Genomic DNA, 69223 nt, shown 5'->3' on the forward strand with positions numbered 1-69223 from the left:
CCGCGCCCCGCGCTCGGGCGGTCGGACGCGGGACTGCGGGGCGCGGGGTCGGCGCGAGGCGGCCGCGATGCCGCCGGGGCGGCTCCTGGCCGGGCCTCCGTTCGCGGTGAGCCTGAGCCGCTCCGCTCCGCACCGGTCCTTTCTGGGGAGCTGCCGTGCCCGCAGCGCCGTGTCCCGATGGCGTTTCGAATCGCCGTAACGTCCGACAGAAAGAAAAATGGCCCAAAGATCAGAGGATCGGAGTGTTGTTAGGGTTGGGAAAGACCTCGAAAGTCACCAAGCCGCACCACAACCCGTCGTCACCGTGGGCACCAAACCCTCGGTGCCGGGCTTTGCAGCACCTCCAGGACCGTCGGCCCTACGGCTCCGTGTGCAGCAGTGCTATTGCATCACCGCTCCTTCTGAGCAGAAACTAAGAGCCAACCTGACCCTCCCCTATTGCAATGTGAGGTCAACACAGGTGGCTGAGCAAACCCAACAACCTCCATCGAAACCGGACTCCCATTGCGTTTATGAGCAGGGCTATTTACGGCTGCATTGCGAAGCCAGCGCTGGCTCTTTGCAGTTTGTGCTTTCCAGCCTCAGGGCCAAACCTCCTCAAATAGCCGCAGCTGAGGGCTGCTGTCAGGCTTTGCGTAAGGTTTCACCTTTCGCCGCTCCTTTTGCACAACGTGGGGAGCCCCACGTAGGGCACAGCAGGAGAGTGTGGGGCAAAGCGGAGTGTTGGAAACTGGGACAGAGCTAACAAAGTTGGTTAAAGCTTCCAGGCGGCGGCACGGAGCTGCAGTACTGCTGGTCTCACCTCTCCCATGTTTGCAGACTCTGGTTAAAATCTGGCCCTCTGGCTGAGTCCTGTTGGGCTCAGGGTTCAAGGGCAGTTCCGAGCCAGCCCTGTGCTCCATGCTGGGTTCTGGATGTGTTTTGTATCCTCATCTCCCTTTCCAGCTCACAGAGCCCAACAAAGGACAGGAGACCCGTGGCCACCATGTCCCCCTGCGGCTGCCCACCCTGCTGTGCATTGCGGGTGGGGGGGGGGACACAGAGATCCTGGTTGCATCCAGGGCTTCTCCCTCAGCTGGTGGCTGTATCTTACGTGTGGTCTCTCCCTCTGCAGTGACCCAAAGTGGGACATTCTCCCCTGGCTTTGCAAGGATGGGATTGAACATACTGCGTATGGCTTGGGAGGGGGGGATGTGGAAATTCAGCTTCTGGGTGAATTGGCCATTCACGACAGATCTGGATTTTTGTTTCCATTCCCGGAGAAAGCAGCTTTGCTCCAAAGGTCTGTTGTCCTTTGCTGCTGACCTTTGGACTGCAGTGGCCTTCAACAGCAAACGAGTGGCTCTGATCCCCTGAGAGTGCAAACCTGGCTGGGAGCATGCACACACACCCACTCCTTAACCAGGAGAGTTTGAGCACACGGCAGAAAGTGCACTTGGTGAAAAATAAAGGGACAAAAAGGGGCCTCGCTTTGGGGGATGTGGGGAGCTGTGGGGCAGCCCTCATGCTGTGTGCTTAGAACAGGTCAGGCACCATGGAGCGCTCAGCACAGGCATCTCTTCCACCCTCTGCTTGGGCTGAAACGCTCTGATCCTGAAAAGGGGAGGCTGGAAATGTGAATGTGCAGGCTCTTGAGACCCAATGTACACACGGGAAAACTGAAAACGAATCATTCATTCCCCGTGTTCTCCACCACGGGGCTTTGGAACAGCATTGAGCGTGGACCTGTCGATATACACAGACGCTCTAAAAATGTGCAGCAAAGCACAGCAGACGAGAGAGCAGCTGAGAAGTCAGCTGAGAGGCGCGTTAGCAGGCGCTGCTATTAGAAAGGAGCGGTAGGCGCTGGGCAATTGCTCGGAGTTTTACGGCGGAGCAGGCAGGGCTGCGGCGCTGGGAGCCCCGAGCCCGTGCTGCCCGCACCGCCGCCCGCAGCCACAGTATCAAGAGGACACACGTGGATGTAAGCGCCTGGGTTGTGCCCACCGTGCTGGGCTGGGGGCCCCGCATCCGCCCTTGCACTTTTTGGCAGGGCTGGCTCTGCGCCCTCTGCCCAAAAGGCCATTGCTGCGTCGCCGTGGCCTGGCGTGAGCGCGCGTGGCCGGGCAGGTGGCGTGCCGAGCAGGTTGGGATCGATGTGCAGAGGCGGTCGGGTGTGCATGCAGGGGGTGAGGGCACCCGCTGCGTCCCGTCCCCACCAGCAGCCCCACGGCACGGGATGGGTGCCGAGCGGGGTGCTGAGCGGGGAGGGCCATTTTGGTGCAGGGCCAGGGGAGGGCCGACGGGGATAAAATCCGCTCTGCAGCGAGGGGCACCGCGCTGAGCTTGTGCAGATTAGGGGAGCGAGGTCTGGGCTGGAGGTGGGCAGGAGAAACTTGCATCCTTGTTTATAGCTCTGGGACTGCGCCCTGCAGGCAGCAGGAGCGGGGGCTCTGCTTCGCTTGCAGTCTGGAAGACGTTTGCCTGAGAAGTTTCTAAAATCGTATGTTATCAGTGGGAGGCAAACACTGACGGCATATTCCCTGCTGTCCTCCCTAGGCTGAAAGGTCTGACTCAGGGCTTTGGGCATGAGCAGAGGATGCTCAGAACAGAGGATGCTCCACACCTCACGCTCCCAGCACTGCGACTGCCCCAGTGGGTGGTTGGGGACTCGCTTTTGCTTGCCAATCTTCTGGAAATGCCACAACCCGTACATTCAGACCTTGGCAAAACTCTTTGCAGGAACACTGCCACCACCCCAGACCCAGAGCGTGTGGAGTTCAGTCTGGTGGTCCTTGGGGCTGCAGTAGAGCCTCATGGCTGCCTCTGTGCTGTAGTGGGGCTAGGCATGGGCAGCTCCAGACAAAGCCATCAGTGCCATAAGTTTGCAGAGCACATCTCAACCAATGCAGAAAGCTCTGCATCAGGCTCAGGGAAGCCTTGCATGAACTTCCTCTGGCCATTTCCCATGCACTCTTCATCTCTCTCCCCTCGCTGCAGCCCCAGGACAATGAGGTCGTACCAGAAGCTGAGGACGTCGCTGCCACAGCTGGTATTGAGCCAGGAGGAGGAGGAGGAGGAGAATTCAACCACCCCGACAGCTGCTGGCCGCAGCAAGCTGGCCCCATGGTGGGTGGGCAGCGGGCTGCTGATCACCGCCGTGCTGCTGAGCACCATCACCGTCTGGGTGCTGCGACAAGTATCCAGGGGCTGGCATGGCCCTGCACCACCTTCCCAATGCCACCTGGTCCCTGAGAGCCACCGCTATGACTGCTACCCCGAGAGGAGCGTGGTGGTGACCCAGGAGCTGTGCGAGAGCCGGGGGTGCTGCTTCATCGAGACCCTCCCTGCAGTGGGGGGCAAACGTGGGGTGCCTTGGTGCTTCTATCCACCCAACTTCCCCAGCTACGTGGTGCAGAGCCTCAACCAGACGGCTCTGGGCATGACGGGGCTGCTGGTGCGCAGGGAGAAGGCCTATTACCCCAAGGACATCCAGGTGCTGAGGATGGACGTGGAGTTCCAGACGAACACACGGCTGCGCATCAAGGTGAGCGTGCCTCCAGCTCTCTTCCAGAGCTCTGCACTCTGTACCACGTCTGTAGGTGACGTCCCCTGCTCAGAGAGAGGCTGGCAGCTGCTTTGCTCCTGGCATGAACATGTGTCCTCAGTGAGCATCTCCAGCCCTCCTGTTTTGCTGGTGTTCATAGTGTCCTTTTTCCCCGTTGCAGATAACCGATGCAGCCAAGCCCCGGTATGAGGTGCCCCTGGAAGTTCCCCGAGTGACGAAGAGAGCAGAAAACCCCATCTACAGCCTGGAATTCTCCCAGGATCCCTTTGGGGTGCTGCTGCGGCGCCAAGGGACAGGGACAGTGCTGTAAGAGCCCACCTTCTCTATGTGTCCTTCCCTCAGTGGGATTCAGCGTGCCTCCCTGAGGGCTTTCCTTAGGGAAAAACACACCTACGCATCTCAATCCATCAGTTATCATTGCTTTCATCCTTGCTGCAAACTCTGGTGCTCACATGGGGACACAGCAGCACGTGGCTTTCTGGCCATGCAGGACTGGGTGGGATCAGCACCTACTCCCAAACCAGCACAATACCCCAAATCCCCACCGGTGTCATGGAGCTGCTCCAAACTGTGTCTTGAGTGAGGCACAGCCCTGGGATGCGGGACCCTAGCGTATCACCAGGGATGGACCTGGAGGCTTGGGGAAAGGACCAGCAAAGGGCCGCAGCTCTGCCTGCTTGGCCTTGCTTTTGGGGTTCTCCAGAGAGCTGTCTATGGTGTGGGAACTCCCCAGCAAGCATTGAGTTCAGGCTTTTGGGGAAAAAAATACCAGTGGATTCGCTGTGCTGTTCCGGTCTTCTCCATGGCTTTGCCTGAGCTGAGCCACAGCGAGCTGCAGTGCTCAGCATAGGGCAGGGTGTCCCAGCACTCCCCCAGATCCTGTCCTGTCCTCCTCCCTCCCATTTTGGGCCCTGTGGTCTGTCTTTTCCTCAGGAGCTGCTTATCAGCAAGGGCAGACAGAGAACTCCCTGGCTGCATCGCCTCGGTGGTTAATTATAACCGGAGTGGAAACTGCCGGTGTCAAATGAATGGCTGTGCGGGGTTGGGCTGGCTGGGGTCAGGATGTGCCACCACCCAGACCCCAGTCTGCCCTAACAGGACTGGAAATGGGATGGGATGCACTGCTTTGCTGACATCGAGATGCTTCCAGAGGGAAGGGCACGTCACTGTGAGGGGATTACCATCCCCTGGTGACTTTCTCTCCCGCTGTGTCACCCGGCAGGCTCAACACCACCGTGGCTCCCCTGATCTTCGCCGATCAGTTCCTGCAGATCTCCACCACGCTGCCCTCCAGGTTCCTGTATGGGTTGGGGGAGCACCGCAGCACGCTGCTGCACAGCCTCGACTGGAACACCCTCACCCTCTGGGCCCGTGATGTGGCCCCCACGGTACCCCTGGGGCAGGGAGTGGTCATGGGGAGGATTTCAGTGCGATTGCAAAACGTGTGTCCTGATGGCCCTGAGCGCTTTCTGGTCCATGCAGCAGGTTGTGGTGCGGCTGCCCTGGGCACAGCTTAGCAGTGTCCAAGGGAGAAGCAGCTCCTGTGGCTTCCAGCTCCAAAACTGTCCTCACAACCCTGCCATGCCCTCCATGGGGTGATGGATGCTAAGCTGGGTGGTGGCAACTGATGTGACTTGGGAACATTGGTTAGCCTGAGTCTCATGGCTCTGAGCTGAGCTGCTCTACCCGGGAGCTGCTCTCTCACCAGGCAACCCCCTGCTTGCAGGAATCCTTCAATCTGTACGGCGCTCACCCCTTCTACCTGCTGATGGAGGAGGGCGGCGATGCCCACGGGGTTTTCCTCCTCAACAGCAATGCCATGGGTAGGTGTGTGGCGTTGGTTCGGGATCTTGGGGCAAGAGGAAGCCATAAAAGGGAAAAGATGTGGTCCGATGGCTCCGTTATTGAGCTGAGCCATCTGTTTCCTGGCTGAAGCGAGGCTCTTTAGCAACTGCTGAGCAGTTTAACCGCACGCCCAGCTGCTGAATTGCTGTCGGAAAAGCGAGTCCTTCACATGCAGCTCTGTGCCCATTCCCCATCTGCCCAAAGCAGCCTTGCCCTGAGGCTGTCAGGGTGTGCGATTCCTGCCCAGACGGGGATGCTGCCTGTGCTGTCCCCAGCTGTCCCCAGCTGTGCCACCTGTGCCCTGCAGCACCCTCCTGCTAGTAGCCCCACAGGGTCCTGCTTTGCCAGGATGGCACTGGCGGTCACCCGTCCCCCCTCCAGTAGCCATCTGGGACCGTGCTGCTCAGAGCAGGGCTCCAGCTGTGCTCAGCTTCAATGCAGCTCTGCTTCCCAGTGTGAGCGTGGAGCAGAGCACGGGGAAATGCATCACCCAGCTGAGGTCTGAGGGCTCAGCCATGTGAAAAACCCGGGATCGCCCTGCCTCCTGTGCACTGGAGGAAGGCATGCATTTGGTTTTTAAGTGAGGGCCAACAGAGGGCACGGCTTTCAGCTTGAAGAGCCTGTTCATAGAGAGCTTTCTCCATGTATGAACCAGTGATCTGCCCAGCCTGTGATGGTGTAAGCCCTGGACACCCACAGGGATTTCTCCTTTCCTGCACTGTGGTGGTGCTGCCCGGCCCCATGCTGGGATGTTCCCCAGGTCTCATTGTGCTTTTCTCCCCACTGTGCAAAGAGGTGGCCTTGCAGCCTGCCCCGGGCCTGACCTGGAGGACCATTGGAGGTGTGCTGGACTTCTACATCTTCCTGGGGCCTGACCCCAACATGGTCATCCAGCAGTACCAGGAGGTGATAGGTAAGCACACACACCATTAAGTGCTCTTCCCTTTGTCTCCGTGCCTGCATCACCCCACCCCATCCCCATCCCTCCAGGAACACCACGTGGTCACCCCATACTCCATCTCCCCTTTTCCCTTCCTCTTCCACCCCCTTCCTCTCCCGTCCCTTTGCCATGCTGACACTGCTTGTGGACACACTGCAGGTTTCCCAGCCATGCCACCGCTCTGGGCGCTCGGCTTCCATCTCTGCCGCTGGGGCTACAGCTCCAGCAATGAGACCTGGCAGACTGCAAGGGCCATGAGGAACTACCAGATCCCACAGGTACCCCAGGGAAGGAGGGAGGGATGGGGGCTGTGTGCTGCTGCCTGCTCTGAGCCCATTCCCCGCAGGATGCTCAATGGAACGACATTGATTACATGGATGGGTACCGGGACTTCACCTTCGATCCCCAGAAATTTGCCTCTCTCCCCTCACTGGTGGAAGATCTCCACAAGCACGGGCAGCACTACGTGATGATCTTGGTACTTGCCTCACTCATGCTCAGGGCTGTCACTCTCCGGAGCTGAGCTTGGCGGCTGCAAGGCAGGGACTGGGGGCAGCTCATGGCCCCCTCCGGTGCCTGGGTGGTGTTAGCCAGCTCCAGGATTTTTGTCAGCGTGCAATCTGCCTTTGGAAATCCCCTGTAAGGGCAGGGAGTGCTGAGATACAGGCCAGGTTATTGCACTACGCTCCCATCTGCTGAGGGAGCACAGGGAGGCGGGCTCCTCGTCCTCACGCGCAGAGGGACCACGACCGAGTCTGGGTTCAACTCGCGGGTGTTCGACACAGGAATCCCCGCTTCCCCACCAGTGCTGAGCTCTCATGACCCTGCGGTGCTGTCCCACTGTCAGGAAATGGGATGTGGTTCTGCTCATTGTGGGCAGCAAGGCCTGGGGTGCAAACGGACCCTGGGAGGGGATGTTGGGTTGCCCCGGGCAGATTGAAGTCCCCTCTGTAGCCCAAGCTGTGTCCTGATGCTTCTTGCGTAAGTTCATGATTTCTTATATTTATCCCCCCCCACCCCAAAACCCCATAACGGGTCCTCGGGACTTGCAGAAGTGACATTTTAGAAAATGAGCCTGGAAGTGTTGAAGCAAGTTTCTGTTCCCCTTGGTTGAAACAGTCGCCATGCGTGGGCTTTGGCTGACCCTGCCTTGACTGTGCTTTCTGAATCACGCTGGCACTGCAGGGGAAGGGGCCGAGTGATACTGACTCTGCTCCATCCCCAGGACCCCGGCATCAGCAGCACCAGCCCACGTGGTTCCTACTGGCCTTTCGATGAAGGCTTGAGACGGGGTTTGTTCCTAAACACCACCCAGGGGCAGCCACTGATTGGGCAGGTGAGGAGCTGGGGGAAATCCTGGGGGCTTTGCAGGAGTCGGGCTGGGATTTCTTCCCTCCTGCTGGAGGAGAAGGCAGGTGGCTGATTGCCAGGGCCCGGTCCTGCTCTCAGTTTTCCACATTTCACCTTGTGGCATCTCCAGAGCCAGCTCCTGTCTCGCAGAGGCACCCGGGCAAGTCATATGAGTGCAGAGGGGTTGGTGGTTCTGCCTGAGGCCGATCATCTGATCCTCTCCCTTCCTGTTTTTGAGGTGGGAAGAGGTTGCCTGTGATGCTCAAGCGCCTCCAATCTGCTCCAGACCCGCAGCCAGTTTATTACCCATTCACAGCCATTTGCTCCTCCTGGCTCTCCCTCTCCTGCTGAAACTTTTAACAGTCTAATGACCCAGCTCTGTAATTCCAACACTATAATTCCTGGAGTGAGGTGAAACACAGAGAAATCACAGCTCTTCCCCATCACTGGCACATGCAGACAGACTCTGCTCTCCAACTCACCCTGAGATGCTCAGGGGGGATGCTGCACACGCAGCATCCAGCCCTTGAAGCAGTCAGCCTGGATTTTACCGTGGGCTTTATTGCCTGTTTTAGCCCTGGGTCCTTCAGCACGCTCAAAGCCTCAGGGTATCTCCTTCCCCTTAGCGTTCTGCCCTGCTGAACCACTGCTCTGTGGCTTCCCTGCAGGTCTGGCCAGGCTACACTGCCTTCCCCGACTTCTCCAACACAGACACACACCAGTGGTGGCTGGAGAACCTGCAGCGCTTCCACACCCATGTGCCCTTCGATGGCCTCTGGATCGTAAGTGCTGCCCTTTGGCTGGTGCCATCTCCCTGCTCCTGGAGCAACAGCCATTGCCCGAGTGCTGCTTTTCTGGCTTCGTCGCGTTTTGGCAGGACAGCACTCTGCATATGTGACCATCTGTGTGTGCTGGGCAAAGGGGCTCAATGGTTGTGGTGGTGTGGGAGGAAGCCTGGAGCCTATGGGTTCCAGCACACCCCTCATGTGCCACCCTTAGACATCACTGATCCCTAACAGCTCCCCCTTCACACTGCTCTGTGGTTTTCACAGGACATGAACGAGCCATCCAACTTCATGGATGGGTCTGAAGAGGGCTGCCCGCCCGGAGAGCTCGACAGCCCCCCGTACACGCCGGGTAAGGAGGGCGGTGAGATGCAGGCTGCGCTGGTAGGTACCACGTGCTCTCATGACGCTGAAAACTGAGTGCTGTGGAGGAAAACCATTCTTCCAATACATCACATCTCTGTTCCGCTCCCTGACCGTGCCCATCCCTGCTTTCACGTGCCGATCTCCATACCCGAGCATTGAACGCTTGTGGCTGTGCTGGGGCGCGGGATGGGAGTTGCTGTGGGAGCTCACTTTGCAGCATGGGTGGCTCTGTGCCCCTCACCCTCTCCACCGAATGCCAATGGTGGCTGTCCCTCCCGGCAGCTGTGCTGGGCAATTCCCTGTCCGCCAAGACGGTGTGTGCCTCAGCGAAGCAGAGCGCCTCGGTGCACTACAACCTGCACAACCTCTACGGGCTGAAGGAAGCCGAAGCGACGGCGAGGTACCTGAGCACCCTGGGGATAGGATGGGTGAAAGTGTGCTGCTCGGGGATGTCAGTGTAGGAAAAGAAGTGGGGTTTGAGTGGCTGAGCCAAAGGGAGATGCTGTGGCTGCTCACAGCTTTGCCCAGAGGAACGAGGAGAGGAGGGAGGATAAAGCTGGTCCTGTTCCAAGCCCAGGGACTATGCTACTCACACTCCCAGAGCTGTCTGTAAGGGGTGAGGAGGCTCCTCAGGGCAGCTCTCACCTCCTGCTCCTCGGTCTCCCCATTGCCTTGCAGCGCCCTGATCCAGATCCGAGGAAAGCGTCCCCTTGTTATCTCCCGCTCCACCTTCCCCAGCCAGGGCCGGTACTCGGGACACTGGCTGGGTGACAACCGGAGCCAATGGAAGGACATGTATTACTCCATCCCAGGTGGGTGGTACGGTCTCACAGCTCTGCCCTTCCCCAGGAAGCACCCCAGCCCTGCTGGGATTTCCTTTCATCCTGCATTTGGGAGGTGATGGAGACTGCAAAACTCCCCGTACTCTGCTGAGCCTCTCTGCCCACCTGTCTGCAGGGATGCTGAGCTTCAGCCTGTTTGGGATCCCTCTGGTGGGGGCCGACATCTGCGGCTTCTCTGGCAGCACCTCGGAGGAGCTGTGCACCCGCTGGATGCAGCTTGGGGCCTTCTACCCCTTCTCCCGCAACCACAACACCCAGAACGAGAAGGTCTTGGGCAGGATGGGGGATATGGGATGCAGGATGTGGGATTTGGGATGTTGGATATGCTGGATTTGGAATATGAGATGAGGGATGTAGAAGGGAGAATGCAGGGGGATGCAGGCACATTCACCCCATGGGGATGGAGATTTGGGTGAGGATGGGGCATTTGCTGACTCACATTTGTGTATCCTCCAGGCCCAGGACCCCACAGCTTTCAGCCCCTCAGCAAGGACAGCCATGAAGGACGTGCTGCTCACCCGCTACTCCCTCCTGCCCTTCCTCTACACACTTTTCCACCGTGCCCACCTGCAAGGGGAAACCGTCGCCCGACCTTTGTTCTTTGAGTAAGAGCACCCTGATGGGAGCTGGTGAGCTGGCTGTGGTTTGGTGGTGAAGGAGTAACTGATGGCAGCTTTGTCTGCATCCCACTGCAGGTTCCCCTGGGATGTGGCCACATATGGCTTGGACAGGCAGTTCCTGTGGGGCCAGAGCTTGCTGGTGACCCCAGTGCTAGAACCTGGAGCAGACTCGGTGTTGGGCTATTTCCCCCAAGGCGTGTGGTACGACTTCTACACGGTGAGGAGCACCATGGCACTCACACTCAGGTTTTGGTTGATTTGGACAAGACTCTCAGGGGATGCTGAAGTGTTGGATCATCATCAGCTGTGGGGCTTGCTACCTGATGAGCTGCTCCCTGGCCCCTTGCCTGAGTCCATCACTATGTCCCTGACCCCCCTTTGTCCTTTGCTCCCTTCCAGGGCTCCTCTGTGAACAGCAGTGGGGAGATGTTGAAGCTGTCAGCCCCCCTGGACCACCTCAACCTCCATCTCCGGGAGGGTTCCATCCTGCCCACACAGGTGAGCTCCCTGCTGCCACTTCCCTGGGCTGGGGACGGTCCCAGAGGAGTCCCCTGCTCCACGACGTGTCCTTCCTCAGTCCTCAGCATGTCATAGCCTTCCCTGCCCCATATTGGGCACACAGCCTCACAGCTTCCTTTGAAATCTAGAAACCTGGGACCACCAGCAAGGCCACCCGAGGGAACCCGCTGCTTCTCATTGTGGCCCTGTCCCCACGTGCCACTGCCTGGGGGGACCTCTTCTGGGATGACGGCGAGAGCCTGGACACCTTCGAGCGGGGCAACTACTCCTACCTGGTGTTCAATGCCACAGAGGTGGGACATGGTAGGGAGGGCAGGGGGGTGTCCAGGACATCTCGTGCTCACACCATCCCCTCCTGCAGAACATCTTCACCTCCAACGTCCTCCATGCCAGCACCGAGGCCAACTATGTCACCGTTGATACAGTGAGATTCTATGGAGTGCAGGAGCCGCCCAGCAAGGTCCTCCTAGATGGGCAGGAGAAGCCCTTCTTCTACCTGGACAACCAGGTATGGCTTTGTGTTGGCGTGCTGTGTCCTGGGGGTGCCCATGCCTCCTCTCCCAGCCCTCATTGATGGGGGGCAGGAGGGCGAAGAAGGTGTTCTTGTGCCATGTGGAGGGTTGAGGTCATTGCATAAGGGCTGGAGGAGCTCAGCCATGCTGTCCCCTCATGTCCTGCAGGTCCTCACCGTCAGCGGCCTCGGGCTCAGGCTCAGCCAGGGCTTCACCCTGCAGTGGCTGTGAGCTGGGGGGGCACGGGGCTGCCTTGCCATGACCTACAGTGCACGTTCCTGCTCCAGCCCTCGGGGCCAGGATGGTAACACAGGGGCTGTCATCTGTCATCACCCGCTGCTGCAGATGGGGGCAGGGGACGTGGGGATGGGGTGGGGCTCCATCTGTGTCATCAGTGTGAGATCAGTGCTGTGCGCCCATCACCCCATCTGCAATTAAAGGCACGCGGAGAGCTTGGTGTCTGGTTGTCCTTCTGTCCTCACACATCCCACAGTTCTCCCCCATGCTCCCCAATCCCTTACGTTCCCCAGTTCACCCTTATGTCCCACAATTCCCCTTTATTCTCCACCGTGTCCCCCTGTTCCCCAAACCTCCAATTCCCCCTCCGTCTCCCAATTCCCCCTCCATCCCCGATCCCCCATGACCTCAGAACTGCAGTTCCACTCCAGCCCGCGAGGCGGCGCCTCACACCGTGCCCTAACGGGACCTCCGCGACCTCCCACCACCAGGCGGCGCGATCTCTGCTCACCCATGGCGGGGAGGGAGGGGCCGCTCGCCGATACCGCCCCGGCATGGGAGCGCACGCTTCGCTTCCGCCTTTAGGACGGGGGCGGGGGGAACTTCCGCTTCCGGGTCGCGGGGGCGGTGTGCCGGCGTCGGTGTCCGCGCCGTGCGGCACCATGAACCGACCGAAGGCGGCGGCCGTGCGGCGGCCCAGCGCCGCGCCCAAGCCCTCCGGTGAGTCTGAGGCCGCGCCCGAGAGGCCGGGGCGGGGGCCGTCCCGTTTGCCGTCGCGGTCCCCATCACGGTTGTCGTCCGTTGCAGCTCACCCGCCGCCGGGAGACTTCATCGCGCTGGGCTCCAAGGGTCAGGGCGGCGATGGCAAGGCCGCCGTCGCTCTACTGAAGCCGGCGCCCGCCGGGCTGCCCTCGGAGCGCAAACGGGACGCGGCCGCCGCGCTGTCGGGCCCCGCGGGGCTGGGCGGGCTGAGCAAGCGGCCCAAGCTGTCTGCCACGCCGCCCCTCAGCGCCCTGGGACGCCTGGCCGAGGCGGCCGTGGCGGAGAAGCGGGCCATCTCACCTTCCATCAAGGAGCCGTCCGTCATCCCCATCGAAGGTAAGGGCCGGCTGTGCGCCGTCGCAGCAGGGCGCAGCCTCGGCTTGGGGTTCGGTTTGCAGGAAGCCTTTCCTTTAGCCCGTGCGGTGCCTTTCGTGTGCTGTCCTTAAGGCCTTCCCCTGCTGGATAGGGGGCCAAAGTCACAGTTTCATCACCTTGTCTTCCTTGAACACAACCCAACATGAACATCTTGTCTGAAAAATTTAATAGGAAAAACACCACAGAGGGGCTAAAGGTATGCAGGTTGTAGAGTCGGCATCATTAAGGTTGGATAAGATCTCAGAGATCACCTCGTCCAAACCAGGCCACGTCCCTCAGTGCCACATGCATGTGTTTATTAAGTGCCTCCAAGGATGGCAGCTCCACCAGCTCCCTGGGCAGACTTGCCAGTGCCTCACCACTCCTGAGAGAGGAAAGTTTGTTGCTAATGTTAACCCTGACCCTCCCATGGCACAGCTTAAGGCCGTCACCTGTCCTGCTGTCACTCTTACCTGCAAGCAGAGGCTGACCTCCATCTTGCTACAGCTTCCTTTCAGGTGGTTGCTGCTGCCCTGTCCCTGGAGTGTTCAAGGCCAGGTTGGATGGGGCCCTGGGCAGCCTGGTCTGGTATTAAATGTGGAGGTTGGTGGCCCTGCATGTGGCAGGGAGGGTTGGAGATTCATGATCCTTGAGGTCCCTTCCAACCCGGGCCATTCTGTGATTCTGTGGTTGTAGAGAGCCTTCTCTAGAGTGAACAATCCCAGTTCCCTCAGCCTCTCCCTGCAAGACTTGTGTTTCAGATCCTTCACAGCTTCCTTGCCCTTTTTCTTACATGCTCCAGGGCCTCAGTCAGTCTTGTGTTATGAATCCTGTCACATCCCACCTGCAAGAGAAAGGAAGGGATGGCCCAAAACCGAGCACAGTATTTGAGGTGTGGATCCATGTTTTGCTTTCCTGGCGGCTGATCCTGGCAGCGTGTCAGGGCAGGTTGTTTTGCATGAGGGTAAAAACTGGTGCCTGTGTGTTGGTTGTTGCAGTTGTGCCCACGGTGCTGCTGGATGAAATTGAGGCAGCAGAGGCGGAAGGTAACGACGACCGCATTGAGGGAGTGCTGTGTGGAGCAGCCAAGCAGCTGAAAATGAACCGAGCCAAACCTGATACCACGCTGTACCTGAGCCTCATGTACCTGGCGAAAATCAAACCAAATATATTTGCCACTGAAGGAGTTATCGAGGTGAGGGCTGTGTCACACGGGGACTCCTGGGCTTCCTGAAGCATCTGACTGTATGTTTCTGAAGTATAATTCTGGGGTTCCTGCCACATCATGGGTAGGATTGTAGCTGCTGTCTTGCCAGAAAGTAGTTAGCATGCCTTTGTAAATACTGCAGTTCTGTGGCAAGTTACTGAGATGTGTAGCTTTTTTTTCCTAAAGCTTTTCTATATGATTTTTGGGTATGTAACTTAAATTTTTTGTTTGTTTTTTTTTTCATATAATTTTCCAGGCATTGTGTAGCCTGCTCCGAAGAGATGCCTCTATTAATTTCAAAGCTAAAGGGAATAGCCTTGTGTCTGTCTTGGCCTGCAACCTTCTCATGGCAGCTTACGAAGAGGATGAGAACTGGCCAGAGATCTTTGTCAAGGTTGTTGAACAAAGGGTGTTTCTCCTGGGCTGAGGCAAGTTGTATGAAAAAGTTTGAGTGTGGTTTGTGTTCTCTGCTGCTTTCTTTCCTATAGGTTTACATTGAGGACTCCCTTGGAGAGCGCATCTGGGTGGACAGCCCTCACTGCAAGACATTTGTGGATAACATCCAAACTGCTTTTAACACAAAGATGCCTCCTAAGAGCATGCTCTTGCATGGGGAAGTTGGTCGTAGTGGTGGGGACATTAGTGCTGGTAAGTGGCTGTTTGAAAAACATTAGCAAGGACTTACAAACAGATGTGAGCTGTGTGTTACTTGATGGAGTCCTCTAGAGCAGATATTGAGTTTCTGGCATTGCTTTTCCCTTCTTTGCTGCCCTTCATTTTGAGGGCAAGCAGCGAAAGACTCGAATGATGTGCTTGTATGTGTGAGTGATAAGCAGTGGAAAGAGTTGTCTCATGATGTGTGCTTTGTTCTGATCTCTTGTAGGAAGTAGCCCACACCCTTCCATGACAGAGGAGGAAGACAGCCAGAGTGAGCTGCTGATTGCAGAGGAGAAAATGAGCCCAGAACAGGAGGGCCAGCTCATGCCCAGGTAAAGTGCTTTCCTTCCCTGGCACAGCCATGTGACACATCTGCCTGTGCTCACCCACTCCTGAAGTGCTGTGGCAGAGCTCCCTCTCTGCACGAGCTGTCCCACGACACTTGCTAGAGAACGTTGAATGTCAGGAGAAATGAGTAGATTTGTTTTTGTAGTCTTTACCGTGAGCAAGAAAGAATGCTGATCTCTGGACGCAGTGAAGCATGACAGAGCTGGCTTGGGAGAAAGTGAATAAAATGCAGTTTGTATGGCCCAGGTACGACGACCTTGCAGAGAGTGTGGAGGAATACGTTCTGGACATGCTGCGGGATCAGCTCAACCGGCGCCAGCCCATGGATAACGTGTCCAGAAACCTCCTTCGTCTGCTGACAGCAACTTGTGGCTACAAAGAGGTGCGACAGATGGCTGTGCAAAGGCTGGAGATGTGGCTGCAGAATCCAAAGGTGAGGATGGAGATTGCTGGACCTCGAATTTTTTGGACCTGGTCTGAAATTTAGCCAGTAAGGCGAGTTCCATTTCTGTTCTGTGTTGGCCGGTGGCTGCAGTTCTCCCGTTCTTCCTCTGCAGTTGACCAAGCCAGCGCAGGATTTGCTCATGTCTGTGTGTATGAACTGCAACACTCACAGCTCAGAGGACATGGAAGTTATCTCCAACCTGATCAAAATTCGTCTCAAGCCAAAGGTCCTTCTCAACCACTACATGCTGTGTGTCAGGTGAGTGAGCGACTCCGTGTGGATGATGTGCCCAGGGCCTTGGCTCTGGATAGGCTTGCTAAATATCTGCTTTGGCCATGGGAGATTGGTCACATTCACATGAAATTCATTGGTGTGGAAACCCTTCAGTAATCCTTTAGCATCTCTGAACACACCTACTGCTGCACCTCCTTTAGTTTTGTGTATTAAACACTTCAAAGAAAAATCAGAACATGAATCTAGCTGAAGCCTAAGCTTACAAACCTCTGGTCTTCCCTTGCAGAGAGCTGCTGAATGCACACAGGGATAACCTGGGAACTACAATTAAGTTTGTGATTTTCAATGAACTTTCAAATGCAAGGAATCCCAACAACATGCAGATCCTGTATACTGTTCTTCAGCACAGCTCAGAGCAAGCGCCAAAGGTAGGCGCAGCATCTTGTGTGACCACTGGTGGGCCCAGATCCCTGCCTGCGAGTTTTAGCTGAACTGTGTCTCAAATGAAATCTTCCCACAGGCAGCTGTGTGTGTATCATACTGTTTTGAGATCACCTTGTTTAACTTGTTACGAATAAGTGTGTATGAGCATCTTTTGGCTCCCACATTCAGAGCGACCAGACTTGTGGTGATGAAATGTCATTAGAGACACGTATTATAGCTCACAGGTGTCTGAACGACAAACAGTATGCTTTTGTTTTGTAATTGCTGATGTTTGCAGTGCACTGACAGTCCTGTTTTCCCTCAGTACCTAGCAATGGTGTTCCAGGATCTTTTGACTACTAAGGATGATTACCTGCGGGCTTCGCGGGCGCTGCTGCGAGAGATCATCAAACAAACAAAACATGAAATCAACTTCCAGGCCTTCTGCCTGGGCCTCATGCAGGAACGAAAGGAGGCCCAGTATGCAGAAATGGAATTCAAGGTAGCACTTTGCTTGCTCCATGGGTGATACCAGGGGTGTGCTGGGCTTTTCTGTGTCTGGTCTTTTTCCCCTGTTATTTGGGTGACTCAGTATTGTGTCTTGCAATTCATAGCAGATCTTCCATATTCCGTTTCCAGACTGTCACGACTTTATCTTTTTATGATGGAACACTTCAGAAGATGGCTGTAATTTGGTTCTCTTTTGTTTTCAGGAGCGGTTTGTCATCCACATAACTGATCTTCTAGCTGTCTCCATGATGCTTGGTATCACAGCCCAGGTGAAAGAGGCTGGAATTGCCTGGGACAAAGGAGAGAAAAAGAGTAAGCATAAAAACCTAGCTTCCTTCTGAAGATGGGTATTTTGTTAGATATCTCCAGGCAGTGCTGGGACTGAGTTACAGCTAGAATTAGAAAGAAGTGTATGCCAGTGTTCTGAATAGAGGTATGGGGCTGATGCTGTTATCCCACGACTGACAGAATTGTATGTAGATGTGGCATTTGCACGTTGGCTGAATAGATGGGTGCCTTTTGTGGGACAAGGTCACGTCTGGGGGAGCAGCAGTAAGGATCACCAAGTACATGTTTCTGAGGTGGCAGAGCTTTTGGGATAGCACTGAAGTGACTGCTGAGATGTCTTCTCATGGTCTTTACTCCTCTGTACTACGTTTTGGGATTTTGTTGCAGCGTGCATCAGAAAGTGAAGCATGTGTGCTGTCAGTGTTGGGATGCTAAAGACTCTGACTTCTTTCAGAGCATTGGTTTCTACCTGCTCTTGAAATGTCTGCCATCTCCTGCTTTGCTCTGGATGGCATTCTTGTATGTGTGTACATTTGTAATCTGACTGTCTTTCAGACTTGGAAGTGCTGCGCTCTTTCCAGAACCAAATTGCTGCTATCCAGCGAGATGCTGTCTGGTGGCTTCATACAGTTGTTCCATCTATCAGCAAGCTGGCTCCAAAGGACTATGTGCACTGGTAAGAGAGTTACTTGGGAACCTACTGTGCTTATCCAGTCCCTTTCCCAAAATGGCACGTTGTAAAGGCCCTTGCATGTGTCCTTTGGAAATTCCTTGTGACAGGTTATCTGATCACAGATGATTCTTGTGGACCCCTTGTTATCCTGTCTGCTGTCTTTTCACTGTGGAAAATGAACTGTTGAATGTGTTGTTGAGACTCACACGGATCGTGTTTACTGTCCTCTCCGTTCTGACAGCCTCCACAAGGTGCTTTTCACAGAACAGCCGGAGACCTACTACAAGTGGGACAACTGGCCCCCCGAGAGCGACCGCAAGTGAGTGCACGCTCCGTCAGTAGCTGGGGACACAGGCAGAGCTGCTGTAGCTAGGGGCAAAGGAACGGGTGTTTTCTGGCACAGTTGCTCCGGTCTCCCTGCTCTTCTGCCTTGATTCTTTTTCCCTGTGCCAAGCTGTTCTGTATCTTAATGCTGTGATGGTGAGAAGGACAGCCCTGTACTGGTGTAATGCTAGGGAGCTCAGACTTGCACAGACTGAAGTGCAGAGGTACAAAGCAACACAAGCAATTTGTTTCAGATAGTTGCATTTGGACCTGGGGACCAGGAAAATGGTTGGAAGCTAAACTGTGCTTTATTTTCTGCTCAGGTGAGCTGTAGGATCTGTGGAGGGTTTCGGCAGAGGGTTTCGTGCTGCTGTCGAGAGAAGCACAATTGATTGTCTGTTGTCTCATGCAGCTTCTTCCTTCGCCTGTGCTCTGAGGTGCCCATCCTCGAGGACACGCTGATGCGGATCCTTGTGATTGGTTTGTCCCGGGACCTTCCTCTTGGCCCTGCGGATGCCATGGAGCTTGCTGACCACTTGGTGAAGCGTGCTGCAGCTGTGCAAGCAGATGGTGAGACTGTACAGAGCTCCAGCCAGCAAGTGGTTCCTTCTGGCTGTGTCTGCTCAGCACCGCTCAGAGCTGAGGCAGCTCCTGCCGTATTCCAAAGAGCCTCTGCATCGCTCAGACGTGTTTTAATCTTGATGGCAAAGCATTTGGCTCACAGCCAGCTGTATATTGCTGTTGCTTTCTCACTGGAGAAGATTCTTATTTTCTCCTACCGTTTCTGCCCGTTACTCGTCATCAGTCATTGGGGTGTCTGGGAAATACTGGTTTTGGTAAGGATGAGAGGCTGTGATTTGCCACCCACAGATTTGAGTTACCACTTCCAAATCCAATTCAGTCCATTATCCAGACAAGGAAACGAGCAGAAATTTTTAGGCCGTTCAGAAGTGTTGGAAGTTAAAGAAATTAACCCACGTGTTTTGTGGTCTTCTCATTTATGTCTCAGTACCATTATGGCTTAAGTGTTGCTGCTTTTTGAGTTGTGGTTTTTTAATGCTGTAATATCATGAGAACAAGACCACAATGACATAGTTGCTTGAAGCTGAATTTTTGTTGCTTTGTTGGTTTTCTTGAAGGACTTTCAGCAAGGTAGACTGGTCAATAACTTGCTTTGTTTTTTCCTCTCCCCCAGATGTCGAGGTCCTCAGGGTAGAGAGAATCCAGCTGATTGATGCTGTCTTAAATCTGTGCACTTATCACCACCCAGAAAATATTCAGTTACCCCCAGGGTAAGGCTTATCACATAGATAATCTCAGTGTGATCTAGTTCATTTTCACTTTACAACTGGCAGTTCTAGTTCATAGATTTCAGGATGCTTTTTCCAGTTACGATTTTTAGTAATGAAATCCCAGAAAAATCTTTTCAATGTTGTGCTCTGGTGAGAATTTCTCCTAGGCAGAGGTAGTTCTGAGCCACAGAATGGACTTTTCTTTGCAAGAACTCTGGTCTTTCTGCTCTAGAAATGTTCAGCTGAACTCTGCTGTCACACTTGCAAGAGATTTCTTTTTTTTTTCCTGGAAACTACTGAACTGATGTTGCCAAATCCAAACAGTGTATGATTAAGTAGAACAGTTTTGTAGTGGCTTCCAGTAACCAAATTGTATCTATTGATGGCTTTTGTAGGTACCAGCCTCCAAATCTAGCTATTTCTACCCTGTACTGGAAGGCCTGGCCTCTCCTGCTTGTAGTGGCTGCATTCAATCCTGAAAACATTGGTGAGTGTGAGCATTTTCCTGGGTACCAGTTCTGCTGCAACAACTGGCTAAGGGGCTAGCAAGTTTGCTGTGCTGCATGCTCCTCGTGTGTGTGAGAATAAACAGTGAGGGGGTTTCGACTGGCATGCGACTGGAGTCAGTGTCTGTGCCCTGAATGTGGTGGGATGTTCCACAGTAAGCTTGTCTCTCCATGACTTGGATTGTGGTAGAATCTCTGTAAAAGCTCTGACTTCTTCGTGTTTTCCTGAATACCTTTCTCTTCTATGCTGTAGGTCTGGCTGCATGGGAGGAGTACCCCTCTCTAAAGATGCTCATGGAAATGGTCATGACAAAGTTAGTACATCTAGATCCCTCTATAAATTGAGTGTTTCTGAATTCAGCTTGTGTCTATTGCCTTCTTCCATTTAGTGGAGCTGGCAGTAGTGCTGCTGTTTGAGTGGGAAAGGAGTTTTCCCCCAGGAGAACATAACCAGCAAGGGATGACTGTGATGTAAATTTGCTGAAAGGTTCTCAGTCTCCCTGGCACTGTTGGGAAGGTGCCTTTTTTTGTGTGTGTGTTTTCCCTAATAGAGCTAATAACATGGGGACATTCTTGTTTCATAAGTCTTAAATGGAGCAAGATAACTGGTCTTTTTGCTTGTTTTCTCAGTAATTACTCCTATCCTCAATGTACCTTGACGGATGAGGAGACACGCACAGAGATGATTAATCGTGAGCTTCAAATCTCCCAGAGGGAAAAACAGGAGATCCTTGCATTTGAGGGTCATCTGGCTGCCGCGTCCACAAAACAAACCATCACAGAGAGCAGCAGCCTCTTGCTATCCCAGCTGACAAGTCTGGACCCTCAGTGAGTACCCTTGTACTCTGTTGGTATTGGGAAATCCCAGTTAATCCTGGTCAGGAACTCCTGCTGCTACTAAGGAGGTTGGTGGGGGTAGGACATGTAGGATATGTGTTGCAACTTGTATGTAGTCTTCGTGCACTGCTGAACTGGTTGATCACAATGAAAGTGTGCCTTGTATGTGATTAACCTCTTGTTTCTCTGGCAGGGGCCCTCCACGCAGGCCTCCACCGCATGTCCTGGAGCAGGTGAAAAGCCTGAACCAGTCTCTTCGCTTGGGCCACCTCCTGTGTCGAAGTCGTCATCCTGACTTTCTTCTCAACATCATTCAAAGACAGGTAAGCTCCATGCATCTCTTCTCTCTAAAGCTTAAGCAGAGTGAGGGACAGGAGGGAGCTGAGTGTGGCGCAGGAGAGGGTGGCTTATTGCTCATGAAATGATTAGTGCTGCGGCAATGTTCTGCTGATCCTGCGTTGTCATTCCCTGCTTCATAGGCTTCATCGCAGTCAATGCCATGGCTGGCAGATCTGGTTCAATCCAGTGAGGGCTCCTTGGATGTCTTACCTGTGCAGTGCCTTTGTGAATTCTTGCTTCATGATGCTGCTGATGAGTCGACTTCAGGTGAAGAAGAGGAGGAGGGTGAGAGTAAAGAGCAGCGTGCCAAGAAACGCCAGGTGAGTGGTCCGTGGGGCTCACTTCTGTTACCTGCTTTCAGTGTATCCTGGATTTGTTTTCACTGGAAAGGCCAACTTCTCGCTCCACAGAGACAACAGAAACAAAGGCAGCTGCTTGGACGGTTGCAAGACTTGCTTTTGGGTCCCAAGGCAGATGAACAGACAACCTGTGAGGTGCTTGACTATTTCCTGCGACGCCTGAGTTCCTCCCAGGTGGCTTCACGGGTCCTGGCCATGAAGGTGAGCAAAAGAAAAATCTTTTCAACTAGGGCTTATCAGAAGCTGAGGGTTGAGAGCAGTATTTTGTATCATCCTTCTTGGCTAACTCATCTCGATCTCCAGGCCCCATCAAATGCACTTGTGCTTCCTGCTGCTCAGAATCTTCTCTGTCCAACAGCCAAGTAGTACCATTTCAAGATAAAGCTGGATTTTGCTGTTTCCTGTGAAGTTCACGTGTGGACTCAGCAGATTGTGAAGTACAAGGAGTAATTGGCAGCAGCTGTTTTCTGTGGGGAGTGTAAATTAGTAAATGCCTGGTGCTCTAGAGCACAGTCAAGGCAGGCAGAATTGCAGAGTTTGAGATTATGCTTACAGAGGACTGAAACTTTAAGCAGGGTAGCTGTCAAGCAAACAAGTTACATGTTGGAGGTTGTGTGCGTGGCAGTTGGATCACTCCCTGATGTCTGAAGCTTGTTTCTCTTCTACTCACTGGTATGAAACTGGTGGGTCCAGCTGTGGCCTCATACACACAGGCTGTGTTTGTGTGATTTCTGCAGGGCTTGTCTTTGGTGCTATCAGAAGGAGGACTGCGGGATGGAGAGGAGAAAGATCACCCCATGGAAGAAGACTCTGGTGATTCTGAACTGCTGCAGGGTTATCAGTGGCTACTGAGAGACCTCCCAAGGCTGCCACTGTTTGACAGCGTTAGAGCAACAACAGCTGTTGCCTTGCAGCAGGTAGGTGTTACCTGGAAGAGATAAGTGACCAGCTCCTGGGCAAATATTCTTTATCCTGCTCTTGCTAAAACAGATCTGAGCAAACTGTGTGGCTGTGGTGTTGTCATTTTTATATTCTCGCAGAAGAGCATACTTTCTGCTGGTGCTTCTTTTCATCACTTCCTGGTCTCTAATGAGAACCGTGTCATTCTAGGCCATCCACATGGAGACAGATCCCCAGACCATCAGTGCTTACCTGGTGTACCTCTCCCAACATGCCCCCGTGGAGGAGCAGGGACAGCATAATGACCTTGCTCTGGTGAGAGACAGAGGGATTGCACGGGGAGCCCTGATGTGTTGAACTTGTTGCCCAGGGCAGTGGTGGCTTGCTGTACCAGCAGGATGGGGTTTTTGGGAGCATGTGAAATTGATAACTGCGTGGTTGTGTTTCTGGATATGTGATGGAGGGCGGCTTGTGTGTTTGGTTTCATATTCAAACAGAAAATCAGAGTCATGATCTCCAGTCTAGCAGCCCGTCTCGGATAGTATGGGGAATGCAAGAGCAGATAGTGTTTTGAAGGGGATGTCACCATCTGGCAGCATTTCTGAAGTAAGCAGGTGTTAAACCTGCATGTATCTGGAGAGAGAATGGAAAGTCAGGAACCTTAGTGGTGGAATATTCACTCTTCTGTAACTGAAATTGAATTTCTGACTCTTTTTTTTTTTTTCCTTGTTCAAGTCTGGTGATTTTGGGATGGTTGGGATGTATACAGTGGTTATTCATTGTTCTCACTCTGGGTGCTTTCTTCATTGCTTTGTAAGTCCACTGACCAACATCCTTTGTAACAGTCTTCTAGAGGCTCACTTGCATGGATCTAGAGATTCAAAGGCTCTTTCTGCTTTTTGTAGATCCTTTTAAATATATGGGTGTTGCTAAATGTTCAGAGAAACACCGTTCTTACTATGCAAATACTGGTAAATGCTCCCTTTTCATGGGACGCATTAGAAATCATCTGTGCTACAACTTGGGAGCCTGTAAGTTTTCACAGAATGCATGCAGATCGCTTGGTCTTTGTAATTTGATGATTCCCGTCCTTTCTACATGTGTTGGTCTCCAGAATCATGTTGACTGGGCTGACGATGGAAACTGGAGGATGCAGCTTAGTAAGGCAGGAGGTTTTGTCTGTGTTCCTTTTGTAAAGACCTCACAGATGTGTTTCTCTTGCAGGATGTAGCCCGGCTCATAGTGGAGCGCTCCACCATCATGTCTCACCTCTTCTCCAAGCTGTCATACTGTGCTGAGTCAGATGCAGTACTTGTTGCTCTTCTCTCCATCTTTTCTCGCTACATCAAATGCATGCGCCAGAGTAAGGAGGGCGAGGAGGTGTACAGATGGGTGAGTTCCTCCCTACCTTTCATAGGCAGGTAGAAGAATGTTAACACAAAATGTGCCCGTGTGGGCTGCTGAAAATGTAGAAGCTGTGTCTGGTTCAAAAATTTCCTGATCTGAGAATAGTTAGAGGTTGATGTAGTACCAAAAGTGTGTGTGTGTATACGTAAACATCACTTTGTTTTCCTTATCTTCTTTTGCCACTGTTGGAGATACTGAGGCTAGGTTGAACTTGGGTCTGAGCAGACTTGTCCATTCTTATAGTTTCCTTTCACCTGCTTCTCACAGTACTCATTTTCTGTTCTTTCCCCACCATTGCTCATCTGTTTGTTTTTCTCCTTTTTTCCCAGTCGGAGTCACAGGATCAGGTATTCCTTCGTTGGACTAGTGGTGAAACAGCCACTATGCATATCCTTGTGGTGCATGCCATGGTCATTCTCCTGACACTAGGGCCACCTCAAGGTTAGTAACTGTACTCAGATTTGTTCAAGGGGTGCTGGGCTGCACAGAGAGCCTCTGTCTGTGTAACAGGTTAGGTCAGTGCTAATTCTACCCACAGTTGTCCTTTGCAACATTTGCTAACAGCTGTAGTATTCTAATAGATGTTGCTGCACTGAGTGAAGGATTTGCAGGCTTATTTGCTGCCTTCTGCAGAGAGCAGAAAGTATTGAAATGGTGTGTCCCTCCCTGCTAAACAAGGACTTCAAGGATTATTGTGGGAGGAGAACTGGGCACTCAAATACACACAGGTCACATTTCCATTTGACAGTGTTTATTCCTAAGTTGTCTCTAGCCTTTGAGCAAGAAAGGGTTTTGGTGGATTGATTTGTACAGAGAAGGATAGAATATTCTAGGTCCTTATGTTCATAACAAAGATTTTTGTGTCTGCTTTTAAGCAGGGGATGGTGATTTTTACACGTTATTGGATATATGGTTCCCGGAGAAAAAGCCCCTTCCTACTGCTTTTCTGGTTGACACCTCAGAGGAGGCCTTGCTGCTCCCCGACTGGCTAAAGCTGCGCATGATCCGCTCTGAGGTCCCGCGGCTCGTGGATGCAGGTGAGCTTGTGGGATGTTTGCTGGTGTTTCAGACCCTCCTGTAGGGAAAGCAGTCTGCTCTGCTCAGTTCTTCTGTGCGTCCAACTACGTGGGTGCTTTTATCAGAGCAGACCTTGCGGTGAGCTGCTTTTGTGTGCAGCTGAGTGATGGTGACTATTACTGCTAAAGCAGGGGAAAGCTTGTACAGCTTCTGTGTTTTCTGTGTGCTTTAAAGGAAACAGGTGACTGTTATTTGGATACTATTTACACTATAACAGTTCAGCTCAAATTAAAGTACGCAATCACCAGACACCAGGCACAGCTTTGCTTCTATAGGATGTGGTGTGCTTGCAATGTGGAGAGCAGTGACTGAAGAATGCAAGCTGTATCTGTAGTTACTTCTGTCCTTGCACAGCTTATCAGTGCTGTCTTTTCTTCCTGGTGTTCAGAGCTTTGTCCCTTTCTTGCTAATTAAATGACAGCTCTCTATAGCCAGTGATTGAATTATTCAATAACTCCTGCCTGCAGCCATTAACAGAGAGGGTGGAAGTTATTTTTTTAATATGGATGATTGAGTTCCTGAGGTTTTGATCAAATTAAACAGGAGATCAAATTAGTCGGTGAGTGAATTAACTGAAAGATGCAGTAAGAAGGCAGTGATTTGCAGAGCGGCGTAGGCAGCAGTCAGACTTCTGGCTTTAGGCTCTCTGCAGTCCTGTCATTAATGTGTTGCTTGGTCCAGCCAAAAGTACAATACCAGGTAATAAAGATGGCCCTCTGTAAGCAATTTGGTGATCTGAGAACTCGGTGCTTTTGTATTTCAGCCCTGCAGGACCTGGAACCACAGCAGCTGCTTCTCTTTGTTCAGTCCTTTGGAATCCCCGTTTCCAGCATGAGCAAACTCCTGCAGTACCTGGATCAAGCAGTATCTCATGACCCACAGACACTGGAGCAGAACATTATGGACAAGAGTAAGAGCTTTGTTGAGATGAACTAGGCGTTTTACTTTGTCTTAAACAGTCATTGTGAGTACATCCCGTGACTTCCTTGTGTAAAACCCAAACTAGTTCACTGGACTCTGTGGCAGCTGCTTTGGTGGCTCGTTGCCTCTGTCGAGACCACCCTAGTTCTTGTCTAGATGGCCCTTGACTGTATTTCCCGAAGAAGAGAAGGGTTTTTCCGAACTGGATTGTACAAAGTATGAATAGTCTGGAGGCTCAACTGTAAAAGAAACAGGCCTCATTTGCATCATGTTTACGAAGTCCAAATGAACAGCAGAATGTCTCCTCTGTGGTAGCTACACAAGCAGCGACCAATTCTGTAGTGCTTTACTGAAGAGGGAGAAGTAACATATTCATATCTTGTCCTTTTTTCAGACTACATGGCTCACCTTGTGGAGGTTCAGCACGAAAGAGGAGCGACAGGAGGCCAGACTTTCCACTCCCTGCTCACAGCCTCCTTACCAGCCCGCCGAGGTACTGTCCAGGATAGCTTAAACTTCAGAATATCCAAGTTGTCTTTCAAATGTCTTTGCTGCTCGAGGGAGGAATTCCAGTATTATTGGAGTTTTTCTATAGTTTTTTGTTCCGAGTAGTATGGAAAAGTAGGTATTGCTTTGCCTTGAGGGAAAAGCTACTGGATTTCTCAGTACCTAGAGACAGGGAAGCTGAAGATGATTCAGTACTGGGGCTCCAGATGCTACTTATCATAACAATATTTTCCTTTCTTTTTTTTTTATTCTTACTACAGACAGTGCTGAGACTGCAAAGTCAAAATCTAGCCCTGAGAGCAATCAAGGCCAGAGCCGAATCCGGGCCTTAAGCCAGGTTCGGGTTCTGGGCCCAGAAGATGATCTAGCAGGCATCTTCCTGCAGGTACTGGTATAGCCTCGAGCTGGTTGTCCATCACTTCCTTTCCTGCAGCATCTTTGCAAAATCTGTATTGTTTATTTGCCTCTTTTGCTCCATTCTTCCTGCAGTGTTTGTAGGCAGGGAATAGGAGAGCCCTGCAGTAAGGCTGTGCTCTTACAGTCTGTTGGAGTTGATGTTGGATGGACTTGTTTTTTCGCGTAGTCTGAACGTGATGTGGCTTTTGATCATGCCTAATACTGTCAGTGCCTGCAAGCACGTTACCATCTCTGCATCTTGTTTGTTCTGTGTATAGTGCCTTTTGTCTCAGCAGTGCATGGAGGATTTGTGAAATGCTCACAGGGCCTTGGCAACAAAGCTGTATGCAAACAGCCTTTGTGCTTTGGCATGTCTGCTAGCAGAGCCTTCCTCTCTCTGTTGACTTCAAAACAAACCTTCAGGGAATTAACTGGACAAGTTGATCGCCTGTATTTGGGCAGTGCAGTGATCCCCCATGGTGTCAGTGTTGACAGTCGGGTTGGTTTTGCATAGGTGCTGTTCCTGTAGCAGGCACTAGAATATTGAAAAAGCTGTATCAAGGTTCTAGTTGGTTCACAGTCAGTCTGATCATACAAGGTAGATTGATCCTCTGCCTCGGGGTACTTTGTGGTATGGAAAGTCCTTTCATTTGCTTTCATAGACATATTCTGTTCTGCATCCTACCAGCTTTTCCCAATAAATCCAGACCCACGATGGCAGAATTCAAACCTGCGCCCACTTGCCCTGGCGTTACAGCAGGCCCTGGGGCAGGAGCTGGCTCAAATCCGCCAGGGAAACACGCAGGTGACCGGGATCACAGCACAACTTCTGCAGGCAGTAGCTGCACTGATGAACTCACCACACAGTGGTGCACTGGTGATGGCTATGCATCGTAACCACTTCATCTCCTGCCCACTGATGCGCCAGCTGCACCAGTATCAGGTGAGTGGTGCTGGACAAGAATCTCCGTAGCACTGAACAAAGTAGGCTGGGGAGGAAACTAAATCTGCTGTGCATCTACTCTGTTGTGTGCAGATTTTCTACCTGTGTAATGCTAAAAACGCAGCCTGGGAGCATAATACAAAGGGACTTAAGTTGTCTGAACGTAAGACAGCTGAATGCACATTGGCCACGTTAGCCTAGCAGTGCTGAGACTTGGGGCTTACCTTCAGGGCTAGGTGAACCTGAAACAATATAGTAACTGTGGCACTGTGGGATTGCAGCTGTGAATCCCCTGTTTTGGAATCTCCAGTCTGTGCTGTTGTGTAGCATGGACATGTCTTGTAAGCCAGAGCATTTGCAGACAGTTTATGAAAGGAAGCCTGTAATTCCTTAAACAGAACTTCAGGGCAGGGTAAGAGTTACCAGTAAAATATCTCATTCCTTTCATGGTGGAAGAAGGCACAAAGCTACCCTTAATTATGCTTGGAGAGGTATTTTGTTTGTGACTGATGTTTTCTGCCTTGCGTTTCCACATTAGAGGCTGCTGCCTTGATTTCAGTGAGGTATGGTCCAACAGAATTGGTGTATTCTATGTATTCATGGCACTATGTGCCACTGTCTGCCCCTTCTGCTATCTTTGTTTTATTCTTGAAGTGTAAGAAGGTGTCTTTTGCTGCTCTCCCCAGCGCTGCATGCCACAAGACACTGCCTTCTCCTCCCTCTTCTTCAAAGTCCTCATGCAGATACTGCAGTGGTTGGACAACCCTGCAGTGGAAGATGGTCCTCTGCGTGCTCAGCTGAAGGGTTTTGCTGTGCAGTACTCCTCAAGGCACAGGATCAGTGACGGTACTGGCATTGTGCAGCTTGTGGGGTTCTGAGTGGACCAAGTGGGTTCAGAAAGGGACAGAAACAAAGCTAGTTTGCAGTAGACATTTGTTAGCATCTGAGTAAGCAGAGCAGATTTCTCAGGGAAAACTTCCATTTGCTCAGGTAAGGAATCCCATACTAGCTGTAGACCTGGAAGATGAGCATGCAAGAATGCTCATGGAACAAGGTCATGTCATGACTTGTAGTTATTGTCATCTGCCATCTGTTGGGAAGAGACTGTCACCGAGAGCTTCATCAGGGAAACGAGTTTGTGGTTATAGAGTATTCTCTTAATCCACATTGTTCCTGAGAGCTGTCAGGAGCTGCGGAGTCGAATGACGGTGGGATGTTGTGGGTGTGTACGTTTGAGTAGTTGTGTGCCACTACAACATGGTGCCTCTGTGGAAGAGAGACCTGGTGTTGCCTGTCCCTCAGATGCCAACGCTGTAATTTCTTTGCAGTTCGAGGTGGTTTCTTGCACCTCACGGAAGCTCTGACTTTCCGTCATGACCCTGACTTGATCAGCTCCACAGTACGTGCCATTATTGCAACCCTGAAATCAGGAGAGAAGGGTAATGTGGAGCCAGAGCTCATCAGCAAAGGTATGACTGTCTTCCTGCTCTCCTCTCTGTCGCAGCAGCAGGTTGAAATTCCAGCACAATGAGGGAGTACCTCATATGTAGGCAGTGGGAAGCAGGAAAATGCAAACTGATCTAAATGTGGCCTATTTTATATCCTCCTTTCCCTGTGCTGGTATGTGGGTTTGTCAGCTGTGACCTAGGACTGACTTACAGCAAACTGTCAGTTTCTGCTAACCTAATAAGAAATAGAAGTCTGCTATTCCAGATAGAAATGGTTTCTCTCTTCCTTACTGAGCCAATCTCTGGGGAATTCTGAACTGACTGATTGCCTTCATGAGACACTTAGAGCGTTTCATAGCTTTGACCACGCATCGAGGTTAGTGACATCTCTTTACCTCTGCTAGTCCTTCAGGGCCTGATTGAAACTCACTCTCCGTACTTGGAGGAACTCCTCACAGTCCTCTTCTCAGCTACTGTTGAGACTCCTGCCAGGTTTCCTGCCATGAAACCAATTGCTGTGGTGAGCTCCTTGTTGCTCCAGGACAAGGAAGAGACAACGGTGAAGAAAGAGCTGGATAGTTGCAGGTGAGTCTATGCAACGATGGGAACTCAGTGGGAGGTCTGGTTTCCTGGCATCAGCTCTGATACTGGCTTTGTTTTCTCTGCAGTACCGAAGCTGCTTGGCTGGGGCCATCTTCTGGCCTTTTGAATGACTGGCTGGAGATGTTGGACCCAGAGGTGATCAGCAGCTGCCCTGATCTCCAGCAGAAACTACTGTTCTCCTGGAACAAGGTAAGAGTTGTTGGGTAGAGAGACTGCTGTGCTAAAACCACCTTTGTGGGGTGCTGACCTACACCGTGAAAAAGGGTTATGGTGGAGTTTTATGTTTTGCCACATGTTACCATAACTGTTTGAGAGCAGCACAGTCTGACTAACATAGAGATTCTGGTGCATCCTTCTCAGTACGAAGCACATTTTCATCTTATCTTTGTATTTCTTCAGCCCTGTTCTTTTCAGGACTTCAAAATGTATTACAGACACAATGTAGTCCCATAATAGCCTAGCACTCTGTGTTTTCATGTGTATTTTTGAAGACAGTTAAGTAGCCTGCCCAGAAGTGCTATACCAAAGCTAAGGCTAAAGCTGAATGTCATGACTCCTGCCATGTTTTAAACAGAACTGCAGTTCAAATCCTCAATCCACGTGTTCTGTTCTGTGCTGTCTGCTTGCTTGGATTGCCATCATTGTCTCTTGTGTCCACCTAACAGCAAGAATCTGTTCATACATCTCGATTTTTGGTCCTTTCAGGCAGGATCCCAGGTGCCCTCCTTCCGCCCGTATCTCTTGGCTCTCCTCACTCATCAGTCTAGCTGGACTACGCTGCACCAGTGCATCAAGCTTCTGCTTTGCAGAAACCGAGAGCAGAGGTGAGTCTTAGTGGTAGGGTTTTTTTGAGCCTAGCAGAGTTTTGAGTTGGGCAATTTGCTGTCTGAGAGAACAATCAGAAGCTGCGAACAAGAGCTGCTGAGTTCCGCAGCGCGTGTGCCAGGAGATGTAGCTCAGCCAAAAACAGGCTTTGCGAGAAGGATGCTGATTTCAGTCATGCTGATTTGTGTACCTTGATTTAAATATTACCTGCTGCTTGATGGAAAGAGCACATAAAGATTTGGCTGTGTTTTAAATAGGAAATACTAATCATTTAGGTAATCCATCTAGCATTGCCCTTGTTGATAATCTTTATTACGTGGGGACGTGGGGTATAACGTGGGGACTGAAAGATGGCTTGGGTGGCCAACCAAAGGGAGTCTGTGTACCTGGGCAGGCTCTGCTGGATCCACTGCTTGTACTAAACTCCATTACCAGTCTTTCTCTAGCCCAGTTCTGATCTTGGGAGCTCCCTAGCTCTCAGCTCCTGTATGTTGCTCTCAGATACTGGAGTTTTACTGCAGTAGTAGTGTCTTGCTTACATTTCTTACACTTGCAGACCAGAATGCACTAACAGCTAGTAAGAAGCGAGGCAGGGCATGATTAAACTAACAGTATTTCTAAAGCCAGCAATATTTGTTTCCTGCAATTTCTTTATTGATTTGCTCACTAACAATTTAATTTCTGCAATCCAGGATAGCAGGCAGGATGTTCTGCACACTGCAACATGAAGATCACTGGTCGTCTTGCATCAACTGTAATGTTTGGGACAGACTTTTGGCCTTGTGGTGCATGACTGCGCAGCCACTGTGCTGTTGCTGAATGCCATTTGTTGGGCACCATACCTGTGTTGTGCTTACTGCAACAAATATTTAGTCATAATCTGGGAACAGAACCAAGCCCCTTCTTGGGACTTAATGGATCCTATTTTTACATCTTGCAGATGTTTTTCCTTCACAGTACTTGTGATGTTTAGAGATAGTACCACGTGTTTGCGTGCTGCCTGAGGGCTGCATTGACTCTAATTGCAAATCTGTCTTCTTTTGTCTTCTGGCAGGTTTGATCCAACTGCTTCGTTGGATTTCTTGTGGGCCTGTATTCATATCCCTCGGATCTGGCAGGGAAGGGACCAAAGAACTCCTCAGGTAGTGGTTCAGTTCTTCCAAGTTTCCTGTCTGGATGGAGTGAGAGGTGATTCTTTCATATTGCATGACTTGTCATGGCCAAGAGGCAACTGAAGTGATACAGGTGCAGTGTGCCAAATTTGCTGCCTGTACCTCAGCTGGTTGCTTAGCTGCTCTACTCCATTATATATTACAATGGCAATTTTGGGTTCAGAAAGCTCATTTGAGCACACATAAGTTTGCCCCCTTGACATTTCCTCTGCTCCTGCAGAGTTGCTACAATATCTATTAAAGATCTAGTCAAAAAGCTACAGCAATGAGCAAACTAAAACCCAGCGTGGGATAATTCCCACTTTGCCACGAAAAGGCAGTTTTAATCTCTTTTTGAGTTTCCACATTACTTAAGTCTCATCTTAAGAGATGCTCCTGTCTGTCTGGGGGAAGTGTGACTAGAACTAAGGATCTAGGGATTCAGCTGGGATTAATTTTGTGTTCTGCACTGCAGAAGCGCCGTGAGGAATTTGTGCTCCATCTAAAGGCATCAGAATTGATCAGCATGGTGGAGCTGATCCTGGCTGAAGCAGAAACCAGATACCAGAACACAGAAGAGGCTTCCTGCACGCTCATCCAGTCTCGACTGCCCCTGTTGCTCAGTTGTTCTCACGGGGACCTTGAGAGCATGAAAAAAGTAACAGAGTATTTGACCAGCTGCATCCAGCAGTGGGGTAGCAGGTGGGGTCGCAAATGAAAACTGCTCTAATTGTAGTTACTTGGGCACAGGCAGCCAGGTAATGATGAGACTTGACAGCACGTCTTCATTAGCAAGTGTTCTAGAGCCCATATAACAAGTGCTTCCCACACATTATCTTCCCAGACGTTTCAGGAGAGTAAAATGTCACTCTGAAGTGTTACTAGAACCAAGAAGGTCACCTTAAAAGTGAAATTGCAGGGCATGTTTTCTTTCAGGAATTTTGGCATAAGATGTTCAACATTACTTTTTTTTTTTGTCGTAAGTCAGCTGTTGTTCTTAATTACCAGTTCCTAATGTAGAATTTCTTGTCTACTCATGCCTTGAATCATTGCTTATAATGCAAACTGTGCTGATCATTATGATTGTTTTCTAGCAGCTGTGTTAGCACTGTTGGGAAAGCAGCAGATAGTGTCTTTGTGTCAGTGGAGCAAATTGACCTAATTTTAACTTCATTTATGGTAATAGAAAAGATGCCTCGTAATTTCAGTTGCTCCTGCATGGTGATGCATCTCAGGCAGGTGTGCTAATTGTGAGCAGGCCAGTCTGAATAGTTGCACTTCTGACTTACTTTTTTGAGCTGTTGATGATCATGAGTACTACATAGAGGAATTCTGCTCACTGGAGATGGAAGCAGGCTTTCCTGTCCTATATCCAAGGGTCACTATGTAACCCGTTTTCTAACTCCAGCACTGGAAACGGCCTCACGGTGGATCCCTGTAGATCATGGATCCCTGTGGACTGTGCATGTTTTGAGAGCAGTTCAAAAAGAAACACAGGCTGAATAAACACTCTTCAGATTAGTGGTGACTGCTGTGCAAAGTTGTTTATCACATACACAAGAAAACTTTTAATAATCTGATGGGTCTGTGATGTTTGCTGGTTGAGCTAAAGAAGTAACCAGAGGCTCTTCTCTCCCCTTTTCTTCCAGCTCTGTGGGAAAATGCTGCCAGGACCTTCTGCTTCAGATATACCTGCAGCTACCCGAGCAACTTGTGCCTCTGCCTGAGATGCTTCTCACCAGTGAAGGAGCCAGAGACAGCAGCACTTGCAAGGTAAATAGAGGAGCTCAGAAAAGCCTCTTTTTCCAATTGTGCACCTAGGGCGAATGCTATGTTGAGGCTCTGACTAAAAGGAGAGAACTAGAGAGTGCTGGTTGGGTCATTTTGGTTTCTTAACTTCACTCTTCAGTTGCCCCTTCCCTGCCTTCACGTTCAGGAGCAGAGTTTAGGTATGGTTTATTTTTCATTGTCTCTCTAGAAAATACGTTAAGCTCTGATTATATAAATTTCTGTGTGCCAAAGGCTTCTGTAAAGCGCAAGTGTGCAGGCGTGTGATCCTGCTTTGATGTCTGTAGGGACCGTGGACTTCAGATCCTGTGCCAGCTGGAATGCTGCATCTGCTTGCAGGTTCTACCTGGGAATAATTTCTGTTAACCTCATCTGTAGTTGGAAAGTATTTGAGAAATGCTCCTGAAGAGCCACAGGCTTGCTTGTGCTTTAAACTTAACTATTTACTCACTACTTTTCTTTCTAGCTTGATGCCCTGGTTCACAGATTCATTAACCTCCTTGCAGACACCAGTGACTCCAAGTCATCAGAAAGCCGTGTGTGGGATGCCAACATGGCATGCAGGAAGCTAGCAGTGGCTCATCCTATCCTCCTTCTCAGGTACTGCTCTCTCCTTTCACCATCCATAAGACTGAGTTGACTGAAGAGCATCACCCTTTGCCATAGGAGTGGGGGGCAGGTTTGGAGCAGTCATGTAGATTGTGCAGAATCTGTGTTTGTTTATGAAACCTAGAAGAAAGGGCAGCAAAGCCATATCTTTTATAAGGAGGCAGCACTGGTTTTGGCTCCTTGTTTGTCAGGAAACAATCCTCATAGAACTGCAGCCTACAGGACAGAAAATGGGTGGGAAATGGTGACTGCTGATTCCATGGATACTGGGGTCAAACCCAAAACCTTGGGAGAGTTTGAGGGACACTTAAAGCCACTGGGATGTAACAACATGCAATTCTATTTGGGAAGAGGCTAGAGCTGGATGTTCTTCTGTTTGATGTTTCAGGCACTTGCCGATGATTGCAGCTCTGCTACACGGCCGTGTTCACCTCAATTTCCAGGAGTTCAGGCAGCAGAACCACTTGACCTTCTTCATCCACGTCCTGGGGATCCTGGAGCTGCTTCAGCCGCAGGTCTTCCAGAATGAGCACCAGGCGGCACTATGGGACTGTCTGCTCTCCTTCATCCGTCTGCTGTTGGTAGGCCAAGTCCTTCCTGCGCGTTGTGTGCGGGCTGCCAGCCGCTAGAGGGAGAAGCTAATGTAACACGTGGCCAGCCCAACGTTCTGCTATAGGGAGGGAGAACCTTGGTGTATCTTAAGAGCCAAAACATGTATAGAGTATGTTGGAGAGATTATAACAGGGGAGGCCAGCGACCAGTAATCTAATTCCTGGGCCCCGGAGATGCAGGATGGAGCAATGAATCATTGCTGTTTTTGTTAACTCATCATCCTTACCCTTTCTCAGAACTACAGGAAATCCTCACGACACCTGGCTGCTTTCATCAGCAAATATGTCCAGTTTATCCAGAAGTACATCACGTGCAATGCACAAGCAGCTGTCTCCTTCTTGCAGAAGCACTCGGATCCTCTACAGTAAGCTTTTTAGTCCAGTTAGCCCAGTTAGTTCATGGAGAGATTGCTCAGGCAGGGTGCCATGAGATAATCGGGCAGGGGACAGCAAGATAATGTGATAGCAGTTGTTAATGTGGCACTTTTCACCCTTGTTTGCTTAAATGGCTATTGAGATCAACAGCATGTCCCTTTTTATAGCTGAAAACCAAACCTGACAAAGTTGGGTGATAATCTGAACTCACATAATGAATTAAATGCCCTGATAAGGTATTGCAGTGCTCTGCAGTCATTTCTGGAGAGCCAGCAGCAGAGTCTTTACCTAGAGCAATAACAGCAATAACAGCAGGATCACAGCTGCAGATACAGGGACAAACTTATTTGTGTACTAATAGGTCATTCTGAAAGTAATGCCTCCTATTTATTTCCACACACTGCCTCACTGTGCTCACATCCACTGTTTGGTCTCCGTAAATGTTCAGAAATCATCAATCAATGGGTGCTGTTTTTTCCACATGGAGAAGTTCTGTTCCTCCCCTTTGCTTCATCTGCACTTCCATGTCAGATGCCATTTTGCCAGACTGCCCCTCTACTGCCATCTGTCACACAGCAACAACATGTAACAGAAAACTGGCAGAAAGCTCACCCTCTACTGCCATACCAACAACATCCATCTCTGATATTGTAGGCCAGCATAATGAAATGGAAGGCATTAATTTTGGAGCAACCCCTGTAGTTAACACTGAATGGGAAAAATCTTGCTTCTGAGAAACTGCTTCTACCGTGTTTAATTTATGTGCTGTTAGTTCTCCTCGTGCCTTTACTTCTATTTAAACATGCCATCTGTTCCACCAGTGACCTGTCATCAGACAACAGTGACCTAGCAATGCTGAAGTCCCTCCTGGCTGGGCTGAGTCTGCCTAGTAAGAGCAGCATCTTGGACAGAGGCTCTGAAGAAGAGAAGGATGGTGAGTCTGACTAGGATGCAAGAGTAATTCTAGCTGGCAAACCTGCAACGCTTCGTGGAGTGCAGATGTTTTTGTGTGCTAAATGCAGCGTTTCTCCTACTCCTAGTGAAAGGTGTTTAGAATGGGGAGTGGCACTTGTATGCTCCGCTGTTTGAAAGCGGTATCTGGAATGGGTCAGCTTGTTTTGCTGTCAGTGGTGCCACTACTGGTGCAGAAGAAAAGCTTTCAGGGTGATTTTCATTACTGTGGATTTTACATTCCAAAGCCTCGCTTCAGGATCAACCTGTCAGGAGATCCTAGGGTACATTCTCTTCTCTTTGCAGCTTGTGTGTGATAACTATTCAGTATTAAATAGTGTTAGGAAGGTTTGTTTTCTTTACATCAGCAAGGGCTACCAGGAGGTGCAGTGAGACAGGAGGCTGTGAGAGCTGGGAAGCACTGCTGCTGAGCTGATGGCTTGTAAGGAACACTGGATTTGTCTCCCTGTTAAAACTGTAGACTGTCAAAAGTGACCTGTTGTCATTCTGTACCAGATGAAGCGGCAGCTGGCTCACTCCCCCTTGTCAGTGTGTCTCTCTTCACTCCTCTCACACCAGCTGAAATGGCCCCATACATGAAGAGGCTCTCTCGAGGCCAAACAGTTGAGGGTAAGTGGCAGAACATTGGGCAAATGCAGCAAATTCCTCAGCTGTCACTACAGGTTTGTTTCCTAGAAGTCTCCAGCAGTTAGGATGTGGTTCTGTTTTGGATGCCTTGTCCGTAACTTTCTGTGGTTCTGTGACAGAGGCTTCCTGTGATGCTGTGTCACTTAGTACAGCAGTGCTGCAACTGCCTCTTCTTTCAGGCATCTTGAAGGTGCTCTGGGAATTTGCATGAGTAACTCATGCAGTGTTACAGTCCACGTTCAGCCAGCACTGATCCAGTGACTCTGCTCTGGAGCACTGATAGGATTGCCATTTTATTTAATACAGTAAAAATACCAAACTGATTAGAAGCATGATTTTGTTTGAAATCCCCAATGACCTTCACAAAGGGAAATCACGTTTACCTGGCATATGGCAACAGCATGCTGCTTCTCCTGAAGTGTTCTGAAATCACAAGTGTCCAGTGTTCATATCGGACATAAGTTGTGGTATTGGGGTGACAGTTGTCCTTCCACCCTAGAAACTGGTGGAAGAAAAAAGTACTCTGGAGTTGAAACATCATGCCCCACTCCACTCCTTCCCCTGCCCATGTTGTGACCGTGCTGGTGACCCCTGCTTGGGCAGTTTGAGATATGTTGATATAGCAAGTGAGCTGCCTGTTCTCATCCATCCTTTTTCAATAACTGTCTTTATTACTCTAGCTCTGTGTGCAAGTAGTAAAACTTGACTGGTTGGGAGGCTGCGTTTGTAGGTCCTTTGCTGAATCAGTGAATTTCAGTCATTCCTTTTAACGTGTGTCTTCCACCAGACATTTTGGAGGTGCTGACAGACATTGATGAGATGTCCAGACGGAGGCCAGAAATTCTTTCCTTTTTTGCTGTGAGTATGACATCTCTAAATGCCACTGAAAGTCAAAGATTCTGTTCACTAGAGTGTGTTGTACAGCCAGCTTAATTGCTTTTCTTACTCTCCTTTTGGGGGGGAAGGTGGTATTACATTTCCCCTAAGATGCTGCACTTTCCATTAGGCTTTCTGACAGCAGGCAGTACGTACCTTCCTACTGTCTTCTCTCCATTGCATAACAGTTCCATCATCCCCTTGAACTTCTCTGTATATCTGAGGAAGTAGTAACCTTCTGTCCCCTTTACAATAGTGGGACTAGGAGAAAGCAGAACAGCTCCCTAAAAAAAACACACAGGAGTGCAGGGAAAATTCCTATACACCATAAGATGACAGAAGGGTGCTTTAAAGCATTCAAAACAGGATAATCCTTATTACAGAGAGATTTCCTGTCTCGGCCAGTACCTGCTGGATTGATGCTGGAGGGGTAGTAATGCAAGTATGCACAGTTCTGATCCTTATATGGCCCTGTGATCCTTATTTATGCCTCTTCTCTCAGACAAACCTACAGAAGCTGATGAGCTCATCAGAGGAGTCCTGCCGAAATCTGGCCTTTAGCCTGGCTTTGCGCTCCATTCAGAACAACCCCAGGTGAGGACCGTGGGGACTCAGGATACTGTGAGTCACTGAGGGCCACTGGCTGCCCACTGTGCGTGGCTGCTGATGGTGAACTGGGCTGCACTGATGCTGAGATGTTTTATTTCTAGCATTGCTGCAGACTTCCTTCCTACCTTCATGTATTGCCTTGGCAGCCGAGACTTTGAGGTGGTGCAGACAGCATTGAGGAACCTGCCTGAGTACACCCTCCTTTGCCAAGGTAAGTCAGGATCTGCCTGCTCTGAGGTGCATGCTTGGTGGCCTTGCAAAAGTCAAAACTGAGCTCCTGTTATGAAAGCAGCCTCCTCGGGAAGTTGCTAGGAGTCAGCATTGCTTAGAATAGTCTGTCAAACATGTTAGTCATCTGTATCAATAGCTGCTTCGGTCTGAGCATCACAGAGAGGAGACTTGCCATAGAGATAAGGGAGGTTTCCTTGAAACAGATTTGCTCCTTTACGATCTTCCTCTCTGAGTTGTGGTCCCTCACGCAATCCCAAACCCTCAGGGCCATTACAGGGTGAATTATGCCCTGTTCAGTCATAACAGAAGGAGGAAGGTCTTGCACGGCTACAAGCATTCATCCAGGTGTTCACTGGCAGATTGCTGCTCTCAGGCCGCCCCTCACGCTGTGTTTCTCTTTCGCAGAGCACGCTGCAGTGTTACTGCACAGGGCCTTCCTGGTGGGGATGTACAGCCAGATCGACACCAGCTCTCAAATCTCAGAAGCCTTGAAGGTCCTGCACATGGAGGCCACAATCTGAACATGTGGGTCTGGGAGCCTTGCTTTCAGTGGAATTGAACTGGACCCAACAGCTGCATTGAGGCCCTGTAAGAAGGCACTGTACTTCAACCAATGTCCAGAAGGATCAAAGAGATGATGTCACAGGCCACAGCAAGAGCAGGAAGGGGCAAGGACAGATCTGTCTGGCTAAGTTGCCATTACTGTGGGGAAAAAATCTCCTGAATATTGTGCCAAACAGGGACCAGTTTTGCCATGGAGTCTTAGGGCAGTGGCTGACACTTATTTTGTGCTGTTTTTTGTTTTGTTTTGTTTTTCCTCCAAGAGGACAGAGCTGCTGGGAGAGCAGAAGGAAGTTTTGGCCCTTTCAGTTGAAGTCTCTGCACTTTATGCTGGAAAAAAAATGTGGATGTGTGCAGGGGGAGAGACCATTTAATGTTTTGGTGGTTTTTTTTTTTTGGGGGGGGGGGGGGGAGGAAGGGGTTGGTGGGTGAAATCGTTCTTTTTTCCTCCAATTAAAATTCTTTGTTTCCATTGTGCCTTTTTGTGCTGCCATTGGTGTAGCCTGACAACCTTCTCACCCTGTTCTTCATTGTCTTGTTATTCTAGATACAGCTTCTCTGAAAGACCTGTCTGTGTGGCCAAATGTATGCAGAGCCCTGCAGTGTCTGATGCACAGACTCAGATGTGAACGACCCAAATCATTTATTACCAGTTCTCACATCCCTGATATACCTTCACAAGTTTTCTGTTTCTAGCTTTCCCATCCTCTTTGGTATCTGCCAGTTTCTCCCTGTGATTCTTCTCCTAGTCCTTGTCTGCTGCTCGATGTGGTTGTTTACTGCCAGCTGTCATGGGAGAACAGAAAAGGTGGTGGCTTCCATCCCTCTGCTGCGGAGAATTCACTGCCCATTTCATAGTCTTACTCTATTCACTGGCTTGCTTTCACATCACTTGTCTCTTTCCCTCTTGTGAGAGACAGTTGTAACCTCGTGGGGGGCAAGATGAAGAAGTATTGTCCATTCTTGCAAACAAGAAATGCTATGACTGAATGCTTATGCTCTATGAATTGCTTGCTTTGCAGAGAATTGGAGGAGAAAAGGGAGAGAGATGAACTTCCCAACCACTGTTAAGTAGCCTCGCCTTGCCTTTAAATAGATTAGAGCTATTGCTTAAGGATGCAACATGCTTTCTTCCTCAGCAGCATCTGCTTCGTATCCAGAGCCACTACTGTGGCAATTAGTTAGATATAAATTATGTGGAGGAACAGCTGAAGAAGATCAAGTCAGTGAAATGGTTTTCCTGAGGGGCTCAATGACAGCAGGATTAACGCCTGTCTAAAGGGTTCCCAGTGAGATTACTGGCTCCTCTCGCTGTAGTCTCTTATCAGGCATCATTAAAACACTGCTCAGTTTGTCAGAGCAGGGAAGTATTTCTCTTGGTGCTGCTGTGTGCCCAGAGCCTCTGGGAACTTATGGGACTGGCTGGGAAAGGGCTTTTCACAGGACTTTGAACTAAGGAGAAATAAAAATGTAACAGGACTGTTATCACAGCAAAGACAGAAGCAAAGTAGTGGTTCTTTGCTGAAGAGCCTCCCTTTGGATGGGGCTTTCCAAAAATCCTGCTCCAGGGCTTTAACTACAAACATATATGGGTAAAAAGGAATGGTGTGGCTGGCCTCAAATTCTATGATGTCTGCCTGGAGGCCAAGTTTAGAGGAGAAGAGAACACTCGGATGGTGACAGAACTGTTTAACCACCCCTTGCTGCAGGGTAGCTAGGCTTTGCAGAGCAGTGGGGAACAAGGTGTGCTGGAGAAGGTGGAAACAGCATCTTTATTATCAAGAGCTCGTCTCTTTTGGGAGATCAGGAAACGAATTCAAAAGTTTGTAAGAAGGTAGAAGCTGTGCTGTAGAGCAAGGTATTTCTACTAATCTCCCAATAGAAAAAGCATCATCTGTGATTTGTTTCCCTGCCTGTTTTCTGCTAAATTGAAAGTTCCTGCTATGCGTTTGCTCTGTTATCATCCTCCGCTTGAATGCAATGGAGCTGAGCAGGCTGCCCTGGCTTGAAGCATGCCACTGAAACCAGATCATGGCTGAGAGAAGAGGGGGCAGCTGAGGGGTGCCTGGATATGAAGAGACAGCTCAGGGCAGGAGTGCTGTGGGAGCCCATCCTTAGCAGCTGTGACAGCTCTGAGATGGTTAGCGACAGCATTACAGATGCTCTGACACTCGCCCGCCTTTTAATCAGCACTCTGTAACTTTCATCTCTGCCTGGCTGAGCACCTTCTCTCTTCCCATCCCTGTTGAGCTGACAGCGTTATCCTTAGCAGGTCTGCTGGGCTCCTCCTGGGGGCTGGGGCCATGTTCTGCGTCTTTCAGAGACGTTGACTCACTCAGTAGAGGAGTGAGGAGGAGGTTTGCAGCGCTGCTCCTATCTGAGCCCAGGGGAGCTCACAAGGCTCACCCAGTGGAAACTGCTGCTGCTGTCTGGCTGTCAGAGGACATGCCTCAAAGTGGCAAGATCATTTGGATGCTCCTTTGCCACATGATGCTGCAGTTGAAAGCTTCCTAGGTGAGTTGTGGTCTGCCAGGGATGGTGTCTGGTGCGTCCACCTGGAGCAAGCCTACTCCCAAGCCACTGCTGGTGTCCTAGAATATCCTGAGAATCCCATCAAGCTCTAGGGAAAGGAAACGCTCTCTGCAGGCTTGTTCTTCATCCTGTGGCTGCACCATACTGTGCTGGCAGCCGCTCTTCTTGTCTGAGTGCCTGCTGTATGGAGATGGTAGAGGACAGGAGCAAAGGAGGGGCTGCAGATCCCTTCCACTAAGCACAGGTAGACAAGGACAAGGTAGGAACGCCATCAGTATGTTTTATAATGATTCTTCCAGCACAGCTTCCGAGTGGGGCTTTTTCCAAGCCTTCCGCTGCCCAGAGTGGGGGTTCAGGGCTGGCTTGTTCCTTCTCCTGTAGAGCTGAACCTACCATGGCTCTTACTCTTAGCTCTCCTGGACCTGGGAGGCTTTCAGTTTGCCTTTGAGGTGCTTCTCTGAAAGAGGATGTCTGCTGCAGCAATAGCAGACAACTTTCATAGGGAAAAGGGTGAGCACTCCCTACTATGGAGTCTTGGAGACCTGGAAGGGTGCAGTCGCTGTTGCATTTTCTGCTTGGACAACAACTGCCAATGCAAATACATCAGTAGATGTGAGCTAGAACCGTATCTGGGAAGATCTTTGAAGAAGATCTGATGCCTGAGTTGAAGAAATGGACTGCTATGGAAAAAGGCATCTGCTATTTGGGAGAGTTAGCCATGGTGGAAATGTTATATGAGCCCACATTCATATCTAATGATCCATACCAAGAGCACGATCCTGAGCAAGTCAGGTGTACATCATGTATGCCGTGGAAATTCACAAGAACAGCACCGGAAAAGTACACCAGAACACTAGCAGGAATGTATGAGAAGGAGCAGAGAAGATCCCTATTATTTGAACTGATTATTACACTTCATAACTTTGGACTGGGAGTCACAAGACTTCCCCTTTTTTTCCCCTCGAGGAAGGGGATGGAGGTGGTGCCTCTCATCTCAAGTCCTTGCACTCACCCAGCATGAAGCCTCACCACATGTATGTACTCCTGTCAGATAGCAGAAGCAAGAGCAGCCATCCAGGCACGCGGTGGCTGGCAGGAATTTATCGAGACTGAGCTGGATGGAGTCTGATGTGGCAATAGCATGGTCCCATGCATGCTGGTGCTGCAGGGCAGGGGCAGCGGTGCTGGTTTGGCTGAGAGCAGGCTGGGACTAACAGGACTAACAGGGGAGTTGCCTGCCTGACTCAGTGGCAGCTGCCCCTGGGGAATGGATTACAATGGGGAACTGGAAGAGACCCAGCACTGACCTCAGAGGCAAATCTGCCTGACCTGCTGTTGGCAACAGAAAGGCAGGGAGAGGCAGAGGCTCTCCAGGTAACTGCTAGCAAACAGGCTTTCATGGACAGAGGCATCAATGTTTTGCCAGCCTTTAAAATTAGAGGAAGGAAAGAGAGACTTTGCACTGCAAGCAGCAGCATGCAAGAAGCTTTGTGCAAAAAAAGAGAGAGGAAAAGTCCATCTCCATTACTTACTGTGTATGGGTAAATGTGGGCTGAGGAGTCTATGACTGCTCCCTGGTGCCTCGCCATCTTCAGCCAATTCCATCTGTGACCTCAGTTGGTGACAGCTACAGTTCTGGCCCCGTCTGATCTCAATTAACTTCCCTCTGGCCACGCTGCAGTTCAGAACAGCATGATTCACACTTAAGTCAAGGAGTTATTCACTAAAAGGTAAAAATGTTAAGACTTTCGTTAGCTTTGTGTATGTCAAGGCCAGCCCCACACCAGCTAAGCAGCCTGGATTCTATAGAGGTAGCATTTGCCTAAAGTGGATTGATGTTTAAACCTCTGCTTTGCCTTACCATGCATTTAAATACCACCACCCAAAAGCAGCAGAAAATAAGAGTTTGTATTTTCTCCTCCTTTTAAATTCAAGAGATCTTAATAATAACATCTCTGCTTGTCCTGTGTAGCTGGTGTTGTCTTGCCTTTCGCCTTGCCCTGTTTGCGTGAACAGCATCTCTATCTGAGGAAGATATTGGACAAAAGAATGTCAAGACCCCCAGCAACAATTAAAAAAATCATTAAGCTACAATAGGCCAGTCATTATCATTACTGGGTAATTATTAAGCTGTAAGAATTGCTAATTGTCTTATTAGCATTGAACAATTATGCAAATAACAGAAAACATACCATAAAAGTAATAAAATTACCTTTTCTTTTTTTAATCAATAATGAGATTTAAAAACTAAGGCAATGCTTGCAGATTTGCCCTCTCTGGAGTTTATTGGGGATGTCATTGGAGAGAAGTGAGACCACTCATGGCACTCTGCGCAGGGTGAGCACAACATTTTGAACCACATCTACAGCCACAGCACCAGGCTGTGTCCCCTGCTCTGCACCCACACAGGCAGCCAGGGACCCACAGGGGCCGAGGGCACGTGGCAGGGCTGGATAGAAAGTCTGAATTTTGCATTCCTACAGCATGTCTGGCTTTGTGCAACCTGTTCTCCCTCAGATAAAATGTGGGGCTTCAGGTTTGGTCTGGGAAGTAAGGCAGATGGTAGCCTTTCATACCATTCTAAGGCAAAAGTGGAAAGTCTTGGCCTTTAAAATTGTTTTATTTCAAGGGTTTTATCCCCAGCTGGAAACCTGAAGTAAGAGCTGGCCTCTCTTCCTGGTAAGGAACCAGATGGATTTCAGAGTTCAGCTCTAAGCAGAATGCTGAAAACGTGACTTTGTTTTCCAGTGGAACAAGTATAAAGCTTTATTTGCTCATGCCATCGTGAAATGGAGGCTTCATTTACTTGTGTCTGCAAGGAGCTTGAAAGAGGCAAAGGGCTTCTTTGCTAAGAGTGATTAACACTGTTAATCACTAACAAACATTATCGTGTTTCCGGGCTTTAAATTCTGCTCCGCTGATAAAACACAGCATTTCAAAGCTGCCAAGCCAGCTCCTGCTCCAGGGCGGGCCCTGCTCCCATGGTGATGCCATGACAGATACGGTTCACCTCACACAATCTTAGGATCCAAGGAGGTTTTGATCAGCACAACACCTTTACTTTCGCTTTCTGATAAGAGCAGTGAAGTTTGTGGCTCTTGGAGAATTGCATTTTGTCATGGCTGTGTGAGGGTCACAGATCACCACCGGCCATTTCAGCTTTCTCTGAAGAGGAGGGAAGGTCAGCTTCTGACCAGCACCATCCCTGTTTGTCTGTGCCCTGCTTTCAGTTCCCTGAGCTTCACTGGTGCCTTACAAAGCAGTTGTTATCTCTCTCCATTTTTCCTTCTCACCTGGTGGGAAGGATGCAGCAGGTGGGAAATTTGGGGTAGTTTCCTATCCTTGCTGCTTGGCAATGACTTTCTGAGATGGATTTCTTGCCTGTCTCTCACCTTTCCATGCTGGGGACAAGAAAGTCAACAGGCCAGCTTGACAGTAATGGATAATAAGAGAGAGACTTGGTGGTGGACTTCTTTTTAGTCAGGCATTGTGTTTCACCTGGGTGGCAGGCCACACTTTGCCCTGATGCTTTGTTTTTGATGTTTTGAGGGTATGGGATAATGGCTATACCATTCACAAGTTTCTCAGTGGCGTATGTTGCAGAGAGATTTGCCAAAGTGCCCTTCTCTGCAACTTCACGTTTCACTTGCATCTTCTTTCAGCGGAAATTCATGCTCAGACTTGAATTTTTTAATAATTTTCTTCTCCTGAAGGTCAAGCTAGCCAGGCTCCACGGAGAGGCAGTATCATGCAGAAGCATTTCTGTGTTAGTAGCTGTGAAATTGTAGAAGCTTCCTTTCCTTTGGTTTGGGCCTCTCTGTCTCTGTGGAGTCAGCCTGGCTGCCTTCTGGGAAGAGAGAGCTGATGAGGCATGTTACTGATGAGACGTGTGCTTTTTCCTTCTTGTTTTGAATCCCTCAATTTAATGTAAGCCATTGGCAAGGGAACGTACGAGAGCTCCTGGCTCCAGCACGTACTTCCTATTGTTGAGAGTGAACAGCCCTGTGTACAGCCTGCAGCAAAATTATGAAGTAGCTCGATTTGATCTACTGATTTCCCACAATAGTTAAAAGATGTGCTTTTTCAGCCCATGACGTTGTGCACTCTTATGAAAAGTGTTGGTTGAGGCCCCGTGCTGCCTGATATGAGGAATCAACCCTTTCCTTCTTCCTCAGGTCCTCAAAGTAACAAATGTTGGCTTGTTTTTCATTGGGCTTTAGGGTTGTTCTTGTCATATATTAAGCTCCTTCTCTACTGATGGTAAAACCCACGATACTGCATATGGGAGCCAGGATAAATTTAAGAGGTGGTATCAGAGAGTGATCCCCACTAGTCATAACAACTGTCAAAAAGCACTCAGCATTTCTCTGCTGTAGTCCAGTATCTAGGAAGGGAGCTGAAAAGGAGTGAGAGGGAAGGAAAAAATGTCTGAAAATACAAAACAATAAATCCTCCTTATCCGTGGCCTATTGTGCTCCAAAAGCATCTGAACACACCTTGGGAGGCATGAAGGCAAGGCGCACAAAATGGGGATAAGGGCATGTAAGGCACCTCCAAGGAAAACGTGTAAAAGGGAAGAACGCAATCCAGAGTAAACGTTTGTGAGCTTCATTCTGCAAGGAATGTCCTGTGAGATCAGCAGTTGTTGGTAATGGGTAAGCAGCTGTAAGACAGTTCTGCTCCCGTCCTCCCCAGTTCCTCTCTCTAGTGGTTGTTAGTTTACCTGTTGGTACATTAAAGACTCATAATAGCTATAAACTCCTGCAGAGCTCTCCTTAATCACCAACTAAGAACACCGCACAAGTCGCTGATGTCTGTGTTTTGAAAAGCCATTACTGGGGCAGTGGTACTATTAGTGCTTTAGCTAACTTGTTCAGCAATGTCACTTTAATCACCTTAGCATAACCTGCTTCTTTTGGTAGAGCAAGGGCTCTGTCTCCAGCCTAGCTCTCTTGGGATGCGCAGCCTGAAACCAATGGCTAACAGACTCTTCTTTTGGTGTCTGCAAGCCTGGATGCCTTTCTGATAGGTTCGCCTCGGTCAGACACAGATGACCGGGCTCAGTATGGGGAGGAGTAGGTGACATGTAGTGTCCTGTGACATACAGAAAATAGCAGCTGCTCTCATAGTCCAGCCTGGCTTTCCACTCTGTGGATTGGTGTCACCTGCTACCCAGCCCCAGCTGCCCCTTCCCAAAGTGCGAAGTAATGAGAAGGCACTGACCACATCGACTCATTAAGCTGGGTTTGTTAGAAGACAGATTGTCATGTTAAACAAATATATTATAAAAAAAAAAACAGATATCATTCCCTGTGCTGTGCCCCATCTGGGCCATTAAATCTGAAAGGGGCAACTACAGCTGTGTCAAAGCTAGGCTCAGAAGCCGATTTCCACCACTGATTGGCAACACCTCCATTTCCAAACATCAATTTTGTCTCCTCATTTCCCAGTGCTGCTCTATTTAGGTTGCAAGCACAGCAGGGGGATGCATACTGCTAAACAAAACAGTATTTGGGACTTCAAACAAGAGAAACCCCACAAATGGGTTTCCTGAACCCATCACCTCCTTTTTATTTCTCACAAGGCCCCTTGGCTAAGTGACCTGATGACAGAGGATAGGAAGGACCCATCTGCCCATCGTTAGCCAGCTTGCTTTTCATGAAATTTCATCAATCTAATGAAAAGGTGGTTTGGAAACAAACCAGGACAGCTCAGCTTTCGGTGTTCCAGCACAGTAGTTTCCAACTTGCGAGAAAGCAAGCCTCTTTTTTTTTTTTTTTGAGGGGGAAGAAAAAGAAACTATTTTGAGTGAACCCAGCTCTTCTTTAGGTTGGCCCCTTGGTAGTCTGATTAATTTTGAGTGCAGATGTTTGTCCCACCCTTCCCAGATTATACGCAGTACTTGAGAGCAGGCTTACTGTGCCGTATGTCCTACTTGCCTCACTGCTCTGTTATTGTTGCAGTTGTGTGGCAACATATGCTAAGGCCTTATTACAAGGGATTCCTATAAATGGCATAAAGGATTAATAATGTATTTATAACACAACTTTGTTTTAGTATAAAGTGATCTATAAATTTGTAATAAATGTTTTATAATGTTTTTGTAGCCTGTTATAAATGATAAATGGGAGACTATAGATGCCACATCAAATATTCATGCTGCATTGTGTGCATTATTATGCCGTTACTGTTCAGGAAACCATTAATAATAAAGTGAATGGAGATGTAAAAGTTGCTGACATGCCCAGCAAGCCATTTATAATGAAATGTATAATCCTTACCATAAAGTAAATACATTGGCCAGTGATTGTTGATGAAATGGAAACACACTGAATTATTTGTAAGGTATTTATATATTAATGTATATTATCCATATCATGTCATAGAAATACCATTAATATATTATATTATATGTATTATTAATTATTTTTACCTGATTTATAGGCAGCTCCTAAAGCGTTCCCTCGTCTCTTCCGCAGCCATGTGCGAGTCTATGTGGTGAGTTACTATTTGGACGTGGCTGATGACATAAATTCACCGCGGCGCTTCTTTCCCCAGCTGTGCCACCTGGGTAGGCTCGTTTCTGGCTCCTCCCCGAGCTGCCCCACTCCTGCCTCTCCACAGCCTCAATTCGGCCACACTGAGGTCACCTCAGGCTTTCCTCGCACTTGCTGTCTTTTGGTCTTTCAATGCTGTGAGCTGGAAGGGAAACGAACCCTCGGGTCCCCCCGCACTGAGCAGGGAGCACAGCTCCACCAGGGCTCGCGTCCCCTCAGCTGGGCTGCGCGCAGGGACGGGGCACGGCTCTGTCTAACCTGCGCCACAGCCTCACCGCTCTTAGTGCAACAAACGCTTTCCTTATATCCCTCTACACCTGCCCTCTTTAGTTCCTATGGCCGGGGTGCTGCTGGGCTCTGCCGAGGCAGCCGCGGCGCCCGCTATGTCCGCGCACTGATTTCACACAGCGGGGATCCCGGCTCCCCGCGCCCATTCGGCCGCGTTCTCCACACGCAGCGCCCGACGCGAGAGCAGCGCTCCGTCCGTGTCGGAGCTGCCCTCGTCCCTCTGCCCCGCACGGCGGCTGAGGCGGGCCCGGCTGAGGGCGGCTGTGAGGAACCGCCGCCTCCCGCCCCTTTCCCCGCCTCCTCCTCCTCCTCCCGCCGTCCACCACACGCCCGCGGCTCCCGCAGGCGGCACGGCCCGGGGTCTGCGCCATGGCCGCCATCCAGAACCTGCAGCTGTGGTGCAAGCAGCAGTGCGAGGGCTACCGCGATGTCAGCATCACCAACATGACCACGTCGTTCCGCGACGGGCTGGCCTTCTGCGCCATCCTGCACCGCCACCGCCCCGATCTCATGTGAGTACCGGCACCGCAGGGCGCAGCCCGTCCCGTCCCCTCAGCCGACGCTGCCCTCCGCCGCTTCGTCGCTGTGACTATGTGAGCAGCGAGCCGCTTTCCCTCCCTCCTTCCTTCCTTCCTTCCTTCCCTCCTCCTTCAGGGAGCCGCGGCTGTACGATAAACCTTTTAAAAACGTCCTTTCCGTTGCACGACGTCTTCAGGCATCTCTTTGGGGTTTCCCTCTTCGCTGTGTGTTTGTTGAGTCCTGGCGAAGCGGGCACACGGCCCGGCGCTGCGTCCTGCCGTTTTCCCAGCCGCGGTTCTGGCCGTGGGAGGCGAAGCGCTGCCAGCCTTTGCTGCTTCCTTTACTGTCGTCCCGTGGTTTTTGACCTGCCTCTGCTCCAAACGTAACGACTGGGTATGAGAACTGTTAAAGGAAACTGGAAAATGACTAGGAAGCATCCTAGTTTTTGTTGTTTTTGTTTTAATCTCATTGCACTTTGGGGTGGGGGATTGAGGAGGGAGCAGGCAACCGAGCAGCACAGCCCAGGTGTGTTGGTTTAAGCATTAGGTCATTCCCAGCGAGACGTGGCTGACTGGGGTGTGTGTGTTCTGTACTGGAGTTTTCCAGTTGTTTCTTGAATTCCGCCTTCCCTTGGTCTCCCAGTGCAGCCTGACACCTCTCTATGTGCAGAGATCTTTTATTGCTGTCTTACTGCTGGTGGAAGCCCGAGGAGAAGCTGTTGTTTGTCGCTCACTCCTCTCTATAGCTTTGAAACTTGGAAGGGGCCAGAGCAGCCTTGAGAGCAGCAGGCTGCAGGAACTTCTGCATGCCTGCTCTGCCTTTCCTTTCCTGCCCATGCCTGGGCTGTCACCATGGTGTTGCTGCTTGTGGCTTCCTGACGTGCTGTCACGTCCACGTGGCTCCAAATATTTCCCTTCCTTCCATTCATTCACAGTCCCAAAGGTATGAAATATCAGAGCAGAAAGGCTGATATGATGGGAGGTGCTCACGGAAGGCCTGGGGCCGCTTCCTGGCCAGCCCTGCTGCCAGCCCATCCAGAGTGTGGGTGTGAGCAGGGCCCAGCAGCTGGGGAGCTGGGATCGTCAAGCTGACCCCCTTTAGTGGGTTGTTACAGTCCTAGAAGCGTGCGCTGAGGGTTGTAGATAGACGTATCTAAAGTAAATGTTTCTGTGTTGGAGAGCGGAAAGGATCCCTGCAGCATCTCTGATCCTGCTGAACTCCTCTCATGCTGGAAATCCTGAAGGACTTTGCAGAAACCCTTTTTGACTTGGGCCAGCTCGGCGAGACTGCCTGGGGATGAAAGTAAGAGAAGCTTTTGGTATGACTTCCCTCCTCAGTGTCAGTGGTGCAATGTTGGAAATCACCAGGCATACCCTTGGCTGGCCAAAGTCCTGCTTGAAAGTAAATTACACTTTCAAAGAGTCGTCATTTCAGGCTGTCACGTGTACCTCTGCTCCCAGGGCTGAGTACTTGTGCAGCTTCCCTGGGAATCTATAAAAGCCCTTTTGGCAGTTTGGCAGCTGGGTGTACATGTGGCTGTGATTTTTGCTTCCCGGGGGCTCAAAAGTGGTTTATCCTGAGCCCTTCCTTGCTCCTAGGAAAGTTGAGGATTAAATGCATCGTACTGAAAACAAAACCAGAATTGAGTAACTGGTGTTTGGCGGGGCAGTGTTTGCTGTAGCTCCTGTATATAAATTGCTTGCAGGACACGATGCAGTCACGGCAGCAGTTTTGTAACATCGTGTTTTTCATCTTGGTTTACATTCTTGGGCTGAGGAGTGCATGATATGGAGAGGTGATTTCTCCTTGAAAGAGCCTGAGAAGTTCACAGGAAAACTTGAAGCAATTACAAAGTGTGGTAATAATCATGTGCTTCTCTTGTGGGTTCCATGGGTCAGAGGGCAGGTTGGTGCAGGGCTCTTCCCTGTTCTTGTTTTCTTGCCAGGAAACATACGGACAGTATGATAACTCATCTCAGGCTTAGGGAATTCTGTATGTTATCAGTGAGCAGGGCGGGCTGTGTAAAATTAGAAACCCATTTCCAATTCACTTCCCGCTCACCCAGGGATGCGCAGACAGACTGAGCTCTGGGGGAGCGGAGGCACACACTGAATTGCCATGGAAATCTGTTTCTCTTTCATCCCAGATGAAGTGTGCGTGGTACCCATGGGTGTGAGCCCATTTTCTGGGATGGTGGCAGAGCAATGAAGTCCCTCTGGTCAGAGGGTGTGCAGCCTCACAGCAGTGTGCCCTGCTCTGCAGCTGCTGGGTGTGATGGCACTGGCTGAGCCAGCTCCAGCTGGAGGTTTCTCTGCTCCCCATCCGATAAGTGAGTTAAAAGCAGCAGGAAAGCCGCCCACACTCACTCTGTTATCGATGCCAGATGTCGAGTGAAGCTTTTGATTAAGCTCATTCTCTTCATCCTGGATCCTGCTTGTTCCCAGAGTGCTGGCAGTGTTTAGCTTAGCGTTCTGGGAATGGGATGGTTGTGAAATCCCCATTGACAGCTGTACGCTTGGGCATGCATGTTTGGTGGCCAGAACAGAGCAGCTGTGTGCACCCGTTCCTCCAGCAGCATTTTCTGGGTCGCTGTCAGCTCAGCCAGGCAGGATGAAGCTGTGAGCTGCCAATATGGTCAGGGAGTTGATAGCCTCTGGACTTTCCCTTCTCAGTCTGCTCCAAGGTGAAGACTCAGGGAGTGCAGCATCAGCACAGAGGAAGCACACGTGCTTTCAGAGGTCTGTGGCATGCTTTGTGAGCACTGGGTCTGCACAGCTGGAGCAGTGGGTGGCTGCAGAGATTTTTGGGTGCAGGAAATGCTTGGCCACTTTTTGCTAAGAGATGGACTTTCTGGAGAGCTGAAAACTTAATTCTATTCCTTTTCTGGCGAACTCCACTCTGATTTGTTTCCAGCACTGGAGGCACTCTCCTGGATCAGGTTTATGTTTCTCACCTCTTCTGATTAATTCAGTTGCCTGTGTTTCCTCAGTGGAGAACTCCTACTTTTCCATTTGTATTAGCTTTGCTTTCTTAGAATCGCATTGGTTTGGAGAGCTTTGATATTCCAAGATAGGGGATGCACCAGCAAGATCAACTTCCTGAAGAAATACTGTATGCAAGCTGTTCACCCAAATACCCGGGGAAGCAGAGAAGCTGTGAGGGCACAAAGTTCTTGAAATGACCAAGGGATCTCGTTGTTTGCATTCTCCTTGGGGAACAGGTGGGGATTTTAAATGTTCACCATCAGAGATTCATGTTTTTAGGTCCCTGTTCTGTTCCACGCAAGTGGGAGGCTGAACAAACAATCCTATTGCCAACAGCATTCAGCAAGGTGTGCAGGCCACAGACTGGCAATAAATAGGTCACTGCTGTCACTGAGCTGGCACGGATCTCCTTCGGGCCTGTCCCACATCTGCATTTTGATGTGCTGATGCAGAGCAGAGCCACGACCTGTTGTGGCATTGTGTTTCCAGCCCCTAGCTGTGTGCTCTACTCCCAGTCCCGCCGTCCCCTCCTCCCTTGGTGCTGTGTTACACCTCTGCATGGCCGAGCAAGCTGCAGCTCCTTGCTGCCTTGCAGGTGTCTTCCTGTGCTCAGGGTGTTCATGTTGTAGAGCCTTCATTGGCAGCGGAACCGGCAGTGAAGCAGGGAGCTCCAACGCTTCCTTTGGCTGGCTCTTAAAAAAGCTGATTTTCTTGCCTGGCACAAAACAGTGATTGTATCTATTGTTTCCCTGAAACTTTTTGTTCTGTAGTTATTTTCATCCATTATCACAGGCAAGGGAAGTCTTGTGGCAGGATCACTGCTTGGTGAAAACCCTCTGTGAGTCCCTTTGCATTTGCACAGGATAAGAGTATGTGATTTAAAGCTGGGATGTGCTTTGTCTTCATGTGCTTCTTGGGGGAGTCTGACCTCGGGGTCTGCTCTGCTGCTTCCTGTTTGTTCTCTCCTTATCCAACATAGCAGCCCCCGATGTGGGAAACAGGGGAGTTGTCCTGGGCTGTGTGTGAGATTTGTAGTGCTGCCTTTATAATGTGATGCTCAGCTTTCTATATGAAGTGGACAAAGCACCTGGCTTGGTCCTTGCTGTTACAAGTAGTGGAAAAAGTTCCCCTGCTGCACGGCGGATCATGTGTTTGCCTCATGAATAGATTGCTGTGAGCCGGCTCTGCCCTGGCTTTAGCACTGCTACCCACACTCTTCTGGAGGTGAGGCCAGCAGGGGTGAAGCAGCATCAGTTACAGAAGGCCTGCATACAAACGTGCAAAGCTGGTGGTGTAGCACTTGTTTGTTAGTGAGAGTTTCCTTGCTGATAAAAGCCTTGCACTCAGCTTTGTACCAACAAGTACAAGGATTGTAAAGCAAAACTGAATTATTGGAAAGGAGCTGACCTTATGCATTGCCTGGGCAGGAGGAAGCAGGGCTGCCTTCCAGAAGTCAGTATGTAGCCCCAGGTTAGCAGTCATGGTAAGTTTAAAACCAGCTGATGGTGAACGTTTCCTAAGAAAGGGACACACACTGCTGAGAGAGAGAAAGCACGCTGTGTGGGCTCTGCTTCCAAGGCACAGGCTGCCTCGTGCTCTCTGGTCTGTCCTTCCAGTTCCCTGTTTTCAAGTTCCAGACGTGGCACCTGCATGGGACCAGAGAGCACATGTTGGGGGACAGCAAGTGGTGGAGACAGGAAAAGGGAGGTGATGTCCAGAGCCAGTGAAAGGGCAGGAGGATTGCTGACTTTGGCTTGTAATTGCAGACAGTAATTGTCTCTTCCTTTTTGGTTATTGGCTATGATTACAAATCAAAGGTGACAGCCCCAGGGAGAGGAGAACTAGATTTTTACAAGCAACTTTGGTGTAACCAATTGCAGAACTGTGTTGTGGGCAAAGGTATTTCTCATGCAGACGCTTGGTACTGGAGGAGGAAAGAGGATTTGAAGCCAGAACTTGTGTACTGGTGGAACCAGCAGCATCTGAGGTCAGAGGACATGAATGCATTGAAGGAGGGTGAGATGCATGCGGCATTGGAGGTACCCGGCCCTTCTCCAATGTGTGAGATCTACCTGTGGGATGACAAACTGGAGGCAGTTTGGATGTGTCTGCTTGGAAAGTATTTCTAGGGAAAGAGTGTTGCAAGTCTGGCTGGAAGCCATAGGTTTATCTTCTCTCTTGGAGTGAGAAAGAAGCAAGGCTTTCTGCGGGGGATAAAAGAAAAAAGAAAGACAAAACAAATCAAAAGCATGAGTTAGAATTTGCTACTGGCTGTTTCAGCAACCCCCCTGAATCTGCAGGGCATCGGCATGTCCTGTCTGCAGGAGGCTGTGGAAGTCAGCCCTGAAAGGGTAGCTGTGCCAGCAATGTGTTGTGCTGCCCATGGGCAGATGGCTGTGCCTGCTGGGGCTCCTGCCCACCCCTGCCCCAGGAGGTGCAGCAGATCTGTGGCCGTCTGCAGGTTCAGATGGGGATCTGCCACATTGCTCCCTCTGCTGCGTCTCTGGAAAAGAAGAGTGGGGGAAGGTGCTCTGTCCCCCACATGAGTGGGGCTCAGAGAGGTTTGAGAAGCTGGAAGTGAAGCAGCTTGCTCTATGTCACCAGCCTGAGATTTTTCTTTCTGTGTTTCAGAAACTTCAATTCCCTCAGTAAAGAAAATGTGTACGAGAACAACAAGTTGGTAAGTGGATTTTCATGCTTTACTTTTGGTAGAATGGTTGACATTCTCATACCCTAACTTGACCAGACCTCAGCAGTGAAAATAGCAAAGGAGGGGGAGGTAGTTTGATAACTGAGGATTTGGGGAAATGGTGTTGAAAGAATTACAGCTGGCCTGGGCAGTGAGCTTGGTTTCGCCCATCCCTCTGCCTGGCTGCAGATGGTGGAGGTCAGAACGTAGATGTGGACTTGTGTACACAATGAGGGATAGAGCAGGAGATGGTGCAAGAAAGGAGGAAGGTAAGGGGTTCCCCCACTTCCTGCTTCTAGCGCAGGAAATTGCTTCTGCAAAGTGTAGAAGTCCTTCCTTCTAGTCTTCCCACATCACTCCAGGATGGGTTTTCAGTTTCTCATGTTCTCTTCACAAAGAAAGCTGGACAGGCCAACCCACTCCTGCACTGAATTTGAACACAGGCTTTGTGCTCCACAAAAGGATTCTCTCTCTCTCTCTCTCTCTCAAGGATAGAAACAGCAGATTAAAACAGTTCTCTTCCCTTGGCATTGCTCCACGCAGCTTGGTGGCTGCTTGGCCAGAGCTCGGGCAGTGAAGGAACTGCCTGCAGCTTCCTCCTGTCTGGACTGGAGCAATGATATCTTCTGACACAGTGAGCTGTCTTTGATTCCAGGAGAGCTAAAAACAGTGATGCTGTGTGCATTGTGCTCCTCCATGCACTCCTTTGCTTCAGCTTCCTTTCAGCCCTAGTCAGGTTCAGGAGTTGTGTTCAGACTCCAGGGTTCAGTCCTGCACATTTTTCTCCTCCAGATGAGGTTCAGACTGCTTTTGCCGTTGTTGTTTTGGTATTTGGGAGGCATGAGGGTCTCTTTGTCCTGGACTGAGTGCTGTGAGCCCTGGGTGCTGCTCCTTCCCCACGCCTGTCTGATGGTGTCTGTTCTGCTGCTGACTTTGTTTTTCTCTGGGAAATGAGCTGTACAACCGACCTCCACTGCTTTTCCTAATGAAAAGCTCCTTTGTGCCTCTCATAAAAAACAGTTGCTAAACTCTTAAGTCAGACTATGTTTCTTTTCCTTTTTTTCCTCTGTTCCTTGCTTTATGCCTTTTATTTTGCTTTCTCTCCCTTATTCTGCTGGAGGATGACTTGTTTGTGTTACCCTTTCACTGCTGGACTCCTGCTGGCCTGGCACCTGAGTGAGATTTCCCCTCCGTTTCCCCACAGCACTGGGTTCTTGGGCTGATCTCCTTGGGATGTGAGCAGTCTGATTTCTCCCAGCACTTTTCCTCTGCTGTTGTTCAGACCTTCCTTCACGCCACACACTGCTCACTGTTCAGTATATTTTTTTCGAGGGCCCTATTACTCAACAAAAAAATATCTTGTCCAGGCTGCAACTTGTCCTATGAGGTTATTTTGCCAAGAAGGAATGTGTCACTTCTCAAGTGCCAAAAAAAAAATAAGAGAAATTACTGTTGGTAGCTTTTTTCTCATGCATAAATGTGAGAAAGGTTTCTTGAGACTTGGCATCCAGTTTCTTCAGTGCTAACGGATGGTACATCCATGCATGGTACATAGTGCATACAGCAGGGGAAAGCTGCTCAGATGGCCTCAAGTATTACTTTGCCTCCTCTATGGCCTCTGTGAAATGGAAGCAGTGGTGCTTGCCTCCTCTGTGTGACCTTGGAGCTCCTCAAGTGCTTCTTTAGAGGCCAGCCTGGTACAAGAGGTAGATCAAAGCAACTGGGCTGTGCTGGGTGGCAGGGATGTTAGATGTCCAGGCAAGAGCAGTTCCCAGGAACAGGAAAACCCCACTGGTCAGCGCTGTTGGGCAGGCAAGGTGATAGGAAGAGTTCCATGGAATATATTGAGTACAAGGTTACAAGACAAGCAAGTGCCAGGCTGGGCTGGCAGCCGGGGTGACGCAGCCGGAGGTGACTGGCTGAAAGCGTGCTTAGTGTCAGCCTAGTTACATTTTTACTGGGATACCCAATGGAAAAAAATGGTAATTATCTTGCTAAATAGTAGTGGCTGTTTGTTTCTTCTGAGCGGAGTTGTTGGCGTGTGCACCAACTCTGCTGTGTGTCTGTGCCAGAGGTCAGATGTGGAGGGGTTTATTATGTTCAAGTCTTGCTTTAACTGTTTCGCTGTGGGTTTCAGCAGTCGCCTTCTTTGTGCCTCTGCTCCTAAAGGTGCTGTTTCCCTTTGCTCTGTTGGCATTTCGAAAGGAGTGCTCTGAAGGGGGAGGGAAAGGATTTTCTCTCCTAAGTCGGGAAGGAAGAGGGCTGGAGAAGGTCTCTAACAAAAGCCCTATGGTGAATTAGGCAAAGGCACCATTGCTTTAGGGATGCTGCTTTGTTTGTGTGTGTGTCCTATAGAAAAGGCTCTCCTTCAGTGGAAAAACAAAGTAGCCTTTCTGTCCTTTGTCTGACTTTGAACCTGCGGTTTCAGACCACAAAGAAGAGTGTTTGCCCCCAGTACGTGCTGTGTCAGCGTGGAAATGGGTAAGCTGGGAGAGAGCTAGGTATCACGAATTCTTCTTTATTCTTCTCGCTCTCTAGTCTGGGAGAGATGGTTTCCTTCCCAAAACCAGATTTCCCTACTTTCAAATGGGGGAAAAACATGTGCTAGCAGGAAGCCTTAACATTTGCGCAGCACTCTGAGATAGAAAGCTGCCTGCAAACACCTACCAGCTCACCGTTAATTGGAGAGCAGCCCAGGTTGGGCTGGAAGCCTGGCTGCATGCCTGCCAGCCCGGACTGACAAAGCCCCTTCTGCCAGGCCTCACTCACTGCAGCTGTGCACATCCAGACAGAAGCAGGCTGGAGGAAGAGCAGGGGAAGCCCAGGTGAGTTCCTGTGCAATGAGCTACGGCCAGCTTGCCAGGCCAGATTTTTGGCTCCCTGCCTGAATTTCTCAACGTGGTGGCTGGAAGCCACGACTCTGTTGGTTCCTGTAACGGCCGTACAATGTAGGAGTTAAACTGGTGCAGCTGTTCCCCAGTAGAGTTATTATTTGAAGGAGGCTGTCTGCCGTGCAGTTTCTCTCGATGCAGAGCAGCTCTGCTGCCAGGGCTGGACAAGAACCCCCACTTCTTTGTTTTCTTCCTTCCCTAGGCATTTCGAGTGGCGTCAGAGCAGCTGGGGATCCCAGCCCTGCTGGATGCAGAGGATATGGTTGCTCTGAAGGTACCAGACAGGCTGAGCATCATTACCTACGTTTCCCAGTATTATAACTACTTCCATGGACGTTCTCCTAGTAAGTACCACATACATGTAGAGGTGGGCAGGACTGGGGATTAATTTTGTGCTTTTCCTTGCCTCCTAATAAACTTAGAAAGGCAAAACAGACTGCTCAGAAGTATTTTGGTACCAGAACTGTTTCAGTGCAGGGGATCTGACCTCTTTACTCGTTGGAGTAGCACAGTGCTTTTGGAAGGGCATAGAGCTGTGCTTCATCTTCAAAACTTGTGCTTTAAAATTTAAAATATGATCTAAAATTTCTTATGGTACAGCCAGGTAGGACCACAGCAAGTTCAACTCCATGATCTACACCACAACTTTCCTTTCTTGAGCAGCTCCATCACTGCCCTAGTCCTTGCCACACTGGAAAGAGCATGGAGCCTAACAATGCTGAGCCTGCCTGTGAGTCTCTGCCAACGAAACAGCATCCACAGTGGAGACTGTACTGGTATAAGAGGCAGAAAAAAACGATTCCCTCAACTGGCGTAATTGCAGTAGCAGTACTTTCAAGCATAAAACGGGCCACAGAGCTGCCAATTGTATCCATGTACTGGAGAGTTTATCTGGGCTCACAGGAGTGCTATTGTAGGCTTGGTTTATATTTGGCTTTAAGCGTGAGCTTAATATAAGAACATGAATGACTTAACTGGTTAAGGTGAATCTAGATGGAGGAGTGAAATACTGAAAACATCCTACATCTTAGAAAGAAAGCATCATGCACTCTTGAGAGCTGTCTTTTGTATGTAAGCTCTTCTCCCTTCTCATGTTTTCATCCAATTAAGCAGGCTTTCTCTTTCCCACCACAACCTCTTCCCTTCCCCCCTTCATTTTTTTATTTCATGTTTTGAAATCATACTGAAACAAATTCCATCATGTTTGTGCCAAGTTGTGGGAATCTGGGTCAGTTTGGGGTCTTTACTCCCTCCCTCCCAGCATCTTGCCTACCACGTCGTCAAGCACAGCACATTTTTATACTCTCTAGTGTCTAACAAAATGCTCTGGTTGCATTCCTGTTGCTGGGATGAATGTGTGTGTCTGAAAATGAGCCCAGCCAGGAATGTGCCCTCTGACACTAAGTGGGCTCCTAATACTATAGCTTTGCCCTCTGGATGAGTTCAGGCAGGACCATGAAATAAGCAAGATGCAGGCCAGAAAGGGTGAGCAGCCAATATTTTATTGAGGTCAGACAGTTGTTACAGAAGAGTTGAGCTGAAGCCACCCATCTTTGTGCCAGGGTTTGGGAGCTCAGTATGTGTGGAACAAGCAGGCAATGAGAGCACAAACTGGGGCTAACATGTTTACTGGCTCTGGTGTCACCAGTCCGATTTGGCTCTATGTTAGAAGAGCCCTGGGTTTTGATTTGGATAGCTGAGAGAAGTCTGCTGGGAACTGGGCTTCCTGTCTGCTCCCTACAGCCTGCACAGAATCCCCTTGTATTCACTAGGAAGGGTATAAGCTCTTTTCAGATAGGTGGTCATTTAGTTGGCTGCTCTTAAAGCAGGGCTATGTCTCAGATAACTGCTGAGTTCCCTCACGGAATGCAGTGACATTCAGAATAGGAAGTGGCACAAAAATCACATCTCAGCGAGACAAATGAGGAGTCTTGTCTGTCAGAGCTGTGCATGAAACCTTATTTGCCTGGGAAGTCTACCTGCATTTCCCAGAGCATGGGGAATTCATGCTGGGCTGATGGCTGAAGTGTAATGGTGATTCTCTTTTCTCAGCTTGTTGTGAATTTAGAGGGATTGTCTTTAACCCGCAGTGAAGAAAGAATTGGGCATTTGCAGGCTTTTTGTGGCAAGTCATGTTGGTTTCTGCACCAGCATGGCCATGACACATTCAAGTGTCTGTTGTTGCAGAATTAGCCATATTTAGAGGTCACTTCTTGGTTTGACAAGTCTGTTCAGTGAGTGCCCCAGCTGGGAGGTGGGCTGGACACCCACAGCAGTGAGGGGTGAGGATGTGTGGGAAGTCTGGAGTGCAGCAACTTGAATGAAATAAACCCTTTGTACTTTGCTGCTTTAGGTGTGATGTGTAAAAGCAGGGCCTGCTTTGGTGAAGATTAAATGCAACCAAACTGTGAGCCTGTTGGGAACAAACAGGTCTTGTTCACACTGTCAGAGGACAGCGTTTTGTATTTTCTATGGAATTTCTCTCAGAAGGAAAAAAAATGTAGCAGTTTAATCTGTGAAATTGTTCCTGCATATGTTGATATTTTTGCCTCTTGTCTCTTGTTCCACTGCAGAACTGCTTATGAAGAAAGCCTGTGTCTCCTTGTATGGCATTTGCAGGTTATCCATCAGGCACTTCTGGCTCTTCTGTTGTAGATAACTCCTATGTTCATAGGTTTTCTTTATGTTCCTTTTAAATCTTCCCTCTTTCTTTTCTTCCAGTTGGAGGCATGGCTGGAATCAAGCGTTCTTCCTCTGAACTTCAGGAGCAGCCTGCTGGGAAGAAAGCTGTTCCAGGGCCTCCTAAGCCAGTGTCTCCAAAACTGCCTCCTGCACACCCACCAGCCAAAGCTAAGCCAAAAGAAGCCTCTCCAGTCACCACAGTAAGATTTTGAGTTATTCTTTCTGTCTTTAATCTGTTCGATGAACTTGGGAGCATTATGCTGTTTCAAGGCAGCCAGTTGTCAGTACTCAGTCTCTAAACTTTCTGCTCATCATGGAGGATTTAATCTGGAGGTCTGGATACTGCACATATTCAGGTGGGAGTCATTGGGAAAACATCAGTGAGCTGTGAATCATCTAGTGGTGAATAAGAAATGGGTATCTTAGGACATGGCTATGTTGTTTCTAGCCAGTAGACCATGGGGATGGGGATTTCTAACAGAAGTTGTGGAGTTTTTTTTTTTCATTTTTGGTTTTTTTTTTCCTGATTAATTTCTTAGAAATAGTTTCTAAAAGCAAAATAGGGGTGAAATCAGAGTAGAAGAAAGGAAGCTTCTCTCTTACTAAAGGCATTTTCCAGCCATTTAAATTCAGAGACCTTTGAACTTCAGTTTCCTGCGTGCAAACTAACACCATGGTTCCACACTGCATAAAACAGGGGTTAGCCAGAGCAAGGATTTTGCTTGTATCCCTTCTCTGTCCCAGCAACTGGCTGTGGTCGAACACCTGATTATCTGGGAGATTCTTGGTTGTATGTGAGTGCTGCCTGCTCACGACTGCTTCTTCCTACAGAAGGGTGTCCTGACAGAGAGTGGGAACATCCGTAGCAGCTGCTGTGGTATCTGTGGGAGCCACGTCCACCTGGTACAGCGCCACTTGGTTGATGGGAAGCTCTATCACAGGAATTGCTTCAGGTATGGCTCCTCAAAGTGGGGGCGCAGGCCTGTGGGTTTCTGTGAGGCAGTCCTGTTCCTTTGGGGCTTCAGGGAGAGATGTGAGGCATTCAGAGTGCTGGAAAACATTTCCATCAGAGTGGAGGTTGCCCGGGCCTTCTCTTGACCTGTGCATAAGGGAACTCTTTGCACAGTTTGTTTTTCAGCCACACCTTTCCTGCTTCAGGCCATTTGTAATTGGCAGCTCCTGTTTTGGTGCCTTACAAACATGCATACAGGAGCCTGCTCACTGCCAGTGTGGTGACTTTGCCCTCTCTGTGCTAGCAATGAAATTGTGCCTGCACTCTCAGCTGTATCAGTGACCTTCTCATCCTCTGAAGGATGTGTTCTGAGACTTTCTTACCCACAGGTGCAGGGAGTGTTGGAATGTGCTTCTTCCTGGAAGCTACAAAGCTGGGCCTGAGCCCGGTACATTCATCTGTACCAGCCACCAGCAGCCAGACAACGTCCAGATCTCTGGGCTCAGCAGCACCCGGAACAAACCTGAGAGAACACCGTCCCCTACTAGTGCCAGAGCATTCCAGAAAGCAGCAGAACCCAAGAAACAGGAGCAGGTGTTGAAGAAGCCGAGCCAGGAAGGCCTTGCTAATTCAACCAAGCCATCTGTTTCATCTTCTGGAAGCTCTGGCTTCAGAAGTCTAAATACTCCATGGTCGTCTTCAGCTGTAAATAAATCAGAAGACTGCAAAGGTACTCCATTGGGAAATAAGACAGATCATCGTGAAGGTACCACATCAGGACCTCTTTGGACAACCTCCAAAACAAAAACACAGCAGGCCCGTGAAAATTTTTTTCAGTCATTAGAGTCCTCCAGCAACAAAACCTCTGATGCTAAAAGCCACGACCCTTCTCATAGCTCTGGTAAAATTTCCTCTGGCAGAACTGCTGCTGGGGTCACTCCAGCAAAGATTGAGAAGGCTCAGGCACGTAACCATATTATACAAGCTTTGGCTGGATCAAACATCTCTCCAAGCAGGCCAGGAGGACGCAGTTCTACTGGCTCTTCAGTATCTAGTAGGTAGGTACTGTTTCCTTCTTTATTCCCAAGATGACCTTGGGATAACTTGGGAAAGTCTCTGCATGTTTCTTCCCTTTCTCTGACTGCTTTTTTGGATAGGATTTAAAGACAAATAAAATGACTCATCCGAGTCTTTGGAAACAGCATTCTGTAACAAAGGCCTACCCTTTCAAATAGAACAGACTTTCAAAACTCATTAGATCATTTTTTTTTTTTTTTGCAGTAGCAACTTTTCTCCTTCCAGTTCCCAATCACAGAGTCCAGCTCTGAAAGCACAGACCAGCAAAACAGGCTACACAGCACCAAAACAGGAAAAGATCGCAGAACCTCTGCCCAAGAGTCAGACTACCAGCAAACCTGTTGAATCTGTGCACAAGCCAGAGTCAAAAGGCCTCAAAGGTGAGAATGACTGATTTGCATGGACACAGCTCTGCCTGGACACAGTAAGCCAAATTTGTGCCCTTCTCTTGGCCGTTGCAATGAATCTGTCCGAGGCTCCTCGACTTCCTTGCTGTGTTACCACAGAAGGGTTTACTGTCTTCTGGGGACTGACGCACTTCCATTTGTCCCTGTGCAATTGCTCCCTCTAGCATGGCGATTCTTTCTTCTCTGATGACCTCCAGGCATTTGAATTTGTATTAGCTGTCATCACGTGTTGAGATCGTGGTCATTTCTGAGGCTTACACAGACTTTCCAGATTGAAGACTATGCCTCAACTTCAGGATGATTTTGCGGCTGCAGCGTGGGCTTTCCAAGTCTCCTTGTCTGTTTTAAGCTGATCTTCCACCGTGGTGGCTGAGCAGTAGGCCAAGGGATGTTGTTTTGGGAGCATTTAGAGTCTCTGCCACTTCCTTATGGCCTGTTTTTTGAGGGGGGGCAGTGCTGAGTGCAATATCTGTATGGAGTTTGATGTGACTCTGTGTGGCCGTTTGTTGTTTTTTTGTCTTCCCTCTCCTCCTCCATCTTTTGCTCTCTAAGATATGAGCTGATTTTGTTGTATTGCTTTCAAAAATGTCTTCATTTCCTCTGCTACTGTGTTTCTGTAGCTGCATAGATTTTAGAGAATTTGAGTTGAAAGATGCAAAATGGCACCAAGGTTATTTACAACCAATTGTATATGAATCTGTCTATGTTAAACTTACTGAATTGGTGCTAGTTTGCTGCAGAGACATTGTAGCATCTGTGTGCATAGCTTATCTCTTCCTTCTGAGATGCAGATCTGGCTTGTATCTTTCTATTGAATCTGATATTATCTTGCCATGTATCTTCATTTAGGAACTGTGAATGCTGGTGAAGACAAGTCTGAGAGCCCAGCAGACTGGAGATCTCGGTTGAAGCCTGTGGCCAACAAGTGAGTGTCTTCAAGTTTGTGTGTCTCTGTGAAAATTGTAGGGGAATGTCCATGTCTGCAGGCTGTGTTTGATGCTGAAGGTCTGTGTGCATGTAGGAGGGATAAATTCTTGTGTTTAAATGCTTCTATTTTCAACTATTTGAATGAAAAGTCAAAGACACTCATTTCTGAGAAGGGAGAGCACGTTTCAAGTTGCTGGACTCTGGTTAGAGGGGTGTGACCATCCCAGGGTGTCCAGAGATCTCATTATGGACCAGTCTGCTAGAGGCATGGTTTCCTACTTTTGTCTTTCTTCTTTGCAGAGACCAGGCTGGCTCTAAGAAGCCTACTGATCACTCACAGGTGGGAACAGGGAGCCCAACACAGAAGGAGAAAAAGCCAACTCCATTAGTTGTTCCATCAGCAAAGCAGGAGTCCGGTACGAAGGATATAAGTTTTGCTTTCATTTTGCTGGTCAGGCAGGGGACAAGCATTAGTAATGCAATGCACAGAGGGGGTGAGGAATATGGTGGTCAAGACAGTGCCTTGGTTTCTGGGATTTTTGCTCTCTACACCTGCTTTGGCTCTGCTTTTATTTGGAGAGCTGTCCTTCCGCAAGGAGAAGGGCTTTGTCTTCACAGTATGCTCCTCTTCTGCAAGACAGCTAGCAAGATTTCACTTATTCTGCCTTGCATAAATATATAATGGTGAGAAGTCTTGTTGATACTTCCTCACCTTTCATTCTTCTCTTCCACCTTTCTTTCATACTGTGGTCTTCTGATTGCTGATTTCTCCCTGTTTTCTTCAGGTTGTGCCCCTCAGGGTTATCAAGAGAGGAGGGTTAGGACTAGAAATGATGTCAGCTAGTGGTGAATGCCAGAGACTGTGGGTAATGCAGGGATTTTTGTGAGGCGAGGCTTGAAGTTTCTTGCCCAAGACCTGTCTGTGCTTCTTAATTTAGCTTCCTCTGGTGGAATCCTTAAGAAGAAGTTGATCCCCAGCTCAGATCTTATGAGCTTTCAAGGCTGGAAAGATTATGGGGTTTCTGCCAAGAAGGAGGAAGAGAGCAACCACCAGTTGAACCAAAGCACTGTCACATGTAAGATCTCTTCTACCTACTTAAAACCATTCTCTGCACTGCACTTCCAGGGGACAACTTCAGTGTGGGAAGCATATCCCAGAGCTTTCTGTGTCCAAGCCTGTAACTGTTGTCATGGGAGGAAATTTGTGTCAGTAGCTTTTTGTTAACCAGGAACCAGCCAGGCCAAGGAATTCAGTGGGAAGGGAAGAAATTAAAATAAGGACTTTTCAGGGTCACTGACTCAAAGCTATGAAGAGTGCCGTCTCCTGATTTGAGGAACTGGGATCTTGTTGATGTCTCTGTTCCTTTCCAAATGACTCGCTTTGGAAAAGGAAAGGAATGCAGAGAACTGTCAGCAAGAGACTCCAGCTGGTGGAACCCACTGTGGAAGCAGCCAGGGCTGCTGCTTCTGGGACATTCAAAGATGCCCCAACCAGTTCTGACCCTTTTGTCCTTACTCTTAATCCAGTTCCTTTCTCTTGTTTGTTTTACCTTAATGCTACTGTGTATCTTTACCCTGTAGTCCTTGCTGCTTTCCCTCTTACACAGTGGGATCCCGTGGAGCTAACATTCCATATATTTGCTGCTGGTCTGTGTGCTCAGCTTGTTCATCTCCTTTCCTTACCCTGTCCATCTCTGTCTTACCTATTTGGACTAGAAGGCCCTCAGCTCTGACTGATCTTTGTCTTGGAGCAGGCAGGATGGTTCCATGGGACTTAGTGGTCTCATGTTAGTATTTGTTAGCTGATGAGCACTGTCTTTGGCCTTCACATCTGACATCTGGGATGCACTGAAGCTCCAATTGTGTTGTCTGTTTTAGAAGTTCAGCATGCCTCCTCTGCCGCAAGGCTCAGCAGTAAATCTTTTCCCAGGAACTGAGCCACCACACAGCAGTTCAGTACCCAGCATCTTTTCCTTCTTTTGCAGTCTTCTAGAAAGCCTGTTAGAACAAGGACTGGTCAATCTGTGAGATGTCCTTGAGCTCTTCCACGAGTTTCTCATCAGCAGCAGTCAACTTGGTAGAGAGAGACTCTCATGAGGCTCCCTGGCCTGTCTGTCCTGTGTTTCTCCTTGTGTGTGTTGCATCTCCACTGCTTTTTTACAGGTTTGCTCTTTTAATACTGCAGTTTTCCTTCTTATCACATCATCTACATATGCCTTTATTCTCTCTCTGTGGTAATTATCCAGCCCAGCCCCTTGGGTATCCAAATACCTCACACTCTCCTGTAGTTATCCTCGCAGCACAGGTGGGCAGAGGAAGCTGAGGCACAGTGGAACAAACACACACTGCTTAAGGATTGATTTTAATAGGTGTCCAGGGCCTAAATAATGCTGTGTAGCTGGGCCATAGGGACTTCTCACCTAGGAAGTGTTTTGTGCAAGGAATTAAACCTTAGTTTCCTGATGCCTTGGGTAAGTTCCCCTAGACCATCTTTGTTTCATTAGTGTTTATTTGATACTTATTTGTACAAGAGCACTGGAGGGCATTTTAAAATATAACTTGTTGTTTCTAGTGACAGTAACCCAATACATCTTTTCTGTCCTTTCAAAGCATAAGGGATGTGTTTTGTTTTGCCATTGCCCCAAGGAGGAAAGCAGTGCTGTGGGATCATGGAGTGTGTCCAGCAGCAAGGAGTAAATCAGGCTGTGATGTTTCCTGAGGATACATCTCTCACCTTATTCAGGGTTTGCCAAAGCAAGTATATTGTCTGTGCCCTCTGTTGGGTGGAAGGGACCTGTTGTGCTGTCACATGGTGTAGGTACTGTCCCTCAGCACAAAATTATTTAAAGCTTGAGGTGGGCTTTCTTACTTTTTCTGTCCTTTTTTTTCCTTCTAGTTGAATCCTCTGGTCCAAAAAGCATCCAGAACATTGAAGCAGTGTCACCAACCAAGGTATGGCTGGAAACCAGGTGTAATGGGCACAGGCTGGTGTTGCCAGTTATCCTGCTGATGTGATTGCCAGGATACAGGTTGTCTTCTTTTGAAGGCTTATTTGAATTCCCAGGCAAGACTGTATGGTTCTGTGATAGAGATGAGCAGGAGAGATTGCCAGTGATCTCCTGTGCAAGGGGATAGTAGAGGCTGGAACAAGACAGAGCCATAAGTAATAAAATTCTGGTGGACACAGTCTGCTCCAACAAAGAAGCGGGGAGAATGCCTGTGCATTGACAAGTGTGGGTAGATATCATCCAGTGAATGTAGCATACCACTGTAATGTTTCAGTGGCCACCACAGTGTTGTGAACAGCCAGCTCTGCATCTCTGCTTACTTGGCCCTTCAGGGCATGGCGCTTCAGCTTTGCTCCTTATGTTGTTTCCTATTCCTATTGGGGCTGTGCCTTCAAGAGGCAGTTGGAGGGCACTAAGATGTATTCGTTTCTACTTCCTAGCTGCACCCAGACTACATCCCTGAGGAGGAAATCCAGAAGAAGGTGCAGGACATTGAGAAGCAGCTGGATGTGCTGGAATTGAAAGGAGTGGATCTGGAGAAGCAGCTGCGTGGCTGTGAAGGAGGTAAAAGAAATGGGAAGGCCAGCCCTGTTACAGTGGGGAGGTGTGAGGCTCACATCCTATCGCTGGGCATTCTTGGCTCTGCTTCTGGAAGCTCATACTACACATGAGACACCAAGTTACCAAAAGTAGCTGGTAGAGCAAGATAAAGCCTTGGGAATTTTGAACCCATTCAGGGCTGTTTCCTAGTCTATTGTTTGAGCTTGTGTGTATTTGGCTGAAGAACAGGGAGTTTGGGGAGTGGAAGACTGCTATTGATCTGGTTTTTAAATACCAAGCCAGACTGACTGTCACGATTGGCTCCAGTTCTGTGTGGTTTCAGAATGGCAAAGCTGAGCCAGCCACATGGAAAATGAACTGGGTGTCCTATGACAGAGTATCTGTGAGCAGCTTCCTTGAATCTACAGGGGGTGGTGTGCTTCCTTTCCTTTGTATCTCAAAGTACCAAAGATAAGTTGTTTTCAGTGGAGGTTGCCTATGGCTCATACAAGTTATTCTGGGCTCTCCTTCAAGTGACTGTGTGTTTGTGCCAGAAGGAACTGAACTGATCCAGCTTTTGGATTTATTTCACTCTGTCACAGATGAGTCCGAGGATGCCCTCATGGTGGATTGGTTCAAGCTGATCCACAAGAAACAGCTGCTGCTAAGGCAGGAGTCAGAGCTGATGTACAAGTAAGCAGAACCAAAAATTCACCTGTCTCTCCACACTCTTCACCTGTGAGCAGTAAGCAGTGAAGGAAGGAAAACATAACAGGCCACAAAATTATGTGCTGTCTGGTGGGATGAGGAGAGCTGCCAGCATCCTGAGGTATTAGCTGATGGGCCTTTGAGCACTGAATGGGTAGACAAGCCCTCAGTGTCCCTGATGAGCTTGTGGGAAGGGAAACCTTACAGATGTGATGGAGGCAGATTTCTCCCAGTCCATCAATTCCTACTCAGGTGGTGAGCCATGCAGAGATGAAGCTTTAGCATGACATGAGAAGAATCCAGCTCTGGGTTGTGGAGGGGCATAACTCATCACTTCTGTGGACTCTTGCAGGATGAAACAGCAGAATCTGGAGGAGCAGCAGTGGAACATTGAGTTGGAGCTGAGACGTCTCGTGGACAAGCCAGGTGAGGATGAGCTGTACTGAGAGTTCTGCTGGTCCCTGGCTGTGCAGAATGCTGCACTCCGTGCACCTAGCCCTAGGATCTCCTTCAGATCTGAATGACTCTGCTTGCCAGGTATCAATGCTTCACTCAAACCTTCCTGGCTAAGCTGTCGGTCCAGGCTCCCCATAACATCCAACCCACTCACATTTTCTGAGGGATGTAGGATTTACCCCTGAGTGTAAGGATAATTGAATTCAGACCTTTGAGAGGGACCTGACGGAGCAGGGAGGAGGCATGGGGTGGAGGTACCGACCTGTAGCTGTGAGACTGACTTCTCTTGTCTTGTGCAGAGTATCTGAAGACACGCAGAGAGAAGGAACGTGAAAAGGAGCTGCTGGATTCATATCTGAACACAGTCAATGATCGGAATAATATTGTGGAGTGCCTGGATGAGGACAGAATCAGGTGAGGGCACTTGGGTGGCAGAGGATCAGCCAACACAAGGAGGCTCTGCACTGTACTTGCTCCACTGTCCAGACTGCAGGGTTGGATCAGTGGCTATTATCTGTACTTCTGCTCCATGAGAGGTGGGTAGCGACCTGTCACCAAGCATCTTGTCTTATATGCTGCTGCTGTTGCTTCCTTGTCAGTGTTTCTTCAGGTCTGCAGTCGTATTCGGTGCTCTCAGAAGCCAATAGTGCTCTGAGGACAAGGGCCATGAAAATGTATAAGGCAAGGGAAAGAGAAGGAAAAGCTAGAGATGGGGAGGAAGCCCAGGAGGACTGTGGGAGCATGAAGCTATGTGTGTGTTCGTCTGCGAAAGCAAAAGAACAGCTGTCAGCATTGTGCTTAGTGTTGGATCTTCTCCAAGTTCAAAGGAAGGCTGCCATGTCTAGTTGGATGTGTGTCTCCTGTTGCTGAGAGCAGTTTCCATTTCTTGCCTTCTGGCAGCAGCTCTACCTTGAGGGTTTCAGTAATGCCCTGGCTTTTGGCTCTGGCCTTGCCCAGGCTTTAGGAAGTACCAGAGTGTTTTTGACTGTGATGTGAGCATCTCTGCAGCACCGTGGGCTGCTGGTGTCCCAACCTTTATTCATCTCCTAGGGTGTGGTGTTGCCTCACAACACAGTGAACTCAGATGACTCTCATACCAGCTGAGGGAGGGCCTGGCTGCTGTAGCAATGGACCTCTGTGATCTGGAAATCCCCACACTCTTTATTGCTTTAAAGGGGGCCAGAAGTAATTTGCTTATGTCTAGGAATTTAACTGTTTTTTTCCTGCCTTCAGGGAGTTGGTTGCTTCTGACCGTGGGAATGACAGTAGCTGTGATTCTACATGTTTTGCAGTGCCTACCACCTAGTCATGAGACAGAGTAGTTTTTTAATGCCGTGCTCTTCCTTTACAGAGAGAAAGAGGAGGACCAGATGCTGGCAGACATGATCCGGAAGTTGGGTAAGGACCCTTTCTGCTGTTAAGAAGCAGCACTGGATAACACTAGGGCT

General features: G+C 49.5%; 4 protein-coding genes across 4 annotated transcripts in view; 3 read left to right on the forward strand and 1 right to left on the reverse strand.

Moving 5' to 3' along the window:
• The window catches only part of MAFK (MAF bZIP transcription factor K), a gene marked incomplete at both ends in the record, with an annotated part of 10076 nt that extends 8822 nt beyond the window's left edge, over positions 1-1254 (reverse strand). Inside the window, 2 exon segments of the mRNA XM_079542994.1 lie at positions 1169-1190; positions 1192-1254. Coding sequence (XP_079399120.1) covers positions 1169-1190; positions 1192-1254 — 85 coding nt within the window.
• A 1735-nt stretch (positions 1255-2989) lies between these two features.
• Positions 2990-11571, forward strand: LOC306952306 (lysosomal alpha-glucosidase-like; the record flags this gene model as incomplete). Its single annotated transcript, XM_079542993.1, has 19 exons — positions 2990-3526; positions 3708-3853; positions 4770-4935; positions 5274-5370; positions 6186-6305; positions 6492-6610; positions 6679-6810; positions 7558-7668; positions 8351-8464; positions 8735-8819; positions 9116-9233; positions 9512-9645; positions 9791-9942; positions 10132-10280; positions 10371-10512; positions 10695-10793; positions 10943-11107; positions 11176-11322; positions 11495-11571. 19 exons carry the CDS (start codon positions 2990-2992, stop codon positions 11555-11557), a joined length of 2796 nt encoding a protein of 931 aa, XP_079399119.1. The 3' UTR covers positions 11558-11571.
• Positions 11572-12225: 654 nt separating this feature from the next.
• On the forward strand, positions 12226-38518 carry INTS1 (integrator complex subunit 1; the record flags this gene model as incomplete). The annotated part of the gene is made up of 47 exons (XM_079542992.1): positions 12226-12283; positions 12371-12661; positions 13678-13874; positions 14143-14280; positions 14375-14534; positions 14770-14875; positions 15138-15324; positions 15449-15594; positions 15857-15998; positions 16319-16495; positions 16707-16815; positions 17347-17467; positions 17706-17783; positions 18201-18358; positions 18984-19080; positions 19476-19567; positions 19840-19900; positions 20217-20414; positions 20617-20746; positions 20903-21082; positions 21173-21322; positions 21859-22038; positions 22232-22336; positions 23246-23413; positions 23758-23869; positions 24304-24465; positions 25269-25415; positions 25821-25919; positions 26194-26318; positions 27018-27272; positions 27959-28118; positions 28601-28741; positions 29125-29305; positions 29389-29518; positions 30029-30147; positions 31203-31290; positions 31775-32001; positions 32949-33072; positions 33554-33687; positions 34085-34277; positions 34545-34672; positions 35504-35616; positions 36150-36263; positions 37069-37139; positions 37660-37751; positions 37868-37977; positions 38403-38518. The coding sequence occupies 47 exons, from the start codon at positions 12226-12228 to the stop codon at positions 38516-38518; spliced, it is 6570 nt and encodes a 2189-aa protein (XP_079399118.1).
• Positions 38519-48304: 9786 nt separating this feature from the next.
• The window catches only part of MICALL2 (MICAL like 2), a gene marked incomplete at both ends in the record, with an annotated part of 21046 nt that continues 127 nt past the window's right edge, over positions 48305-69223 (forward strand). The window contains 16 exons of the mRNA XM_079543081.1: positions 48305-48447; positions 54070-54118; positions 57221-57362; positions 59740-59900; positions 60532-60653; positions 61042-61710; positions 61934-62109; positions 62986-63061; positions 63364-63479; positions 64002-64139; positions 65960-66015; positions 66512-66635; positions 67214-67304; positions 67672-67745; positions 68075-68189; positions 69127-69173. Coding sequence (XP_079399207.1) covers positions 48305-48447; positions 54070-54118; positions 57221-57362; positions 59740-59900; positions 60532-60653; positions 61042-61710; positions 61934-62109; positions 62986-63061; positions 63364-63479; positions 64002-64139; positions 65960-66015; positions 66512-66635; positions 67214-67304; positions 67672-67745; positions 68075-68189; positions 69127-69173 — 2299 coding nt within the window. The remainder of the gene's footprint in view (positions 48448-54069; positions 54119-57220; positions 57363-59739; positions 59901-60531; positions 60654-61041; positions 61711-61933; positions 62110-62985; positions 63062-63363; positions 63480-64001; positions 64140-65959; positions 66016-66511; positions 66636-67213; positions 67305-67671; positions 67746-68074; positions 68190-69126; positions 69174-69223) is intronic.

Source organism: Tetrao urogallus, assembly GCF_951394365.1.
Source record: "Tetrao urogallus genome assembly, chromosome: 15".
NCBI lineage: Eukaryota > Metazoa > Chordata > Aves > Galliformes > Phasianidae > Tetrao > Tetrao urogallus.